Here is a 72,089-nt window from a genome sequence, read left to right on the forward strand (position 1 = left end):
CCTACAGATGTATCCAGTAACAGAAACACACCAGAGAGATGTACAGGTCCTCTTTATTCCCAGGATTGTCCACCTAGATCCCCCATCATCTGATAATCACATAGAGACAATGTATTCAGTCAGTGTGTGTGTTTCCTACAGATGTATCCAGTAACAGGAACCCACCAGAGAGATGTACAGGTCCTCTTTATTCCCAGGATTGTCCACCTAGATGCCCCATCATCTGATAAACACATAGAGACAATGTATTCAGTCAGTGTGTGTGTTTCCTACAGATGTATCCAGTAACAGAAACCCACCAGAGAGATGTACAGGTCCTCTTTATTCCCGGATTGCCCACCTAGATCCCCCACTATCTGATAAACACATAGAGACAATGTATTCAGTCAGTGTGTGTGTTTCCTACAGATGTATCCAGTAACAGAAACCCACCAGAGAGATGTACAGGTCCTCTTTATTCCCAGGATTCTCCACCTAGATCCCCCATCATCTGATAATCACATAGAGACAATGTATTCAGTCAGTGTGTGTGTTTCCTACAGATGTATCCAGTAACAGAAACCCACCAGAGAGATGTACAGGTCCTCTTTATTCCCAGGATTGCCCACCTAGATCCCCCATCATCTGATAATCACATAGAGACAATGTATTCAGTCAGTGTGTGTGTTTCCCACAGATGTATCCAGTAACAGAGACCCACCAGAGAGATGTACATGTCCTCTTTATTCCCAGGATTGTCCACCTAGATCCCCCATCATCTGATAATCACATAGAGACAATGTATTCAGTCAGTGTGTGTGTTTCCCACAGATGTATCCAGTAACAGAGACCCACCAGAGAGATGTACAGGTCCTCTTTATTCCCAGGATTGTCCACCTAGATCCCCCATCATCTGATAATCACATAGAGACAATGTATTCAGTCAGTGTGTGTGTTTCCTACAGATGTCTCCAGTAACAGAAACCCACCACAGAGATGTACAGGTCCTCTTTATTCCCAGGATTGTCCACCTAGATCCCCCATCATCTGATAATCACATAGAGACAATGTATTCAGTCAGTGTGTGTGTTTCCTACAGATGTATCCAGTAACAGAAACCCACCAGAGAGATGTACAGGTCCTCTTTATTCCCAGGATTGTCCACCTAGATCCCCCATCATCTGAAAAACACATAGAGACAATGTATTCAGTCAGTGTGTGTGTTTCCTACAGATGTATCCAGTAACAGAAACCCACCAGAGAGATGTACAGGTCCTCTTTATTCCCAGGATTGTCCACCTAGATCCCCCATCATCTGATAATCACATAGAGACAATGTATTCAGTCAGTGTGTGTGTTTCCTACAGATGTATCCAGTAACAGAAACCCACCAGAGAGATGTACAGGTCCTCTTTATTCCCAGGATTGTCCACCTAGATCCTCCATCATCTGATAATCACATAGAGACAATGTATTCAGTCAGTGTGTGTGTGTTTCCTACAGATGTATCCAGTAACAGAAACCCACCAGAGAGATGTACAGGTCCTCTTTATTCCCAGGATTGTCCACCTAGATCCTCCATCATCTGATAATCACATAGAGACAATGTATTCAGTCAGTGTGTGTGTGTTTCCTACAGATGTATCCAGTAACAGAAACCCACCAGAGAGATGTACAGGTCCTCTTTATTCCCAGGACTGTCCACCTAGATCCCTCATCATCTGATAAACACATAGAGACAATGTATTCAGTCAGTGTGTGTGTTTCCTACAGATGTACCCAGTAACAGAAACCCACCAGAGAGATGTACAGGTCCTCTTTATTCCCAGGATTCTCCACAGGATGATCTCGCTCCCCTCGGCCATTATCAGGTAGGTGGGACTGGGGGTCTTCAGAGACTCTGAACTGTATTACATTTTCCTTCTGCATGTGCTGTTATCTGTGGTCACAACTTACATTATCTCTCATTTTGGGGCACTTAGGGTGGAGAACTGATACATGTAAGTGCTGTGGTTAAAGAGGATGAAGAAGAGACATATGTGAGGAGTGATCAGCAGTCTATGGAGGAGGGTGACATGATGAGGACAAGTAAAGAGGAAGAAGAGGAGACATATGTGAGGAGTGATCAGCAGTCTATGGAGGAGGGTGACATGATGAGGACCTATAAAGAGGAAGAAGAAGAGACGTATGTGAGGAGTGATCAGCAGTCTATGGAGGAGGGTGACATGATGAGGACATGTAAAGAGGAAGAAGAAGAGACATATGTGAGGAGTGATCAGCAGTCTATGGAGGAGGGTGACATGATGAGGACAAGTAAAGAGGAAGAAGAAGAGACATATGTGAGGAGTGATCAGCAGTCTATGGAGGAGGGTGACATGATGAGGACAAGTAAAGAGGAAGAAGAAGAGACATATGTGAGGAGTGATCAGCAGACTATGAAGGAGGGAGACATGAGGAGGACATATAAAGAGGAAGAAGAAGAGACGTATGTGAGGAGTGATCAGCAGTCTATGGAGGAGGGAGGCATGATGAGGACAAGTAAAGAGGAAGAAGAAGAGACATATGTGAGGAGTGATCAGCAGTCTATGGAGGAGGGAGGCATGATGAGGACATATAAAGAGGAAGAAGAAGAGACGTATGTGAGGAGTGATCAGCAGTCTATGGAGGAGGGAGGCGTGATGAGGACAAGTAAAGAGGAAGAAGAGACGTATGTGAGGAGTGATCAGCAGTCTATGGAGGAGGGAGGCATGATGAGGACAAGTAAAGAGGAGGAAGAAGAGACATATGTGAGGAGTGATCAGCAGTCTATGGAGGAGGGAGGCATGATGAGGACAAGTAAAGAGGAGGACAATGTTACAGAGGGCAGAACAGGTGAGTAATCAGCAGTAATATAGGATAATGTGGATGGTTATTGCTGGTGTGGCTGTATTGCTGCTCACAGACTGGCCTGATTCGGGGTTATGCTCTGTAGACTTGTTAGAGTTTTGTCATCTTAACCTCTTCACAGAAGCTGGTCGTAAATATACGCGTCCTGTTTGTGCCTCTATCTTGTAAACACGGTGTACAGGCGCTTCCTGTCAATCCATGGCGCGCACCTGCCACTTGTTCACGGCTGGACTTACATTTCTGAGATTCGTGTATGGGAACATGTGATCCCTGAGCCATTTCAAAGTCCATGGATATGAATAAACATGGCTCCAATCAGGAGCCATGTTCATTCATAATAATGAAAGTAAAGTGAAAAGAAAAAAACGATGAAAAACTTCCTAGGTGACCCAGGATAATGTTGTAGCACCATCTTGTGGCCATAAATAAAAATTACAATTAAAATACATTAAAGTGAGCCCGAGTTGAGAGTGATATGGAGGCTGTTATATTAATTACCTTTTAAGCAATACCAGTTGTCTGGCTACCAGAACTGACAAGATTAGCTGCATGCTTGTTTCTGGTGTGATTCAGACATTACAGCAGCCAAACAGATCAGCGGACCTGCCAGGCCATCTACATTGTTTAACTACATAACGACTGCGTCACGCAATTGGACGTGACCGTGGGGGCAGCCCCAGGACCGGCTAATGCCGATTGGCGTACGCGGAAGCTTGCACATCTCTGCTTGGAAGGCGGAGCTTCAGTTTTTCAGCGGCGATCACCACTCGGAGACTGTTAGACGATGAAACCGCCATCTAATTAGTTAGTACAGCGCTGTGATCTAAGGCAGCGCTGCACTGGGGACTGCCGTGCGACATGGCTGTCCCCGTGGGGGACAGAGGAGCGATCATTAATGATAGGCTGAAGCTTATGACAGCCAATCGCTGTGATAGGCAGACGGGGGGAGGGGAATTAAAATAATTACAAAAACACAAGAAATTTAATAAAAAATAAAGACATATTTATTTATAAATAAACAAACATCTGAGGGTGATCTGACCCCACCAGCAGAAAGCTCTGTTGGTGGGGAGAGTGGGGGATGGGGGGGGAATCACTGTGTGCTGAGTTGTGCGGCCTTGCAGCAAGGCCTTAAAGCTGCAGTGGCCTGATTAGGGAAAATAGCCTGGTCACTAGGGGGGTTTAACATCATGGTCCTCAAGTGGTTGAAAGGAAATACATATGGCAGCTTCCATATCACTTGGGTTCCACTTTAACCAGTTGAGGCCCAGAGGTTTGCACCCCTTTAGTGACCAGGCCATTTTTTTACAATTCAGCTCTTCACAACTTTAATGTTTTATTGCTCCGTCATACAACTTACCACCCAAATGAGTTTCACCCCCTTTTCTTCTCACAAATAGAGCTTTCTTTTGCTGGTATTTGATTGCTGCTGCCATTTGTATTTTTTCATGAAAAAGAGCTAAGTATTCACAGGTATCCCTATTCCAGAATGCTGCTACCAGGGCCTTCCAGTGCATACAGCAGAAGCAGGCTTGGAGTTGTAGCTGACCACACTTTGGTGGACTTGAGGAGCAGTTTGCAGACGCCTCCTGTAAGTGGGTATCGGGTGGATGAGGCAGCGGTCAGATGAGCCTAGTGCTGCCCGCGGGATGGCTTTGTATGCGTCTCTCAGGACCGCGTAGCAGTGGTCGAGGGTGTTGGCGTATCTGGTGGGGCGGGTGACGTGCTGGTGGAGGCGTGGCAGCTCATGGCGGAGGTTGGCCCTGTTATCCCCCATGATGATGAACAGCGAGTCTGGGAGGGACATCTCCCACTGTGTGGCGGTATTACTGAGATCCCCCATGATGATGAGCAGTGAGTCTGGGAGGGACCTCTCCCACTGTGTGGTGGTATTACTGAGATCCCCCATGATGATGAACAGCGAGTCTGGGAGGGACCTCTCCCTCTGTGTGGTGGTATTACTGAGATCCCCCATGATGATGAACAGGGAGTCTGGGAGGGACATCTCCCACTGTGTGGTGGTATTACTGAGATCCCCCATGATGATGAACAGTGAGTCTGGGAGGGACATCTCCCACTGTGTGGCGGTATTACTGAGATCCCCCATGATGATGAACAGCGAGTCTGGGATGGACATCTCCCACTCTGTGGCAGTATTACTGAGATCCCCCATGATGATGAGCAGGGAGTCTGGGAGGGACATCTCCCACTGTGTGGCGGTATTACTGAGATCCCCCATGATGATGAACAGTGAGTCTGGGAGGGACATCTCCCACTGTGTGGCGGTATTACTGAGATCCCCCATGATGATGAGCAGCGGGTCTGGGAGGGACATCTCCCACTGTGTGGCGGTATTACTGAGATCCCCCATGATGATGAACAGGGAGTCTGGGAGGGACCTCTCCCACTGTGTGGCGGTATTACTGAGATCCCCCATGATGATGAACAGGGAGTCTGGGAGGGACATCTCCCACTGTGTGGCAATATTACTGAGATCCCCCATGATGATGAACAGGGAGTCTGGGAGGGACATCTCCCACTGTGTGGCGGTATTACTGAGATCCCCCATGATGATGAACAGCGAGTCTGGGAGGGACATCTCCCACTGTGTGGTGGTATTACTGAGATCCCCCATGATGATGAACAGGGAGTCTGGGAGGGACATCTCCCACTGTGTGGCGGTATTACTGAGATCCCCCATGATGATGAACAGCGAGTCTGGGAGGGACATCTCCCACTGTGTGGCGGTATTACTGAGATCCCCCATGATGATGAACAGCGAGTCTGGGAGGGACATCTCCCACTGTGTGGCGGTATTACTGAGATCCCCCATGATGATGAACAGTGAGTCTGGGAGGGACATCTCCCACTGTGTGGCGGTATTACTGAAATCCCCCATGATGATGAACAGCGAGTCTGGGAGGGACATCTCCCACTGTGTGGCAGTATTACTGAGATCCCCCATGATGATGAACAGTGAGTCTGGGAGGGACATCTCCCACTGTGTGGCGGTATTACTGAGATCCCCCATGATGATGAACAGTGAGTCTGGGAGGGACATCTCCCACTGTGTGGCGGTATTACTGAGATCCCCCATGATGATGAGCAGTGAGTCTGGGAGGGACATCTCCCACTGTGTGGCGGTATTACTGAGATCCCCCATGATGATGAACAGGGAGTCTGGGAGGGACATCTCCCACTGTGTGGCGGTATTACTGAGATCCCCCATGATGATGAACAGTGAGTCTGGGAGGGACATCTCCCACTGTGTGGCGGTATTACTGAGATCCCCCATGATGATGAACAAGGAATTTTGGAAGGGACATCTCCCACTGTGTGGCGGTATTACTGAGATCCCCCATGATGATGAACAGGGAGTCTGGGAGGGACATCTCCCACTGTGTGGCAGTATTACTGAGATCCCCCATGATGATGAACAGGGAGTCTGGGAGGGACATCTCCCACTGTGTGGCGGTATTACTGAGATCCCCCATGATGATGAACAGTGAGTCTGGGAGGGACATCTCCCACTGTGTGGCGGTATTACTGAGATCCCCCATGATGATGAACAGGGAGTCTGGGAGGGACATCTCCCACTGTGTGGCGGTATACTGAGATCCCCGATGATGATGAACAGTGAGTCTGGGAGGGACATCTCCCATTGTGGCGGTATTACTGAGATCCCCCATGATGATGAACAGCGAGTCTGGGAGGGACCTCTCCCACTGTGTGGTGGTATTACTGAGATCCCCCATGATGATGAACAGCGAGTCTGGGAGGGACATCTCCCACTGTGTGGCGGTATTACTGAGATCCCCCATGATGATGAACAGTAAGTCTGGGAGGGACATCTCCCACTGTGTGGCGGTATTACTGAGATCCCCCATGATGATGAGCAGCGAGTCTGGGAGGGACATCTCCCACTGTGTGGCGGTATTACTGAGATCCCCCATGATGATGAACAGCGAGTCTGGGAGGGACATCTCCCACTGTGTGGCGGTATTACTGAGATCCCCCATGATGATGAACAGCGAGTCTGGGAGGGACCTCTCCCACTGTGTGGCGGTATTACTGAGATCCCCCATGATGATGAACAGGGAGTCTGGGAGGGACATCTCCCACTGTGTGGCGGTATTACTGAGATCCCCCATGATGATGAACAGGGAGTCTGGGAGGGACATCTCCCACTGTGTGGTGGTATTACTGAGATCCCCCATGATGATGAGCAGTGAGTCTGGGAGGGACATCTCCCACTGTGTGGCGGTATTACTGAGATCCCCCATGATGATGAACAGTGAGTCTGGGAGGGACATCTCCCACTGTGTGGCGGTATTACTGAGATCCCCCATGATGATGAACAGTGAGTCTGGGAGGGACATCTCCCACTGTGTGGCGGTATTACTGAGATCCCCCATGATGATGAACAGGGAGTCTGGGAGGGACATCTCCCACTGTGTGGTGGTATTACTGAGATCCCCCATGATGATGAGCAGTGAGTCTGGGAGGGACATCTCCCACTGTGTGGCGGTATTACTGAGATCCCCCATGATGATGAACAGTGAGTCTGGGAGGGACATCTCCCACTGTGTGGCGGTATTACTGAGATGCCCCATGATGATGAACAGTGAGTCTGGGAGGGACATCTCCCACTGTGTGGCAGTATTGCTGAGATCCCCCATGATGATGAACAGCAAGTCTGGGAGGGAAATCTCCCACTGTGTGGCGGTATTACTGAGATCCCCCATGATGATGAGCAGTGAGTCTGGGAGGGACATCTCCCACTGTGTGGCGGTATTACTGAGATCCCCCATGATGATGAGCAGGGAGTCTGGGGGGGACATCTCCCACTGTGTGGCGGTATTACTGAGATCCCCCATGATGATGAGCAGCGAGTCTGGGAGGGACATCTCCCACTGTGTGGCGGTATTACTGAGATCCCCCATGATGATGAACAGTGAGTCTGGGAGGGACATCTCCCACTGTGTGGCGGTATTACTGAGATCCCCCATGATGATGAACAGCGAGTCTGGGAGGGACATCTCCCACTGTGTGGTGGTATTACTGAGATCCCCCATGATGATGAACAGGGAGTCTGGGAGGGACATCTCCCACTGTGTGGCGGTATTACTGAGATCCCCCATGATGATGAGCAGCGAGTCTGGGAGGGACATCTCCCACTGTGTGGTGGTATTACTGAGATCCCCCATGATGATGAACAGGGAGTCTGGGAGGGACATCTCCCACTGTGTGGCGGTATTACTGAGATCCCCCATGATGATGAACAGCGAGTCTGGGAGGGACATCTCCCACTGTGTGGTGGTATTACTAAGATCCCCCATGATGATGAACAGGGAGTCTGGGAGGGACATCTCCCACTGTGTGGCGGTATTACTGAGATCCCCCATGATGATGAGCAGCGAGTCTGGGAGGGACATCTCCCACTGTGTGGCGGTATTACTGAGATCCCCCATGATGATGAACAGTGAGTCTGGGAGGGACATCTCCCACTGTGTGGTGGTATTGCTGAGATCCCCCATGATGATGAACAGCGAGTCTGGGAGGGACCTCTCCCACTGTGTGGCGGTATTACTGAGATCCCCCATGATGATGAACAGTGAGTCTGGGAGGGACATCTCCCACTGTGTGGCGGTATTACTGAGATCCCCCATGATGATGAACAGCGAGTCTGGGAGGGACATCTCCCACTGTGTGGCGGTATTACTGAGATCCCCCATGATGATGAACAGTGAGTCTGGGAGGGACATCTCCCACTGTGTGGCGGTATTACTGAGATCCCCCATGATGGTGAGCAGTGAGTCTGGGAGGGACATCTCCCACTGTGTGGCGGTATTACTGAGATCCCCCATGATGATGAACAGTGAGTCTGGGAGGGACATCTCCCACTGTGTGGCAGTATTACTGAGATCCCCCATGATGATGAACAGTGAGTCTGGGAGGGACATCTCCCACTGTGTGGTGGTATTACTGAGATCCCCCATGATGATGAACAGGGAGTCTGGGAGGGACATCTCCCACTGTGTGGTGGTATTGCTGAGATCCCCCGTGATGATGAACAGTGAGTCTGGGAGGGACATCTCCCACTGTGTGGCGGTATTACTGAGATCCCCCATGATGGTGAGCAGTGAGTCTGGGAGGGACATCTCCCACTGTGTGGCGGTATTACTGAGATCCCCCATGATGATGAACAGTGAGTCTGGGAGGGACATCTCCCACTGTGTGGCGGTATTACTGAGATCCCCCATGATGATGAACAGTGAGTCTGGGAGGGACATCTCCCACTGTGTGGTGGTATTACTGAGATCCCCCATGATGATGAACAGGGAGTCTGGGAGGGACATCTCCCACTGTGTGGTGGTATTGCTGAGATCCCCCGTGATGATGAACAGTGAGTCTGGGAGGGACATCTCCCACTGTGTGGCGGTATTACTGAGATCCCCCATGATGATGAACAGCGAGTCTGAGAGGGACATCTCCCACTGTGTGGCGGTATTACTGAGATCCCCCATGATGATGAACAGTGAGTCTGGGAGGGACATCTCCCACTGTGTGGCGGTATTACTGAGATCCCCCATGATGGTGAGCAGTGAGTCTGGGAGGGACATCTCCCACTGTGTGGCAGTATTGCTGAGATCCCCCATGATGATGAACAGTGAGTCTGGGGGGGACATCTCCCACTGTGTGGCGGTATTACTGAGATCCCCCATGATGATGAACAGTGATTCTGGGAGGGACATCTCCCACTGTGTGGCACTATTACTGAGATCCCCCATGATGATGAGCAGTGAGTCTGGGGGGGACATCTCCCACTGTGTGGCGGTATTACTGAGATCCCCCATGATGATGAACAGTGAGTCTGGGAGGGACATCTCCCACTGTGTGGCAGTATTACTGAGATCCCCCATGATGATGAACAGTGAGTCTGGGGGGGACATCTCCCACTGTGTGGCGGTATTACTGAGATCCCCCATGATGATGAACAGCGAGTCTGGGAGGGACATCTCCCACTGTGTGGCAGTATTACTGAGATCCCCCATGATGATGAACAGCGAGTCTGGGAGGGACATCTCCCACTGTGTGGCGGTATTACTGAGATCCCCCATGATGATGAACAGCGAGTCTGGGAGGGACATCTCCCACTGTGTGGCAGTATTACTGAGATCCCCCATGATGATGAACAGCGAGTCTGGGAGGGACATCTCCCACTGTGTGGCAGTATTACTGAGATCCCCCATGATGATGAACAGTGAGTCTGGGGGGGACATCTCCCACTGTGTGGCGGTATTACTGAGATCCCCCATGATGATGAACAGCGAGTCTGGGAGGGACATCTCCCACTGTGTGGCAGTATTACTGAGATCCCCCATGATGATGAACAGTGAGTCTGGGAGGGACATCTCCCACTGTGTGGCGGTATTACTGAGATCCCCCATGATGATGAACAGGGAGTCTGGGAGGGACATCTCCCACTGTGTGGCAGTATTGCTGAGATCCCCCATGATGATGAGCAGGGAGTCTGGGAGGGACATCTCCCACTGTGTGGCGGTATTACTGAGATCCCCCATGATGATGAACAGTGAGTCTGGGAGGGACATCTCCCACTGTGTGGCAGTATTACTGAGATCCCCCATGATGATGAACAGTGAGTCTGGGAGGGACATCTCCCACTGTGTGGTGGTATTACTGAGATCCCCCATGATGATGAACAGCGAGTCTGGGAGGGACATCTCCCACTGTGTGGCGGTATTACTGAGATCCACCATGATGATGAACAGTGAGTCTGGGAGGGACATCTCCCACTGTGTGGCAGTATTACTGAGATCCCCCATGATGATGAACAGTGAGTCTGGGGGGGACATCTCCCACTGTGTGGCGGTATTACTGAGATCCCCCATGATGATGAACAGCGAGTCTGGGAGGGACATCTCCCACTGTGTGGCAGTATTACTGAGATCCCCGATGATGATGAACAGCGAGTCTGGGAGGGACATCTCCCACTGTGTGGCGGTATTACTGAGATCCCCCATGATGATGAACAGTGAGTCTGGGAGGGACATCTCCCAATGTGTGGTGGTATTGCTGAGATCCCCCATGATGATGAACAGTGAGTCTGGGAGGGACATCTCCCACTGTGTGGCAGTATTACTGAGATCCCCCATGATGATGATGAACAGCGAGTCTGGGGGGGACCTCTCCCACTGTGTGGCAGTATTACTGAGATCCCCCATGATGATGAACAGTGAGTCTGGGAGGGACATCTCCCACTGTGTGGTGGTATTACTGAGATCCCCCATGATGATGAACAGCGAGTCTGGGAGGGACATCTCCCACTGTGTGGTGGTATTACTGAGATCCCCCATGATGATGAACAGCGAGTCTGGGAGGGATCTCTCCCACTAGGTGGCGGTATTACTGAGATCCCCGATGATGATGAACAGTGAGTCTGGGAGGGACATCTCCCACTGTGTGGTGGTATTACTGAGATCCCCCATGATGATGAACAGGGAGTCTGGGAGGGACATCTCCCACTGTGTGGTGGTATTACTGAGATCCCCCATGATGATGAACAGGGAGTCTGGGAGGGACCTCTCCCACTGTGTGGCGGTATTACTGAGATCTCCAATGATGATGAACAGGGAGTCTGGGAGGGACATCTCCCACTGTGTGGCGGTATTACTGAGATCCCCCATGATGATGAGCAGTGAGTCTGGGAGGGACATCTCCCACTGTGTGGTGGTATTACTGAGATCCCCCATGATGATGAACAGCGAGTCTGGGAGGGACATCTCCCACTGTGTGGTGGTATTACTGAGATTCCCCATGATGATGAACAGCGAGTCTGGGAGGGACATCTCCCACTGTGTGGTGGTATTACTGAGATCCCCCATGATGATGAACAGCGAGTCTGGGAGGGACATCTCCCACTGTGTGGCGGTATTACTGAGATCCCCCATGATGATGAGCAGGGAGTCTGGGAGGGACATCTCCCACTGTGGCGGTATTACTGAGATCCCCCATGATGATGAACAGCGAGTCTGGGAGGGACATCTCCCACTGTGTGGCGGTATTACTGAGATCCCCCATGATGATGAACAGGGAGTCTGGGAGGGACATCTCCCACTGTGTGGCAGTATTACTGAGATCCCCCATGATGATGAACAGTGAGTCTGGGAGGGACATCTCCCACTGTGTGGCGGTATTACTGAGATCCCCCATGATGATGAACAGGGAGTCTGGGAGGGACATCTCCCACTGTGTGGCAGTATTACTGAGATCCCCCATGATGATGAACAGCGAGTCTGGGAGGGACATCTCCCACTGTGTGGCAGTATTACTGAGATCCCCCATGATGATGAACAGCGAGTCTGGGAGGGACCTCTCCCACTGTGTGGCGGTATTACTGAGATCTCCAATGATGATGAACAGGGAGTCTGGGAGGGACATCTCCCACTGTGTGGCGGTATTACTGAGATCCCCCATGATGATGAACAGCGAGTCTGGGAGGGACATCTCCCACTGTGTGGCAGTATTACTGAGATCCCCGATGATGATGAACAGCGAGTCTGGGAGGGACATCTCCCACTGTGTGGCGGTATTACTGAGATCCCCCATGATGATGAACAGTGAGTCTGGGAGGGACATCTCCCAATGTGTGGTGGTATTGCTGAGATCCCCCATGATGATGAACAGTGAGTCTGGGAGGGACATCTCCCACTGTGTGGCAGTATTACTGAGATCCCCCATGATGATGATGAACAGCGAGTCTGGGGGGGACCTCTCCCACTGTGTGGCAGTATTACTGAGATCCCCCATGATGATGAACAGTGAGTCTGGGAGGGACATCTCCCACTGTGTGGTGGTATTACTGAGATCCCCCATGATGATGAACAGCGAGTCTGGGAGGGACATCTCCCACTGTGTGGTGGTATTACTGAGATCCCCCATGATGATGAACAGCGAGTCTGGGAGGGATCTCTCCCACTAGGTGGCGGTATTACTGAGATCCCCGATGATGATGAACAGTGAGTCTGGGAGGGACATCTCCCACTGTGTGGTGGTATTACTGAGATCCCCCATGATGATGAACAGGGAGTCTGGGAGGGACATCTCCCACTGTGTGGTGGTATTACTGAGATCCCCCATGATGATGAACAGGGAGTCTGGGAGGGACCTCTCCCACTGTGTGGCGGTATTACTGAGATCTCCAATGATGATGAACAGGGAGTCTGGGAGGGACATCTCCCACTGTGTGGCGGTATTACTGAGATCCCCCATGATGATGAGCAGTGAGTCTGGGAGGGACATCTCCCACTGTGTGGTGGTATTACTGAGATCCCCCATGATGATGAACAGCGAGTCTGGGAGGGACATCTCCCACTGTGTGGTGGTATTACTGAGATTCCCCATGATGATGAACAGCGAGTCTGGGAGGGACATCTCCCACTGTGTGGTGGTATTACTGAGATCCCCCATGATGATGAACAGCGAGTCTGGGAGGGACATCTCCCACTGTGTGGCGGTATTACTGAGATCCCCCATGATGATGAGCAGGGAGTCTGGGAGGGACATCTCCCACTGTGGCGGTATTACTGAGATCCCCCATGATGATGAACAGCGAGTCTGGGAGGGACATCTCCCACTGTGTGGCGGTATTACTGAGATCCCCCATGATGATGAACAGGGAGTCTGGGAGGGACATCTCCCACTGTGTGGCAGTATTACTGAGATCCCCCATGATGATGAACAGTGAGTCTGGGAGGGACATCTCCCACTGTGTGGCGGTATTACTGAGATCCCCCATGATGATGAACAGGGAGTCTGGGAGGGACATCTCCCACTGTGTGGCAGTATTACTGAGATCCCCCATGATGATGAACAGCGAGTCTGGGAGGGACATCTCCCACTGTGTGGCAGTATTACTGAGATCCCCCATGATGATGAACAGCGAGTCTGGGAGGGACATCTCCCACTGTGTGGTGGTATTGCTGAGATTGCACAGGGCAGTTCTGACCTCGGCATCAGCTGGAATGTACACGCCAACAAGGGCATAGGAGGAGAAGCCCCGGGCGAGTATGTCGGCATGCAGTTACAAGGAGGAGTTCACGTTCAGGGGAGCATTTCTTGGTGAGTATGGAGGAGTTGGAGCAGCAGGCGGAGCTGATGTAAAGCAGAAACCACCCTCTTTCCTTTTTCCCGAGAGGGTTCTGTGCCAGTCTTTCTGGATGGAGCTGAATCCTGGGAGATGTAGTGCACTCAGACACGGGTGCACATAACAAGTAAGGGCCCCGAGCTCTGCCACTGCCTGGGGCCCCCAAACCTGCCTGTTACACAAAAGTGGGGGAGCGCAGGTGAGCCCCGGAGCTGCCACCACCAGGAACTCACCCCCACTACCCCCTCAACTTACCAAACACAAAAGGAATGCTCACTCCCAGACAGCACTTCAGCAGACTCTCTGCTTCTGTGGTGGCCGAGGTGGGGAACGCAGAGAGCTGCAAGCCGTGATACCAGTGGGAGGCCACATGTGTGGATGGCGGCACTGCTCAGAGCTTCGGGCGGCTGGGGCGAGCTTCCGGTGCCGTCAGCTTGTGCACGTGTGTGTGGCTCCTGGCGGGGCCCCTCTGGCTGGGGGGGGGGAGGTTGCACAGGCAGCCTTACTGCACCATCCTGGGCGGCAATGGGCATCATGGCTCCTGATCAGTGAGGGGAGATATCATGTGACTGCTGAGTCTCCTCCCCCTGGAGCGTGCGGACAGCAGCTAGTGAAATCTACATCATGGCTCCTGATCAGTGAGGGAAGATATCATGTGACTGCTGAGTCTCCTCCCCCTGGAGTGTGCGGACAGCAGCTAGTGAAATCTACGTCATGGCTCCTGATCAGTGAGGGGAGATATCATGTGACTGCTGAGTCTCCTCCCCCTGGAGCGTGCGGACGGCAGCTAGTGAAATCTACATCATGGCTCCTGATCAGTGAGGGGAGATATCATGTGACTGCTGAGTCTCCTCCCCCTGGAGCGTGCGGACGGCAGCTAGTGAAATCTACGTCATGGCTCCTGATCAGTGAGGGGAGATATCATGTGACTACTGAGTCTCCTCCCCCTGGAGCGTGCGGACAGCAGCTAGTGAAATCTACATCATGGCTCCTGATCAGTGAGGGAAGATATCATGTGACTGCTGAGTCTCCTCCCCCTGGAGTGTGCGGACAGCAGCTAGTGAAATCTACGTCATGGCTCCTGATCAGTGATCGGAGATATCATGTGACTGCTGAGTCTCCTTCTCCTGGTGCGTGCGGACAGCAGCTAGTGAAATCTACGTCATGGCTCCTGATAAGTGAGGGGAGATATCAAGTGACTGCTGAGTCTCCTCCTCCTGGTGCGTGCGGACGGCAGCTACTGAAATCTATGTTATGGCTCCTGATCAGTGAGGGGAGATCTCATATGACTGCTGAGTCTCCTCCCCCTGGAGCGTGCGGACAGCAGCTAGTGAAATCTACGTCATGGCTCCTGATCAGTGAGGGGAGATATCATGTGACTGCTGAGTCTCCTCCCCCTGGAGCGTGCGGACAGCAGCTAGTGAAATCTACATCATGGCTCCTGATCAGTAAGGGGAGATATCATGTGACTGCTGAGTCTCCTCCCCCTGGTGCGTGCGGACAGCAGCTAGTGAAATCTACGTCATGGCTCCTGATCAGTGAGGGGAGATATCATGTTACTGCTGAGTCTCCTCCCCCTGCTGCGTGCGGACAGCAGCTAGTGAAATCTACGTCATGGCTCCTGATCAGTGAGGGGAGATATCATGTGACTGCTGAGTCTCCTCCCCCTGGAGCGTGCGGACGGCAGCTATTGAAATCTACATCATGGCTCCTGATCAGTGAGGGGAGATATCATATGACTGCTGAGTCTCCTCCCCCTGGAGCGTGCGGACGGCAGCTAGTGAAATCTACGTCATGGCTCCTGATAAGTGAGGGGAGATATCATGTGACTGCTGAGTCTCCTCCCCCTGGAGCGTGCGGACAGCAGCTAGTGAAATCTACATCATGGCTCCTGATCAGTAAGGGGAGATATCATGTGACTGCTGAGTCTCCTCCCCCTGGTGCGTGCGGACAGCAGCTAGTGAAATCTACGTCATGGCTCCTGATCAGTGAGGGGAGATATCATGTTACTGCTGAGTCTCCTCCCCCTGCTGCGTGCGGACAGCAGCTAGTGAAATCTACGTCATGGCTCCTGATCAGTGAGGGGAGATATCATGTGACTGCTGAGTCTCCTCCCCCTGGAGCGTGCGGACAGCAGCTAGTGAAATCTACATCATGGCTCCTGATCAGTGAGGGGAGATATCATATGACTGCTGAGTCTCCTCCCCCTGGAGCGTGCGGACGGCAGCTAGTGAAATCTACGTCATGGCTCCTGATCAGTGAGGGGAGATATCATGTGACTGCTGAGTCTCCTCCCCCTGGAGCGTGCAGACAGCAGCTAGTGAAATCTACATCATGGCTCCTGATCAGTGAGGGGAGATATCATGTGACTGCTGAGTCTCCTCCCCCTGGAGCGTGCGGACAGCAGCTAGTGAAATCTACGTCATGGCTCCTGATCAGTGAGGGGAGATATCATGTGACTGCTGAGTCTCCTCCTCCTGGAGCGTGCGGACAGCAGCTAGTGAAATCTACGTCATGGCTGCTGATCAGTGAGGGGAGATATCATGTGACTGCTGAGTCTCCTCCCCCTGGAGCGTGCGGACAGCAGCTAGTGAAATCTACATCATGGCTCCTGATCAGTGAGGGGAGATATCATATGACTGCTGAGTCTCCTCCCCCTGGAGCGTGCGGACGGCAGCTAGTGAAATCTACGTCATGGCTCCTGATAAGTGAGGGGAGATATCATGTGACTGCTGAGTCTCCTCCTCCTGGTGCGTGTGGACGGCAGCTACTGAAATCTACGTTATGGCTCCTGATCAGTGAGGGGAGATCTTATATGACTGCTGAGTCTCCTCCCCCTGGAGCGTGCGGACAGCAGCTAGTGAAATCTACGTCATGGCTCCTGATCAGTGAGGGGAGATATCATGTGACTGCTGAGTCTCCTCCCCCTGGAGCGTGCGGACAGCAGCTAGTGAAATCTACATCATGGCTCCTGATCAGTAAGGGGAGATATCATGTGACTGCTGAGTCTCCTCCCCCTGGTGCGTGCGGACAGCAGCTAGTGAAATCTACGTCATGGCTCCTGATCAGTGAGGGGAGATATCATGTGACTACTGAGTCTCCTCCCCCTGGAGCGTGCGGACAGCAGCTAGTGAAATCTACATCATGGCTCCTGATCAGTGAGGGAAGATATCATGTGACTGCTGAGTCTCCTCCCCCTGGAGTGTGCGGACAGCAGCTAGTGAAATCTACGTCATGGCTCCTGATCAGTGATCGGAGATATCATGTGACTGCTGAGTCTCCTTCTCCTGGTGCGTGCGGACAGCAGCTAGTGAAATCTACGTCATGGCTCCTGATAAGTGAGGGGAGATATCAAGTGACTGCTGAGTCTCCTCCTCCTGGTGCGTGCGGACGGCAGCTACTGAAATCTATGTTATGGCTCCTGATCAGTGAGGGGAGATCTCATATGACTGCTGAGTCTCCTCCCCCTGGAGCGTGCGGACAGCAGCTAGTGAAATCTACGTCATGGCTCCTGATCAGTGAGGGGAGATATCATGTGACTGCTGAGTCTCCTCCCCCTGGAGCGTGCGGACAGCAGCTAGTGAAATCTACATCATGGCTCCTGATCAGTAAGGGGAGATATCATGTGACTGCTGAGTCTCCTCCCCCTGGTGCGTGCGGACAGCAGCTAGTGAAATCTACGTCATGGCTCCTGATCAGTGAGGGGAGATATCATGTTACTGCTGAGTCTCCTCCCCCTGCTGCGTGCGGACAGCAGCTAGTGAAATCTACGTCATGGCTCCTGATCAGTGAGGGGAGATATCATGTGACTGCTGAGTCTCCTCCCCCTGGAGCGTGCGGACGGCAGCTATTGAAATCTACATCATGGCTCCTGATCAGTGAGGGGAGATATCATATGACTGCTGAGTCTCCTCCCCCTGGAGCGTGCGGACGGCAGCTAGTGAAATCTACGTCATGGCTCCTGATAAGTGAGGGGAGATATCATGTGACTGCTGAGTCTCCTCCCCCTGGAGCGTGCGGACAGCAGCTAGTGAAATCTACATCATGGCTCCTGATCAGTAAGGGGAGATATCATGTGACTGCTGAGTCTCCTCCCCCTGGTGCGTGCGGACAGCAGCTAGTGAAATCTACGTCATGGCTCCTGATCAGTGAGGGGAGATATCATGTTACTGCTGAGTCTCCTCCCCCTGCTGCGTGCGGACAGCAGCTAGTGAAATCTACGTCATGGCTCCTGATCAGTGAGGGGAGATATCATGTGACTGCTGAGTCTCCTCCCCCTGGAGCGTGCGGACAGCAGCTAGTGAAATCTACATCATGGCTCCTGATCAGTGAGGGGAGATATCATATGACTGCTGAGTCTCCTCCCCCTGGAGCGTGCGGACGGCAGCTAGTGAAATCTACGTCATGGCTCCTGATCAGTGAGGGGAGATATCATGTGACTGCTGAGTCTCCTCCCCCTGGAGCGTGCAGACAGCAGCTAGTGAAATCTACATCATGGCTCCTGATCAGTGAGGGGAGATATCATGTGACTGCTGAGTCTCCTCCCCCTGGAGCGTGCGGACAGCAGCTAGTGAAATCTACGTCATGGCTCCTGATCAGTGAGGGGAGATATCATGTGACTGCTGAGTCTCCTCCTCCTGGAGCGTGCGGACAGCAGCTAGTGAAATCTACGTCATGGCTGCTGATCAGTGAGGGGAGATATCATGTGACTGCTGAGTCTCCTCCCCCTGGAGCGTGCGGACAGCAGCTAGTGAAATCTACATCATGGCTCCTGATCAGTGAGGGGAGATATCATATGACTGCTGAGTCTCCTCCCCCTGGAGCGTGCGGACGGCAGCTAGTGAAATCTACGTCATGGCTCCTGATAAGTGAGGGGAGATATCATGTGACTGCTGAGTCTCCTCCTCCTGGTGCGTGCGGACGGCAGCTACTGAAATCTACGTTATGGCTCCTGATCAGTGAGGGGAGATCTTATATGACTGCTGAGTCTCCTCCCCCTGGAGCGTGCGGACAGCAGCTAGTGAAATCTACGTCATGGCTCCTGATCAGTGAGGGGAGATATCATGTGACTGCTGAGTCTCCTCCCCCTGGAGCGTGCGGACAGCAGCTAGTGAAATCTACATCATGGCTCCTGATCAGTAAGGGGAGATATCATGTGACTGCTGAGTCTCCTCCCCCTGGTGCGTGCGGACAGCAGCTAGTGAAATCTACGTCATGGCTCCTGATCAGTGAGGGGAGATATCATGTTACTGCTGAGTCTCCTCCCCCTGCTGCGTGCGGACAGCAGCTAGTGAAATCTACGTTATGGCTCCTGATCAGTGAGGGGAGATATCATGTGACTGCTGAGTCTCCTCCCCCTGGAGCGTGCGGACAGCAGCTAGTGAAATCTACATCATGGCTCCTTATCAGTGAGGGGAGATATCATATGACTGCTGAGTCTCCTCCCCCTGGAGCGTGCGGACGGCAGCTAGTGAAATCTACGTCATGGCTCTTGATCAGTGAGGGGAGATATCATGTGACTGCTGAGTCTCCTCCCCCTGGAGCGTGCGGACAGCAGCTAGTGAAATCTACATCATGGCTCCTGATCAGTGAGGGGAGATATCATGTGACTGCTGAGTCTCCTCCCCCTGGAGCGTGCGGACAGCAGCTAGTGAAATCTACGTCATGGCTCCTGATCAGTGAGGGGAGATATCATGTGACTGCTGAGTCTCCTCCTCCTGGAGCGTGCGGACAGCAGCTAGTGAAATCTACATCATGGCTCCTGATCAGTGAGGGGAGATATCATGTGACTGCTGAGTCTCCTCCCCCTGGAGCGTGCGGACAGCAGCTAGTGAAATCTACATCATGGCTCCTGATCAGTGAGGGGAGATATCATGTGACTGCTGAGTCTCCTCCCCCTGGAGCGTGCGGACGGCAGCTAGTGAAATCTACGTCATGGCTCCTGATCAGTGAGGGGAGATATCATGTGACTGCTGAGTCTCCTCCCCCTGGAGCGTGCGGACAGCAGCTAGTGAAATCTACATCATGGCTCCTGATCAGTGAGAGGAGATATCATGTGACTGCTGAGTCTCCTCCCCCTGGAGCGTGCGGACAGCAGCTAGTGAAATCTACGTCACGGCTCCTGATCAGTGAGGGGAGATATCATGTGACTGCTGAGTCTCCTCCCCCTGGAGCGTGCGGACAGCAGCTAGTGAAATCTACATCATGGCTCCTGATCAGTGAGGGGAGATATCATATGACTGCTGAGTCTCCTCCCCCTGGAGCGTGCGGACAGCAGCTAGTGAAATCTACGTCATGGCTCCTGATCAGTGAGGGGAGATATCATGTGACTGCTGAGTCTCCTCCCCCTGGAGCGTGCGGACAGCAGCTAGTGAAATCTACATCATGGCTCCTGATCAGTGAGGGGAGATATCATGTGACTGCTGAGTCTCCTCCCCCTGGAGCGTGCGGACAGCAGCTAGTGAAATCTACGTCATGGCTCCTGATCAGTGAGGGGAGATATCATGTGACTGCTGAGTCTCCTCCTCCTGGAGCGTGCGGACAGCAGCTAGTGAAATCTACATCATGGCTCCTGATCAGTGAGGGGAGATATCATGTGACTGCTGAGTCTCCTCCCCCTGGAGCGTGCGGACAGCAGCTAGTGAAATCTACATCATGGCTCCTGATCAGTGAGGGGAGATATCATGTGACTGCTGAGTCTCCTCCCCCTGGAGCGTGCGGACAGCAGCTAGTGAAATCTACATCATGGCTCCTGATCAGTGAGGGGAGATATCATGTGACTGCTGAGTCTCCTCCCCCTGGAGCGTGCGGACGGCAGCTAGTGAAATCTACGTCATGGCTCCTGATCAGTGAGGCGAGATATCATGTGACTGCTGAGTCTCCTCCCCCTGGAGCGTGCGGACGGCAGCTAATGAAATCTACATCATGGCTCCTGATCAGTGAGGGGAGATATCATGTGACTGCTGAGTCTCCTCCCCCTGGAGCGTGCGGACGGCAGCTAGTGAAATCTACGTCATGGCTCCTGATCAGTGAGAGGAGATATCATGTGACTGCTGAGTCTCCTCCCCCTGGAGCGTGCGGACAGCAGCTAGTGAAATCTACATCATGGCTCCTGATCAGTGAGGGGAGATATCATGTGACTGCTGATTCTCCTCCCCCTGGAGCGTGCGGACGGCAGCTAGTGAAATCTACGTCATGGCTCCTGATCAGTGAGGGGAGATATCATGTGACTGCTGAGTCTCCTCCCCCTGGTGCGTGCAGACAGCAGCTAGTGAAATCTACGTCATGGCTCCTGATCAGTGAGGGGAGATATCATGTGACTGCTGAGTCTCCTCCCCCTGGTGCGTGCAGACGGCAGCTAGTGAAATCTACGTCATGGCTCCTGATCAGTGAGGGGAGATATCATGTGACTGCTGAGTCTCCTCCCCCTGGTGCGTGCAGACGGCAGCTAGTGAAATCTACGTCATGGCTCCTGATCAGTGAGGGGAGATATCATGTGACTGCTGAGTCTCCTCCTCCTGGTGCGTGCGGACAGCAGCTAGTGAAATCTACGTCATGGCTCCTGATCAGTGAGGGGAGATATCATGTGACTGCTGAGTCTCCTCCCCCTGGAGCGTGCGGACAGCAGCTAGTGAAATCTACATCATGGCTCCTGATCAGTAAGGGGAGATATCATGTGACTGCTGAGTCTCCTCCCCCTGCTGCGTGCGGACAGCAGCTAGTGAAATCTACGTCATGGCTCCTGATCAGTGAGGGGAGATATCATGTGACTGCTGAGTCTTCTCCCCCTGGAGCGTGCGGACAGCAGCTAGTGAAATCTACGTCATGGCTCCTGATCAGTGAGGGGAGATATCATGTGACTGCTGAGTCTCCTCCCCCTGGAGCGTGCGGACAGCAGCTAGTGAAATCTACATCATGGCTCCTGATCAGTAAGGGGAGATATCATGTGACTGCTGAGTCTCCTCCCCCTGGTGCGTGCAGACGGCAGCTAGTGAAATCTACGTCATGGCTCCTGATCAGTGAGGGGAGATATCATGTGACTGCTGAGTCTCCTCCCCCTGGTGCGTGCAGACGGCAGCTAGTGAAATCTACGTCATGGCTCCTGATCAGTGAGGGGAGATATCATGTGACTGCTGAGTCTCCTCCTCCTGGTGCGTGCGGACAGCAGCTAGTGAAATCTACGTCATGGCTCCTGATCAGTGAGGGGAGATATCATGTGACTGCTGAGTCTCCTCCCCCTGGAGCGTGCGGACAGCAGCTAGTGAAATCTACATCATGGCTCCTGATCAGTAAGGGGAGATATCATGTGACTGCTGAGTCTCCTCCCCCTGCTGCGTGCGGACAGCAGCTAGTGAAATCTACGTCATGGCTCCTGATCAGTGAGGGGAGATATCATGTGACTGCTGAGTCTTCTCCCCCTGGAGCGTGCGGACAGCAGCTAGTGAAATCCACGTCATGGCTCCTGATCAGTGAGGGGAGATATCATGTGACTGCTGAGTCTCCTCCCCCTGGAGCGTGCGGACAGCAGCTAGTGAAATCTACATCATGGCTCCTGATCAGTAAGGGGAGATATCATGTGACTGCTGAGTCTCCTCCCCCTGCTGCGTGCGGACAGCAGCTAGTGAAATCTACGTCATGGCTCCTGATCAGTTAGGGGAGATATCATGTGACTGCTGAGTCTCCTCCCCCTGGAGCGTGCGGACAGCAGCTAGTGAAATCTACATCATGGCTCCTGATCAGTGAGGGGAGATATCATGTGACTGCTGAGTCTCCTCCCCCTGGAGCGTGCGGACAGCAGCTAGTGAAATCTACGTCATGGCTCCTGATCAGTGAGGGGAGATATCATGTGACTGCTGAGTCTCCTCCTCCTGGAGCGTGCGGACAGCAGCTAGTGAAATCTACATCATGGCTCCTGATCAGTGAGGGGAGATATCATGTGACTGCTGAGTCTCCTCCCCCTGGAGCGTGCGGACAGCAGCTAGTGAAATCTACATCATGGCTCCTGATCAGTGAGGGGAGATATCATGTGACTGCTGAGTCTCTTCCCCCTGGAGCGTGCGGACGGCAGCTAGTGAAATCTACGTCATGGCTCCTGATCAGTGAGGGGAGATATCATGTGACTGCTGAGTCTCCTCCCCCTGGAGCGTGCGGACGGCAGCTAGTGAAATCTACATCAGGGCTCCTGATCAGTGAGGGGAGATATCATATGACTGCTGAGTCTCCTCCCCCTGGAGCGTGCGGACGGCAGCTAGTGAAATCTACATCATGGCTCCTGATCAGTGAGGGGAGATATCATGTGACTGCTGAGTCTCCTCCCCCTGGAGCGTGCGGACAGCAGCTAGTGAAATCTACGTCATGGCTCCTGATCAGTGAGGGGAGATATCATGTGACTGCTGAGTCTCCTCCTCCTGGAGCGTGCGGACGGCAGCTACTGAAATCTACGTCATGGCTCCTAATCAGTGAGGGGAGATATCATGTGACTGCTGAGTCTCCTCCCCCTGGAGCGTGCGGACGGCAGCTAGTGAAATCTACATCATGGCTCCTGATCAGTGAGGGGAGATATCATGTGACTGCTGAGTCTCCTCCCCCTGGAGCGTGCGGACGGCAGCTAGTGAAATCTACGTCATGGCTCCTGATCAGTGAGGGAAGATATCATGTGACTGCTGAGTCTCCTCCCCCTGCTGCGTGCGGACAGCAGCTAGTGAAATCTACGTCATGGCTCCTGATCAGTGAGGGGAGATATCATGTGACTGCTGAGTCTCCTCCCCCTGGAGCGTGCGGACGGCAGCTAGTGAAATCTACATCATGGCTCCTGATCAGTGAGGGGAGATATCATGTGACTGCTGAGTCTCCTCCCCCTGGTGCGTGCGGACGGCAGCTAGTGAAATCTACGTCATGGCTCCTGATCAGTGAGGGGAGATATCATGTGACTGCTGAGTCTCCTCCCCCTGGAGCGTGCGGACAGCAGCTAGTGAAATCTACATCATGGCTCCTGATCAGTGAGGGGAGATATCATGTGACTGCTGAGTCTCCTCCCCCTGGAGCGTGCGGACGGCAGCTAGTGAAATCTACGTCATGGCTCCTGATCAGTGAGGGGAGATATCATGTGACTGCTGAGTCTCCTCCCCCTGGAGCGTGCGGACAGCAGCTAGTGAAATCTACATCATGGCTCCTGATCAGTGAGGGGAGATATCATGTGACTGCTGAGTCTCCTCCCCCTGGAGCGTGCGGACAGCAGCTAGTGAAATCTACGTCATGGCTCCTGATCAGTGAGGGGAGATATCATGTGACTGCTGAGTCTCCTCCTCCTGGAGCGTGCGGACAGCAGCTAGTGAAATCTACATCATGGCTCCTGATCAGTGAGGGGAGATATCATGTGACTGCTGAGTCTCCTCCCCCTGGAGCGTGCGGACAGCAGCTAGTGAAATCTACATCATGGCTCCTGATCAGTGAGGGGAGATATCATGTGACTGCTGAGTCTCCTCCCCCTGGAGCGTGCGGACAGCAGCTAGTGAAATCTACATCATGGCTCCTGATCAGTGAGGGGAGATATCATGTGACTGCTGAGTCTCCTCCCCCTGGAGCGTGCGGACGGCAGCTAGTGAAATCTACGTCATGGCTCCTGATCAGTGAGGGGAGATATCATGTGACTGCTGAGTCTCCTCCCCCTGGAGCGTGCGGACGGCAGCTAATGAAATCTACATCATGGCTCCTGATCAGTGAGGGGAGATATCATGTGACTGCTGAGTCTCCTCCCCCTGGAGCGTGCGGACGGCAGCTAGTGAAATCTACGTCATGGCTCCTGATCAGTGAGAGGAGATATCATGTGACTGCTGAGTCTCCTCCCCCTGGAGCGTGCGGACAGCAGCTAGTGAAATCTACATCATGGCTCCTGATCAGTGAGGGGAGATATCATGTGACTGCTGATTCTCCTCCCCCTGGAGCGTGCGGACGGCAGCTAGTGAAATCTACGTCATGGCTCCTGATCAGTGAGGGGAGATATCATGTGACTGCTGAGTCTCCTCCCCCTGGTGCGTGCAGACAGCAGCTAGTGAAATCTACGTCATGGCTCCTGATAAGTGAGGGGAGATATCAAGTGACTGCTGAGTCTCCTCCTCCTGGTGCGTGCGGACAGCAGCTAGTGAAATCTACGTCATGGCTCCTGATCAGTGAGGGGAGATATCATGTGACTGCTGAGTCTCCTCCTCCTGGAGCGTGCGGACAGCAGCTAGTGAAATCTACATCATGGCTCCTGATCAGTAAGGGGAGATATCATGTGACTGCTGAGTCTCCTCCCCCTGCTGCGTGCGGACAGCAGCTAGTGAAATCTACGTCATGGCTCCTGATCAGTGAGGGGAGATATCATGTGACTGCTGAGTCTTCTCCCCCTGGAGCGTGCGGACAGCAGCTAGTGAAATCTACGTCATGGCTCCTGATCAGTGAGGGGAGATATCATGTGACTGCTGAGTCTCCTCCCCCTGGAGCGTGCGGACAGCAGCTAGTGAAATCTACATCATGGCTCCTGATCAGTAAGGGGAGATATCATGTGACTGCTGAGTCTCCTCCCCCTGCTGCGTGCGGACAGCAGCTAGTGAAATCTACGTCATGGCTCCTGATCAGTTAGGGGAGATATCATGTGACTGCTGAGTCTCCTCCCCCTGGAGCGTGCGGACAGCAGCTAGTGAAATCTACATCATGGCTCCTGATCAGTGAGGGGAGATATCATATGACTGCTGAGTCTCCTCCCCCTGGAGCGTGCGGACAGCAGCTAGTGAAATCTACATCATGGCTCCTGATCAGTGAGGGGAGATATCATGTGACTGCTGAGTCTCCTCCCCCTGGAGCGTGCGGACAGCAGCTAGTGAAATCTACGTCATGGCTCCTGATCAGTGAGGGGAGATATCATGTGACTGCTGAGTCTCCTCCTCCTGGAGCGTGCGGACAGCAGCTAGTGAAATCTACATCATGGCTCCTGATCAGTGAGGGGAGATATCATGTGACTGCTGAGTCTCCTCCCCCTGGAGCGTGCGGACAGCAGCTAGTGAAATCTACATCATGGCTCCTGATCAGTGAGGGGAGATATCATGTGACTGCTGAGTCTCTTCCCCCTGGAGCGTGCGGACGGCAGCTAGTGAAATCTACGTCATGGCTCCTGATCAGTGAGGGGAGATATCATGTGACTGCTGAGTCTCCTCCCCCTGGAGCGTGCGGACGGCAGCTAGTGAAATCTACATCAGGGCTCCTGATCAGTGAGGGGAGATATCATGTGACTGCTGAGTCTCCTCCCCCTGGAGCGTGCGGACGGCAGCTAGTGAAATATACATCATGGCTCCTGATCAGTGAGGGGAGATATCATGTGACTGCTGAGTCTCCTCCTCCTGGAGTGTGCGGACGGCAGCTAGTGAAATCTACATCATGGCTCCTGATCAGTGAGGGGAGATATCATGTGACTGCTGAGTCTCCTCCCCCTGGAGCATGCGGACAGCAGCTAGTGAAATCTACATCATGGCTCCTGATCAGTGAGGGGAGATATCATATGACTGCTGAGTCTCCTCCCCCTGGAGCGTGCGGACGGCAGCTAGTGAAATCTACATCATGGCTCCTGATCAGTGAGGGGAGATATCATGTGACTGCTGAGTCTCCTCCCCCTGGAGCGTGCGGACAGCAGCTAGTGAAATCTACGTCATGGCTCCTGATCAGTGAGGGGAGATATCATGTGACTGCTGAGTCTCCTCCCCCTGGAGCGTGCGGACGGCAGCTACTGAAATCTACGTCATGGCTCCTAATCAGTGAGGGGAGATATCATGTGACTGCTGAGTCTCCTCCCCCTGGAGCGTGCGGACGGCAGCTAGTGAAATCTACATCATGGCTCCTGAACAGTGAGGGGAGATATCATGTGACTGCTGAGTCTCCTCCCCCTGGAGCGTGCGGACGGCAGCTAGTGAAATCTACGTCATGGCTCCTGATCAGTGAGGGAAGATATCATGTGACTGCTGAGTCTCCTCCCCCTGCTGCGTGCGGACAGCAGCTAGTGAAATCTACGTCATGGCTCCTGATCAGTGAGGGGAGATATCATGTGACTGCTGAGTCTCCTCCCCCTGGAGCGTGCGGACGGCAGCTAGTGAAATCTACATCATGGCTCCTGATCAGTGAGGGGAGATATCATGTGACTGCTGAGTCTCCTCCCCCTGGAGCGTGCGGACGGCAGCTAGTGAAATCTACGTCATGGCTCCTGATCAGTGAGGGGAGATATCATGTGACTGCTGAGTCTCCTCCCCCTGGAGCGTGCGGACAGCAGCTAGTGAAATCTACATCATGGCTCCTGATCAGTGAGGGGAGATATCATGTGACTGCTGAGTCTCCTCCCCCTGGAGCGTGCGGACGGCAGCTAGTGAAATCTACGTCATGGCTCCTGATCAGTGAGGGGAGATATCATGTGACTGCTGAGTCTCCTCCCCCTGGAGCGTGCGGACGGCAGCTAGTGAAATCTACGTCATGGCTCCTGATCAGTGAGGGGAGATATCATGTGACTGCTGAGTCTCCTCCCCCTGGAGCGTGCGGACGGCAGCTAGTGAAATCTACGTCATGGCTCCTGATCAGTGAGGGGAGATATCATGTGACTGCTGAGTCTCCTCCCCCTGGAGCGTGCGGACGGCAGCTAATGAAATCTACGTCATGGCTCCTGATCAGTGAGGGGAGATATCATGTGACTACTGAGTCTCCTCCCCCTGGAGCGTGCGGACAGCAGCTAGTGAAATCTACATCATGGCTCCTGATCAGTGAGGGGAGATATCATGTTGACTGCTGAGTCTCCTCCCCCTGCTGCGTGCGGACAGCAGCTAGTGAAATCTACGTCATGGCTCCTGATCAGTGAGGGGAGATATCATGTGACTGCTGAGTCTCCTCCTCCTGGAGCGTGCGGACGGCAGCTAGTGAAATCTACGTCATGGCTTCTGATCAGTGAGGGGAGATATCATGTGACTGCTGAGTCTCCTCCCCCTGGAGCGTGCGGACGGCAGCTAGTGAAATCTACGTCATGGCTCCTGATCAGTGAGGGGAGATATCATGTGACTGATGAGTCTCCTCCCCCTGGAGCGTGCGGACAGCAGCTAGTGAAATCTACATCATGGCTCCTGATCAGTGAGGGGAGATATCATGTGACTGCTGAGTCTCCTCCCCCTGGAGCGTGCGGACGGCAGCTAGTGAAATCTACATCATGGCTCCTGATCAGTAAGGGGAGATATCATGTGACTGCTGAGTCTCCTCCCCCTGGAGCGTGCGGACGGCAGCTAGTGAAATCTACATCATGGCTCCTGATCAGTGAGAGGAGATATCATGTGACTGCTGAGTCTCCTCCCCCTGCTGCGTGCGGACAGCAGCTAGTGAAATCTACGTCATGGCTCCTGATCAGTGAGGGGAGATATCATGTGACTGCTGAGTCTCCTCCTCCTGGAGCGTGCGGACGGCAGCTAGTGAAATCTACGTCATGGCTTCTGATCAGTGAGGGGAGATATCATGTGACTGCTGAGTCTCCTCCCCCTGGAGCGTGCGGACGGCAGCTAGTGAAATCTACATCATGGCTCCTGATCAGTGAGGGGAGATATCATGTGACTGCTGAGTCTTCTCCCCCTGGAGCGTGCGGACGGCAGCTAGTGAAATCTACATCATGGCTCCTGATCAGTGAGAGGAGATATCATGTGACTGCTGAGTCTCCTCCCCCTGCTGCGTGCGGACAGCAGCTAGTGAAATCTACGTCATGGCTCCTGATCAGTGAGGGGAGATATCATGTGACTGCTGAGTCTCCTCCCCCTGCTGTGTGCGGACAGCAGCTAGTGAAATCTACATCATTGCTCCTGATCAGTGAGGGGAGATATCATGTGACTGCTGAGTCTCCTCCTCCTGGAGCGTGCGGACGGCAGGTAGTGAAATCTACGTCATGGCTTCTGATCAGTGAGGGGAGATATCATGTGACTCCTGAGTCTCCTCCCCCTGGTGCGTGTGGACAGCAGCTAGTGAAATCTACGTCATGGCTCCTGATCAGTGAGGGGAGATATCATGTGACTGCTGAGTCTCCTCCCCCTGGAGCGTGCGGACGGCAGCTAGTGAAATCTACATCATGGCTCCTGATCAGTGAGGGGAGATATCATGTGACTGCTGAGTCTCCTCCCCCTGGAGCGTGCGGACGGCAGCTAGTGAAATCTACATCATGGCTCCTGATCAGTGAGAGGAGATATCATGTGACTGCTGAGTCTCCTCCCCCTGGAGCGTGCGGACAGCAGCTAGTGAAATCTACGTCATGGCTCCTGATCAGTGACGGGAGATATCATGTGACTGCTGAGTCTCCTCCTCCTGGAGCGTGCGGACGGCAGCTAGTGAAATCTACATCATGGCTCCTGATCAGTGAGAGGAGATATCATGTGACTGCTGAGTCTCCTCCCCCTGCTGCGTGCGGACAGCAGCTAGTGAAATCTACGTCATGGCTCCTGATCAGTGAGGGGAGATATCATGTGACTGCTGAGTCTCCTCCTCCTGGAGCGTGCGGACGGCAGCTAGTGAAATCTACGTCATTGCTTCTGATCAGTGAGGGGAGATATCATGTGACTGCTGAGTCTCCTCCCCCTGGAGCGTGCGGACGGCAGCTAGTGAAATCTACATCATGGCTCCTGATCAGTGAGGGGAGATATCATGTGACTGCTGAGTCTTCTCCCCCTGGAGCGTGCGGACGGCAGCTAGTGAAATCTACATCATGGCTCCTGATCAGTGAGAGGAGATATCATGTGACTGCTGAGTCTCCTCCCCCTGCTGCATGCGGACAGCAGCTAGTGAAATCTACGTCATGGCTCCTGATCAGTGAGGGGAGATATCATGTGACTGCTGAGTCTCCTCCCCCTGCTGTGTGCGGACAGCAGCTAGTGAAATCTACATCATTGCTCCTGATCAGTGAGGGGAGATATCATGTGACTGCTGAGTCTCCTCCTCCTGGAGCGTGCGGACGGCAGCTAGTGAAATCTACGTCATGGCTTCTGATCAGTGAGGGGAGATATCATGTGACTCCTGAGTCTCCTCCCCCTGGTGCGTGTGGACAGCAGCTAGTGAAATCTACGTCATGGCTCCTGATCAGTGAGGGGAGATATCATGTGACTGCTGAGTCTCCTCCCCCTGGAGCGTGCGGACGGCAGCTAGTGAAATCTACATCATGGCTCCTGATCAGTGAGGGGAGATATCATGTGACTGCTGAGTCTCCTCCCCCTGGAGCGTGCGGACGGCAGCTAGTGAAATCTACATCATGGCTCCTGATCAGTGAGAGGAGATATCATGTGACTGCTGAGTCTCCTCCCCCTGGAGCGTGCGGACAGCAGCTAGTGAAATCTACGTCATGGCTCCTGATCAGTGACGGGAGATATCATGTGACTGCTGAGTCTCCTCCTCCTGGAGCGTGCGGACGGCAGCTAGTGAAATCTACGTCATGGCTTCTGATCAGTGAGGGGAGATATCATATGACTGCTGAGTCTCCTCCCCCTGGAGCGTGCGGACGGCAGCTAGTGAAATCTACATCATGGCTTCTGATCAGTGAGGGGAGATATCATGTGACTCCTGAGTCTCCTCCCCCTGGTGCGTGTGGACAGCAGCTAGTGAAATCTACGTCATGGCTCCTGATCAGTGAGGGGAGATATCATGTGACTGCTGAGTCTCCTCCCCCTGGAGCGTGCGGACGGCAGCTAGTGAAATCTACATCATGGCTCCTGATCAGTGAGGGGAGATATCATGTGACTGCTGAGTCTCCTCGCCCTGGAGCGTGCGGACGGCAGCTAGTGAAATCTACATCATGGCTCCTGATCAGTGAGAGGAGATATCATGTGACTGCTGAGTCTCCTCCCCCTGGAGCGTGCGGACAGCAGCTAGTGAAATCTACGTCATGGCTCCTGATCAGTGAGGGGAGATATCATGTGACTGCTGAGTCTCCTCCTCCTGGTGCGTGTGGACGGCAGCTAGTGAAATCTACGTCATACATTATACAGCATACATTATATCAGATTACATATAGAATGAAAATACTTAGAGGTCCTAGTCAGCAGGTCTAGGTAGCATGAAGTAGGAAGCAGAGCAGGAATCAGAGAGCCCTTTGTCAGCTCGTCCGGCTGTTTAATACTTACTAGGAAAGAGTTAAATGTGATCTCATCTTCGCCACGACTATTGGCTTAGCCCCCTCGTAGTGTCATAATACCCACCTACTCGATTAATATTCAATGTCAATTTTCCCTTACTTACTGGAAATTGGTATTTAGAAAACATGGCCTATGTTTACTGTCCTTGTGGTGTACATGTTGAAGTCAGTGTAAGCCTGTGGCCTTCTTTCAGGAACATGATGCTTCACGCAGACACTAAGTATGCTTCTGCCTGCATCACAAGAAACTCTATTTATTTTAAAGGCATACACTGCGGACAAGCCTTTTACATAAAACTCAGGCCAAATAACTGAGGCCTACTTAAATTATAACAATCCCCCCTAAAATGGCTTGATCCGCAGATCCCAGCTTCTGAACCCAGCAGTACCTGGTTTCTTTTCTTTGTTTCACTTTTCGATGCTCGTGCTCACACCCCTTCTCTGCTCTAGGCGGTTATCCCTGGAAGAGAGAGAGCACGACCTCTTGGTCTTCCTGTAACCAGGCTCTCTGGGGACGCCCTACTTTTAAGTCCCTCAACACCACATGCTCAGCATTTGCGTCACTTGCGTATCACTCACAAACTTGCATGACCACAGAAAAGTGAAACTCGTTTGTCTGTTACACAATGGAGCAGTTGGATATTACATAAAAGAACATGCACACCAGACAAAAGATGCTTTTAAATGCAATGCTTATTATTAAAGTGAAAAACTTGTACATGAACCCCGATAAACGGGCAGGATACAAACATATACATACAGTGGGTTGCAAAAGTATTCGGCCCCCTTGAAGTTTTCCACATTTTGTCACATTACTGCCACAAACATGCATCAATGTTATTGGAATTCCACATGAAAGACCAATACAAAGTGGTGTACACGTGAGAAGTGGAACAAATATCATACATCATTCAGAACATTTTTTACAAATAAATAACTGCAAAGTGGGGTGTGCGTAATTATTCGGCCCCCTGAGTCAATACTTTGTAGAACCACCTTTTGCTGCAATTACAGCTGCCAGTCTTTTAGGGTATGTCTCTACCAGCTTTGCACATCTAGAGACTGAAATCCTTGCCCAATGTTCTTTGCAAAACAGCTCCAGCTCAGTCATATTAGATGGACAGAGTTTGTGAACAGCAGTTTTCAGATCTTGCCACAGATTCTCGATTGGATTTAGATCTGGACTTTGACTGGGCCATTCTAACACATAGATATGATTTGTTTTAAACCATTCCATTGTTGCCCTGGCTTTATGTTTAGGGTCATTGTTCTGCTGGAAGCTGAACCTTTGCCCCAGTCTCAAGTCTTTTGCAGTCTCCAAGAGGTTTTCTTCCAAGATTGCCCTGTATTTGGCTCCACCCATCTTCCCATCAACTCTGACCAGCTTCCCTGTCCCTGCTAAAGAGATGCACCCCCCGAGCATGATGCTGCCACCACCATATTTGACAGTGGGGATGGTGTGTTCAGAGTGATGTGCAGTGTTAGTTTTCCACCACACATAGCGTTTTGCATTTTGGCCAAAAAGTTCCATTTTGGTCTCACCTGACCAGAGCACCTTCTTCCACATGTTTGCTGTGTCCCCCACATGCCTTGTGGCAAACTGCAAACGGGACTTCTTATGCTTTCTGTTAACAATGCCTTTCTTTTTGCCACTCTTCCATAAAGGCCAACTTTGTACAGTGCATGACTAATAGTAGTCCTATGGACAGAGTCTCCCACCTGAGCTGTAGATCTCTGCAGTTCATCCAGCGTCACCATGGGCCTCTTGACTGCATTTCTGATCAGCGCTCTCCTTGTTCGGCCTGTGAGTTTAGGTGGATGGCCTTGTCTTGGTAGGTTTACAGTTGTGCCATACTCCTTCCATTTCTGAATGATCGCTTGAACAGTGCTACGTGGGATGTTCAAGGCTTTGGAAATCTTTTTGTAGCCTAAGCCTGCTTTAAATTTCTCAATAACTTGATCCCTGACCTGTCTTGCACCTGTCTTGTGTGTTCTTTGGACTTCACGGTGTTGTTGCTCCCAATATTCTCTTAGACAACCTCTGAGGCCCTCACAGAGCAGCTGTATTTGTACTGACATTAGATAACACACTGGTGCACTCTATTTAGTCATTAGCACTCATCAGGCAATGTCTATAGGCAACTGACTGCACTCGGATCAAAGGGGGCTGAATAATTATGCACACACCACTTTGCAGTTATTTATTTGTAAAAAATGTTTGGAATCAGGTATGATTTTCGTTCCACTTCTCACGTGTACAGCACTTTGTGTTGGTCTTTCATGTGGAATTCCAATAAAATTGATTCATGTTTGTGGCAGTAATATGACAAAATGTGGAAAACTTCAAGGGGGCCGAATACTTTTGCATCCCAATGTAATAGCACAATTTTAACTGAACAATGAGCAGTGACACAATGTTACAATATCCTGACAAACACAGAGATGGAGGAAAGTCAGAATTTACCCAACAGCAGCGCTGTTTCCAGGCAATTTGAGCCTCTTGATCACGGGCAATGAAAGTCCAAACAGGCAAACAGCAGATAGGCAACAGATGCGATCATGCAGGGCGGCGTCCTCTTCATGCTGTGTCCAAACTCGGTTTAAATACGCCATCTAACAGCTCATTGGCCCAAAGCACCGGGGCCGGCCCAAGTGACGCATGCGTACACGCAGCAATTGCCGCTATACGCATTGACGTCACATCCGCTTCCGCCATGTTCCGAAAACTATCCTTCTTGACAGTAACCAACAGTCTACAAAACTGACAGGTCTACCTCCTCATTAAGAGCAAATGGAGCTTTAGTCCTTAATTTATAAATCCCAAAAAGTTCTCTACATTTTAATTTCTGCTCCAAATCACCACCTCTCCACGGTTTTTTAACTATCTCAACTACTCTATAGCGTAACTGTTGGTTACTGTCAAGAAGGATAGTTTTAATGGTTTAATGGTATTGTTGCTATTTAAATATCTATATATAGTATCTTGTTCTAAAAATGTTTGTCTGTGTTTTCTTGTAGATTTTGCCCGGAAAAGCACCGTTAAAATGCACCAGGAAGCGTTTTTCTGTAGCCAGGGTAACGCTCCGCTTTGCTCCGTTCATATATGCAGAGTCTAAATTCCATATGGCATTAAGTCCGCATGGACGCATTGATTTTCCGCATCACACGCGTACGTTTGTACGCAATGACTTTTGCATTACGGAACATGGCGGAAGCGGATGTGACGTCAATGCGTATAGCGGCAATTGCTGCGTGTACGCGTGCGTCACTTGGGCCGGCCCCGGTGCTTTGGGCCAATGAGCTGTTAGATGGCATGTATTTAAACCGAGTTTGGACACAGCATGAAGAGGACGCCGCCCTGCATGATCGCATCTGTTGCCTATCTGCTGTTTGCCTGTTTGGACTTTCATTGCCCGTGATCAAGAGGCTCAAATTGCCTCGAAACAGCGCTGCTGATGGGTAAATTCTGACTTTCCTCCATCTCTGTGTTTGTCAGGATATTGTAACTAGTGATGCTCAAATACCCCTTTTCAAAATTCGAGTTAGGTCGAATTCGAATAGTAAATTATTCGAGATCAGTCGAATATTCGAGTCGAATAATTTTTACTATTCGATTCGACCTCGGAATTCGAGCTCACTATTCGAGTCGGTATTCGAGCTCATTATTCGAGCTGACTATTCGAAATGGCCTTAAATAGCTTCCAACACTTGTTTTGAGGGTGAATGATGCAAGAAACCTCTTTTTTTCCAAGTAACAACAGCAAGTGATTATGTGGGGATGTTCCTTTAAAAAAAAAAAGTTGAAAAGAGAAGTTGTGTCCAGAAATTTGTTCAGTACTGTATATACTTCTTCTTCTTCTTCTTTATCTTCTATATCGTCTTCTTCTTCTTCTTCTTCTTCTATATCTTCTTCTTCTATATCTTCTTCTATATCTTCTTCTTCTATATTGTCTTCTTCTTCTTCTTCTTCTTCTTCTTCTTCTTCTTCTTCTTCTTCTTCTTTTTCTTCATCTTCTTCATCTTCTTCTTCTTCATCTTCTTCATCTTCAACTTCTTCATCTTCTTCTTCTTCTTCATCTTCTTCATCTTCTTCATCTTCTTCTTCTTCTTCATCATCTTCTTCATCATCATCTTCTTCTTCTTCATCTTCTTTTTCTTCATCTTCTTCATCTTCTTCTTCATCATCTTCTTCTTCTTCATCTTCTTTTTCTTCATCTTCTTCTTCTTCTTCATCTTCTTCATCTTCTTCATCTTCTTCTTCATCATCTTCTTCTTCTTCATCTTCTTCATCTTCATCTTCTTCATCTTCTTCATCTTCTTCATCATCTTCATCTTCTTCTTCTTCATCATCTTCATCTTCATCTTCTTCTTCTTCATCATCTTCATCTTCTTCTTCTTCATCTTCTTCATCTTCTTCTTCTTCTTCTTCTTCATCTTCTTCAACTTCTTCATCTTCTTCTTCTTCTTCATCTTCTTCATCTTCTTCTTCTTCTTCATCTTCTTCATCATCATCTTCTTCTTCATCTTCTTCTTCTTCATCTTCTTCATCTTCTTCTTCTTCATCTTCTTCTTCTTCATCTTCATCTTCTTCTATATCGTCTTCTTCTTCACTTATTTCTCTTTTCAAATTTTTTTTTTAAAGAAATGCAGCTATTTTTGAGCGTAACAAATAGCTGGTGGCGCACGCATGTTGGAAGCGCCATTGTATGTGCTCCCTGGCAGTGGAAACACACAGACAGCAGGAGGTAAATTCAGCAGCAGGAGGAGGAGGATGAGTGTGTGGCAGCAGGCAGTCAATGAGGCAGGCAGCATGACATAATAGCCCTGGTACCTAGCGGTGATACCAGGGCTGTAAATAAACACAGCAGGCAGGAGGTCCCAGACAGCGGTCGTGCAGCCCACATCGTGTCCAATACACAACTGGGACAACACAGTTTTCAACCCGGGCACCTCAGAAAAAGTAACCTTTTTTTTTTTTTTGGTTTTTTTTGTTTTGTTTTTACAACAAATTACACAGATATAGCTATTTTTTGACGTAATAGCTGGTGGCAGAGTGGCAGCAGAAGGTAAATCTGTGTACCCTGGCGTTGGGAAACACAGACAGACAGACAGCAGCAGCAGCAGCAGGAGGAATGGAGGAGTAATGTGAGCAGCTATTGTTTGACGTAATAGCTGGTGGCAGAGTGGCAGCAGAAGGTAAATCTGTGTACCCTGGCGTTGGGAAACACAGACAGACAGCAGCATCAGCAGGAGGAATGGAGGAGTAGTGTGAGTGTGGCAGCAGGCAGGCAGCGTGACATAATAGCCCTGGTACCTAGCGGTGATACCAGGCCGTAAATGAACACAACAGGAGGTCCCAGACAGCGGTCGTGCAGCCCACATTGTGTCCAATACACAACTGGGACAACACAGTTTTCAACCCGGGCACCTCAGAAAAATTAAACCTTTTTTTTTTTTTATGGTTTTGTAGTTTTGGTTTTACAACCAATTACACAGACAGATATAGCTATTGTTTGACGTAATAGCTGGTGGCAGAGTGGCAGCAGAAGGTAAATCTGTGTACCCTGGCGTTGGGAAACACAGACAGACAGACAGCAGCAGCAGCAGCAGGAGGAATGGAGGAGTAATGTGAGCAGCTATTGTTTGACGTAATAGCTGGTGGCAGAGTGGCAGCAGAAGGTAAATCTGTGTACCCTGGCAGTGGGAAACACAGACAGACAGCAGAAGGGCAGTACACAGCAGCCCACTGTAGGTGTAAAATGTGTGGCTGCAGGCGACGTAATAGTCAAAGTGAACCAGGCTGGCTTAGTGAGCAGGAGCCAGGAGGTGGTAAAGGGTGGTAAGGCACATTAACGATGGTTCTTAGCCAGTTCATGTCCCCCTCTCGCCGACAACAGGGGCCAGGAACTCGCCTTCCACCCACGCCTGGTTCATCTTGAGAAACGTCAGTCTGTTCACAGACTTGTGAGACAGACGTGAGCGTTTCTCGGTGACCACACCACCAGCTGCACTGAAGCAGCGCTCGGACAGCACGCTGGAAGGGGGGCAGGACAGCACTTCCAGGGCGTACTGCGCCAGCTCGCTCCAGATCTCCAGGCGCTTGACCCAATACTCCATGGGATCAACAGGGGCATCGCTGTCAAGCCCGCTGTAGGACCCCATGTAGTCAGCCACCATGCGGGTCAGGCGCTGGCTGTGACCGGTGGAGGATGCTGCTGCATGCACCTCCTCTCTAGTCACTGCTGCCGGAGCCTCTACAGTCCTGTAGAGCTCGTGGCTGAGAGACAGCAGGTCTGTGGGGCGCTTGCTGCTGGATGCAGGCACCTGCTGCTGCCTCTGTGCTGGCTGCTGGACAGTGGGGGTGGAAGGCTGGGGGAAGGCTTCCTCCAAGCGCTCAACAAGGGCCTGCTGCAAGCTCCTTATTTGTTGCGCTGGGTCTCCTCCTGCAGGCGGCAGGAACTGGCTCAACTTCCCCTTGAGGCGTGGGTCCAACATCATGCTGATCCAGATGTCCTCCCTCTGCTTCATCTGGATCACCCTGGGGTCTCTGCGCAGGCACGTCAGCATGTGCGCTGCCATTGGGAAGAGGCGGGCCACGTCTGCTGGCACATCGACGGCAGTGCTGCTGTCCTCATCCTCCTCCTCTGCCTCGTCAGCCTCATCCTCTCTCCACCCCCGCACCAACTCAGCTGCACTGTGCTGATCCCCCTCATCAGCAGCAAGGTCAGGGACCTCCACCAAGTCCTCCTCCTCCTCCCCCTCAGAGGTGGACTGTGCAGCTGCTTGCCGCTCCTGCTGGTCCAAGGCTGCCGCTCCCTGTTCCAGCAAAGCATCGAGGGCCCTGTTCAGCAGACAAACCATGGGCACCCACTCGCAGACCATAGCATGGTCCCTGCTCACCATGTTAGTGGCCTGCAGAAAGGGAGCCAGCACTAAGCACACCTGCTGCATGTGCCTCCAGTCATCATCGGGGATGATGGACGGGATGTTGCTGGTCTTGTCCCTTCTCTGAGCGGCGGAAACAGTGGCCAGGGCAAGGTACTGTTTGACAGCGCGCTTCTGTTCAACCAGACGCTCCAACATCGCCAGGGTGGAGTTCCAGCGAGTCGGAACGTCAAGGATCAGCCGATGGCGTGGCAGATCCAGCTCCTTTTGCACGTCTTCCAGGCTCGCACAGGCTGCAGCCGAGCGCCGGAAGTGACGCACAACGTTCCTTGCCGTTTCCAGCAGTTCGCCCATCCCCTGGTAGGTGCGCAAGAACTTCTGCACCACCAGGTTCAGCACGTGGGCAAGACAGGGGATGTGGGTCAGGTTTCCCCTGTCTATTGCGGCAACCAGATTGGCCCCATTGTCGGCCACCACCTCTCCGACTCTGAGGCCTCTGGGGGTCAGCCAAATCCTCTCCTGCTCCTGGAGTTTGGCCAACACATGGGTTGCCGTCAGCTTGGTCTTCCCAAGGCTGACCAAGTGCAGCAGCGCTTGGCAGTGGCGGGCCTTCACGCTGCTGCTGAGGCGGGGGGTTTGGCCAGGTGTGCCGGAGGATGGCAGAGGATCGGAGGAACCTGCTGCAGTTCCCCTGACCCTGCGGGGTGGCACCACCCACTGTGTTGCTGCTGCTGCTGTGCCCGCTGCTGCTCTCCCATCCTCACCCCCTTCCACCAAGCTGACCCAGTGGACAGTGAAGGACAGGTAGCGGCCTGTCCCGAAGCGGTTGCTCGAGGAGTCCATGGTGACGTGGACCCTTTCACCAACCGCGTGCTCCAGCCCTCGCTCCACATTGGCCATCACAAAGCGGTGCAGTGCAGGAATGGCCTTGCGGGAGAAAAAGTGTCTGCTGGGGAGCTGCCAGTCTGGGGCTGCGCAAGCAAGCAGCGCACGAATGTCGCTCCCCTCCTGCACGAGCGTGTACGGCAGGAGTTGGGAGCACATGGCCCGTGCCAGCAAGCCGTTCAGCTGCCGCACGCGACGGCTGCTGGGAGGCAGAGCCCTAACCACCCCCTGGAAGGACTCGCTCAAAAGGCTCTGGCGTGGCCTTTTGCTGGCACGGGAATCAGCAGACACAGCGGAGGAGGCCACTGAGGACTGGCTGCCAGAACAGGCCTCAGTGTCGGCGGCAGGAGTTGCAGAGGGGGGAGGAGCAGTGCGTTTCCGCACTCCTGCTGGTGCTGCTGGAGGAGCAGGAGGGCGGGTGGCTGCTGTTGCTGCTGCTGCTGAAGGCTGTGCAGTGATGGGTGTGGTGCCACTGCCAGCACCAGATGCCTTCAGCCTCTGGAACTCCTCATGCTGGTGGAAATGTTTTGCAGCAAGGTGGTTGATGAGCGAGCTGGTGCAGAACTTTAAGGGGTCTGCACCTCTGCTCAACTTCCGCTGACAGTGGTTGCAAGTGGCGTACTTGCTGTACACAGTGGGCATGGTGAAATATCGCCAGATTGGTGACTTAAACATCCCCCTACGGCATGGAAGCGCTGCTGCCTGTCTCCCTGTGGTGGTTGGGGGGGGGGGCTTGGGGGCTTGGGTGCGGCTGGTGGTGGTACTGGCAGATGCTGCTGCTGCTGCTGCTGAGCCTGAGACACCAGCAGGCTGTGGGACCTGCCTACTGCTGCTGCCAATGCTTGCAATGATGCGCCTCCTTGCAAGGCCCACAAGAGCATCCTCCTCCTCCTCCTCAGAGCTGCTGAGGACGACATCCCCTGGAGGTGGTGGCACCCAGTCTCTGTCTGTCACCGGGTCATCATCATCCTCCCCCTCCTGAAACATGTCCTGCTGGGATGAGGACCCCCCAAACTCCTCTCCTGATGCATGGATGGGCTGCTTGACTGTCGCCACAGTCTTGCTGTCCAATCCCTCATCCCCCAAAGTGCCCATCAGCATCTCCTCCTCAAAATCGCCAACAACAGCAGACAATTGACTCATGATGCCTGGGGTCAAAAGACTGCTGAATGACAGGTCGCCAACTGACGGTGAACTGGCCTCCTCCCCAGGCCCTGCTGGGCGGCTGCTGCGAACAGGGGTGGTGGTGAGGGTGGAGGCCTCGGATGCAGAGCTGATGGCGGGCTGCTCATCCTCCGTCATGAGTTGCACCACAGTGTCTGCATGCTTTTCCTCAATGGGACGTTTCCGACCCGGCTGGAGGAAAATCGGAGCAGGTGCTACACGCTGCTGCTGCTGTGTCTCTGCAGCGTGAGTTGCAGATGCTCCTGCTGGGCGGCGCCCAAGGCGTCCACGGCCAGTGGCTATGGGAGGAATGTTAGCCACTGACGCTGCTGCTGCTGCTGCGGAACTGTGCATGGTGGCGCGCCCGCGCCCGCGGCTTGCCACAATGCTGCTCCCTCTCCTCCTGATTCCCTTGCTGCCCTTCCCCTTGCCCAAACCGCGCTGGCTGCCACTTCCAGACATCTTCGATGTTTTGGGCGTATAGACAAAAGTTTTTTAAAAGGGCGGTTGAAAAGTGGGGTACTTTAATGGAGTGGGTGGGTGGGTGAGGTGACTGAGTGAGTGTCCCTAGTACAGTAAGTAAGTAGTAACAGTCAGGAAGTACAACTAGCAGTTACAATAATCAGTAGTAATCACAAGTAAATTTAGTGTGTGTACACTACAGACAGTGAGTGCACGCACGCGCAAACACGCGCAGGAGCTAGCCTATGAACAGTGACTGAGTGTCCTAGACTCCTAGTACAGTAAGTAGTAACAGTAAGTACAACTAACTAATTACAATAAGCAATCAGTTATCAGAAGGAAATAGAGTGTGTGTAGTGTGTGTACACAGACAGTGAGTGCACACACGCAGGAGCTAGTAGCCTATGAACACAGTGACTGAGTGTCCTAGACTCCTAGTACAGTAAGTAGTAACAGTAAGTACAACTAACTAATTACAATAATCAATCAGTTATCAGAAGGAAATAGAGTGTGTGTAGTGTGTACACAGACAGTGAGTGCACACACGCAGGAGCTAGTAGCCTATGAACAGTGACTGAGTGTCCTAGACTCCTAGTACAGTAAGTAGTAACAGTAAGTACAACTAACTAATTACAATAATCAATCAGTTATCAGAAGGAAATAGAGTGTGTGTAGTGTGTACACAGACAGTGAGTGCACACACGCAGGAGCTAGTAGCCTATGAACAGTGACTGAGTGTCCTAGACTCCTAGTACAGTAAGAGTAAGTAGTAACAGTAAGTACAACTAACTAATTACAATAATCAATCAGTTATCAGAAGGAAATAGAGTGTGTGTAGTGTGTACACAGACAGTGAGTGCACACACGCAGGAGCTAGTAGCCTATGAACAGTGACTGAGTGTCCTAGACTCCTAGTACAGTAAGTAGTAACAGTGAGTACAACTAACTAATTACAATATTCAATTACAATAATCAATCAGTTATCAGAACTTGGAAATAGAGTGTGTGTAGTGTGTACACAGACAGTGAGTGCACACACGCAGGAGCTAGTAGCCTATGAACAGTGACTGAGTGTCCTAGACTCCTAGTACAGTAAGTAGTAACAGTGAGTACAACTAACTAATTACAATATTCAATTACAATAATCAATCAGTTATCAGAACTTGGAAATAGAGTGTGTGTAGTGTGTACACAGACAGTGAGTGCACACACGCAGGAGCAGCTAGTAGCCTATGAACAGTGACAGTGAGTGTCCTAGTACAGTTACAGTATATAACTACAATACTAATACAATCAGTAGTAAAGGACAGCAGAAATACTGGTATAGATGAGAGAAATAAACAGAGGACAGGAGGACAGCTGCCCACACAGGCAAGGCCCTGAGGCCTAAAGCTGTAAGCCTGCAGCAGCTGGCCTGTCTCTTTGTAACACAAAAGCTACTAACTAAAATACAATGTCTAACTAACTAACAACAATATAGGTGTGTATAGGAGGTGTATGTGAGCAAAAACGCTAGGTAAATGATCACAATAAAGCTCTTGCTAAGCCAAAGCACAAAGGAGCAACTCTCTCTCTATGCAAGTCTCAGGCAAGGACGGAGAAACGTAACATGGCGGCCGCTATTTATAGGGTAGGGGCTGGCCAGGGTCCCCCTCTGTGATTGGCTGCCGTCAGAGGGCCTGGGAGCCCTCTGATTGGCTCTAAGGACATCAATCTGGGCTATGACGCTATTCGAGCTCGGTACCGAGCTCGAATAGCGCCGTTTGCTCGAATAGCTCGAATAGTGAATGGGCTATTCGAGTGTACGCGAATAGCCCATTCGAATAGCTACAGCTATTCGGAGCTCGAATACCGAGCTCGAATAGCTGGAAAAGAGCTCGAATATTCAAGCTACTCGAATATTCGAGCTCTGCTGAGCACCACTGATTGTAACATTGTGTCACTGCTCATTGTTTAGTTAAAATTGTGCTATTATGTATATGTTTGTATCCTGCCCGTTTATCGGGGTTCATGTACAAGTTTTTCACTTTAATAATAAGCATTGCATTTAAAAGCATTTTTTGTCTGGTGTGCATGTTCTTTTATGTAATATCCATGTGTTTCTATAACATTGCACCCGGAGTGGTTATACATTGGTTTTTATAGCTTGTTGGTTTATTTATATGGGTGTGCAGACCCTAATGTACATATACACAATGGAGCAGTGCCAGGTGCCTTCTAAAAGAGCGCCTTTATACAATCAGCTCCATCACCGGTACTACTACACCTATACCTGTAACCCTGTATATCCCTTAATTTGGAAATATTGGTTCATGAGATTGTTTATGAGGCACCAATCTCTTGACCAGATTAATTTGTTTTACGTAATTTTAACACACAACCTCACCTGGATAATGATGCCCAAAGTTGTCATCCCCATCCAGATGACCAGTGGGTGTAGGAAGAACTTGTGAACTGCAGAGGCCCAGTCCGAGTGTCCCTGGAACATTGCCGGAAACCTTTTCCACCAGGTCAGACTGGAACTCACCTGCTTATTTTTGTGTTCTACCTCGTTAAGATCACCTGGATCATGGTGAAATCTTACCTCTAACTTAGTGTACTGTCTGTTTAACCTTTGTAACAAAGTGTGGTCGTCTTGGATCAAACCCTGTTCCCCTCTGTCCCATGTCATGTTCTCTTTTAGGACGGGAACTACCCGTGACACTTTGACCTTAAGAGTTCTCTTAACAATTTGAGAAATAACGTCATCAAACCTGGATGACTGGATCCATATGGGATCTCCGCTCCCACAATATGTTCCGATAAGGTGGAGTTTCCAAGGGGAACAATTATGAAAATGTACCTTGAATGTGTCCTTAGACATGATGCTAAAAAAACAAACCTTTCCTTCAGCCACCGGAACTATCGGTTTGGCTTCAGGGTGGATCTTTTGAATGGTAGCCTCGCATTCTGTGTTATTGAGCCCGCAGGCTTCTTCACTAAATTTGACTTGCCCCGGCAAGCACAGGTACCTCTGTGAGAATTGCCCGCATGAGGACAACTCTACTCGTTTCACCTCCCCGTCTAGCACCAAAAAAGGTTGACCTCTCAGGTCCTGGTGTAAGACACGGGTTGAGGTGGGAACTAAGGAAGTGGCGGTGCCTAAAGAAATGTTGCACCCTTTCCATTTGTTCACCCAAACATCTGGAAGCTTCCATGCAAAAGATCCTTCTCCAGAAAAATCGTTATACCTCCCCTTGTCCAATCTCAGTTGGACAGGATCTTTTTGCCTCTCCCTGACAAACTATGTCCCAACTGTCCTGATGGGACCTCTTCCCCCTCTTATGTCCTGAGGCACAATGTGTACCTGAGGTCGGGAAGACTGTACTCTCTGCAATCTTTCAATTAAGAGTACCTCTTCACTTACCCAACTATCATGAGGATAAGCGGCTGCATATGGACTGTGTAATATTGTCCCCTGTGGTGACCCGTGTAGTGTGGATGGGGTTCCCTGTGTTGGCTTTCCCTCCCCCGGGATCGCTCTCCCCACCCTCTTTGTCACCTGGAAACGTGGCTTGATCTCGATTTTTACTTGTTGTTTCGAGAACCACCACCCCTCGGCTTTCCAGCCTTTACGTGTGTATAGTTGTTTCAGAGGCACTCTCTGTTGGTAGCTCCAGAGTGCGATGTTGTCCCCTGCGTCTCTCTGGTAGGAGAATTGACGCCTCCTGCTCGTTCCTCTCCAATCTGGAACCATCTCACTCTGCATAACCAAGACAAGGTACCCCTGAATCACACACTCCACCTTTTGCATGTACCCATTGTACTGCAATGTACCTTTTAACAAACCTTTGCATCGGTGCATCGATTCTGGGAGTGTGGCATTCAATAGCAGATTTACACTGCCATTCAATTCCCACTGCCTGCACCCCTGACCCTTCAGACCTTTCACCCACCTTGTGCCATGAACTTTGTTTTCTCCTGGCACAAGTGCTCTTTTCCTCCATCCCTGCTTGGTCCATCTGTGCCAAGCGGAGGGAGGTGTGAAAGGATCAGTACCTTTGTCACCAAACATTAACATGCTTGGGCCTTGCATTCTCATTAACCCCTTATTATTCATGAGAATGTCCTCTCTTCGTTCTCCTAGGACGAAACGGCAACCTAGGATCACCATCAGCACGGTACTCTTCATTATAAAAGCACCACCCTGGGAAAGAAAAACATTAGCACTTTGCATTATGCTTTGCTCCGACAGTTTTTTTAGTCGTTTTCCGATCTCAGGAACCTCGGTTTTTAGTCTCTTTCCAATTTCAGGAATCTCGTTTTTTAGTCTCTTTCCAATTTCAGGAATCTCGTTTTTTAGTCTCTTTCCAATTTCAGGAATCTCGCTGTTCTCCAAACTCAGATTGGCATCTGGAACCTTTCGCTTATCCGACTGACATCTCCATCTTTGCTGCCAGCACTGCAGCTGTCTCGAGTCCATACTGCCAAACTCCTGAAATCGAAATACAAACAAAACAATTCTTATTAATGATTTGGGATTCGCCCTGCGGCTTGTACTCTTTACACTTTAAATTGATCAATATATACCGTAATTGATCTCGTTGCTTTATGGTTCTCATGAACTCTGTTTACTCTTTTTGGTAGACTTGGAGTTAAACCTCTCTCCCCTACCTAAGTACTATCCGAAGTACTTACCTGTGTAAAATATGCTCCCGCGGACTTCACCTTTGGAAGCTCTCACCTCATTGCAAGCTCTCACCACACCCCCCCTTCTATACATACGCGGCCGTCTCATGCACAGATTACGGATGCCACACCTGTTGCTGCTTTGCAGGTGAGCCTGCAATGCTCTTACTCATTTTCGCAGTTCATTGCGATACCAGCTCTGCTAGAAGTTCTGTGTGTTGTACCCTCTGCCCAATGTTTGCCGTGCCACTACCCCCATACTACAATAAAAATGGCTGCCTCCCTGTAGGAAGGAGCACTTTGCACTTAAACTACACAGGGTGCAGGGCTAACCATTCCAGCGTCAAATGCCTGTATGCAGATCCCTGAATGCCCACTTGGTAGGTAGTCATATGGCAAACACCGTACTGATACACTGTCACTGTGTACATGGCAATTCTTTCATCTTTATAATTGCGTCCTGAACTGCTGCCAGTTCTTGTTCTTTGTGCTACACTTGATAGGAGCTGGAAAAAACATATTTGACCAATCAGTGGACGAGAAAACGCACAAACAGCCCCAGCCCAGCATTGACCTCTTAGTCAAGCTCTGGCCCTGTCCACGACATAAAACGGAAAAAAAGTTACTGCTCTGCAGCCGTGGCGACGGATACCTGGTTTGGCCAACTCCCTTTTTTCCACCTCCGGCACCCCTGATGCCCTGTCCCCCCTTTACTCTATTGGGAACTCATGCTGCACCACCCGTTAAGGTGCCTCACTTAAAGGAATAATCCCATAAGCCACCCACTACAGATACTTTCCTGATCTGCGCTGCGCTTGCAAATAATTCCCTGGGAAATATCTGACTTCTACGTGTCTCCCTGCACCTAGCTGGGAAACACTTCGTATCCGTGACCATGCTAGTATTCTATAACTGCTTGGTGCACGTATCCTGGCATTCCTTTCCCTGGACCCAGGCCCTGGGGAAATATTCCGGGATCTGAGATACTCAGTAGAATGTCTCATTATCACTACCATCCCTTCCTTGCAGCTGCTCTGCCCGGAGCCGTGAGCACAGCCTGACGTGACATGGATCCCACAGCCCCTCCTCCCCCCTGCCAAGACGTGTGGGGGCCATGACTCCTGGGTGCCTCCCCAATGCCGCCATTTTGAGTCCTGGACTGCCAGCTAAGATGGCTGCTCCTATAGCAACCTCTTAATCCTATACACAGTAGGAGAAAAAACAAATCCTCAGAACAAACATTTCATGCCTAGTTACATATAGCATCAATACATATTGCAGAAAATCAGCATTCCGCTACATACACTCTCGGATGCCTGCAAACACCTGAGACAAAACCTCCGTCGCAGCTGTAATCCTAAATGCTATCCGACATAAGAATACCCAGCGACGTACGACTTTCTCCAGCCTGCAGAACATCTCACAAACACCCCCTACAGACAGAAAAAAAACATGCTGACCGAGAAAAACGCCAGAGTACAGCAGCACTTCACCCACCATCTCAGCTGTGGCTATAAACTGTTTCATACCTTCAAAGCGACCCAGAGACGTGGGCTGTGCATTCCTGTCTACCCAGCTCACCGAGGAAAGAAAAAAAAAATATATACTTCCAACAGCTAACACCTGCTTTAAACCCTACACACTTCTAAAACTCACAGCCTACAACCTGGACTGTCTCTCACTCTCCCTTATCTCTCTGACACTCTCTACCCACCTCTCTCTCCCCCATCCACTGTAAACTGTAGCCCCCCTTTTGCGGGGGACATCTGAACTGAAACCCAGCTGGCATCACTCCCAGACTATCAGTACACTGGTCAGACCGTAACATACTATTGCTAACAAACCAAAGGGAAGAAAGAGAGAGAGAAAAAAAATCACTTGTATACAACCTACTATCAGAACGCTAAGAGAAAGAAGGAAAAAAAAAACCAGGAAACATCTGTCCAGCTACAGAACCCATGCCTGTGAACAGACAAACAAATAAATATACCCACTATGTAAGTCATCACATGGAACACAGAAACATTAAAGCCAGTACTATGTACACTCTACACCGAAACTGCACATTAAAGCACACTGAACACATTATCAAATCCTTGTACAATAAAGATAATGCAACGTAACAACGTAATTCATACTTGCCTGGACCCGAACTTTATACGCCTGGCAATTCATCAGCTTGTGCAACTTTCCCCGCGAAACTTCTGATTGGACCCCCTGGAACTCCTGAGTGTAATCTCTCCGGCTCAGTGGATCGGCTTCTCCAGCGGCAGTTGCGACCGGCCTCGGAGCATTCCAGCACCTGTGACCCTGTTTTAGGCTTTTAACTGCTGTGCACCTGCAGCTAAAGTTTAACGTCCAAGAGTTTCGCCGCTGATTTCCTCGAATTGCAGCCCGTGTGCTGGCTCACGCACACCACTTATCAGCTTGATAAGCTTTCCAGTCCGCGTCTGCTCCGTTTCTGTCGCTGTGGAATATCTCGAAAACTTCGGGCCCTGGCCCCTGTCTGCCTGTTTTGCTAGACAGCGAAGGGTTTCAGCACCATTGTTATAAACTGTTCTAAATCACCTTTTTTTCGGCACCAGCAAACTCATCAGCAAGAGTTGCACACACGACTCATCACAGCAAGCAGGAGATAGACTTTCTCGGGCTTCTTCAATACTCATGTTATTTATTCAGGAAACAGAAATACAGATAGATACAGTTCATCATATCCTAGCCAAGCCACTCTTCATGTTGCGTTACAAGCTTCTTGATTACCTTCCTAGTGACTGTAATCAGGTCCTCTTAGATCTATTCTAAGTTACATCTAGACTACCTATGTACAGCATACATTATATCAGATTACATATAGAATAAAGATACTGAGAGGTTCTAGTCAGCATCTAGATAGCAGGAAGCAGAGCAGGAATCAGAATGAGCTCTTTCAGCTCGTCCGCCTCTTTAATACCGACTAGGAAAGAGTTAAATGTGACCTCATCTTCACCCTCCCACAGACCAGACTATTGGGTGAGCCCCCTCGTGGTGTCATAATTCCCACCTACTCGATTAATATTTAATGTCACTTTTCCTTTACTTACTAGAATGTGGTATTTTGGTAAACATGGCCTATGTTGATTGTTCTTGTGGTGTACATGTTGAGGTCAGTGTAGGCCTGTGGCCTTCTTTCAGGAACAGCTTCTTGGTATGTTCTAGTTCTGCTGACAGAACTGTAGATTTTCTCTCTAAAGAGAAAATCCCCTTAAAGGGCAGGTCTGCACCTCAAGCCTTTTTGACTAACTCAGTCCAAATAACTGAGGCCTACTTAATTTATAACGTGTGTGTGTGTGTGTGTGTGTGTGTGTGTGTGTGTGTGTGTGTGTGTGTGTGTGTGTGTGTGTGTGTGTGTGTGTGTGTGTGTTGTATGTTGTATGTACACTCACCTAAAGGATTATTAGGAACACCTGTTCAATTTCTCATTAATGCAATTATCTAACCAACCAATCACATGGCAGTTGCTGCAATGCATTTAGGGGTGTGGTCCTGGTCAAGACAATCTCCTGAACTCCAAACTGAATGTCAGAATGGGAAAGAAAGGTGATTTAAGCAATTATGAGCGTGGCATGGTTGTTGGTGCCAGACGGGCCGGTCTGAGTATTTCACAATCTGCTCAGTTACTGGGATTTTCACGCACAACCATTTCTAGGGTTTACAAAGAATGGTGTGAAAAGGGGAAAACATCCAGTATGCGGCAGTCCTGTGGGCGAAAATGCCTTGTTGATGCTAGAGGCCAGATGAGAATGGGCCAACTGATTCAAGCTGATAGAAGAGCAACGTTGACTGAAATAACCACTCGTTACAAGCGAGGTATGCAGCAAAGCATTGGTGAAGCCACAACACGCACAACCTTGAGGCGGATGGGCTACAACAGCAGAAGACCCCACCGGGTACCACTCATCTCCACTACAAATAGGGAAAAAGGGCTACAATTTGCACAAGCTCACCAAGATTGGACAGTTGAAGACTGGAAAAATGTTGCCTGGTCTGATGAGTCTCGGTAGAGTCAGAATTTGGCGTAAACAGAATGAGAACATGGATCCATCATGCCTTGTTACCACTGTGCAGGCTGCTGGTGGTGTAATGGTGTGGGGGATGTTTTCTTAACACACTTTAGGCCCCTTAGTGCCAATTGGGCATCATTTAAATGCCACGTGCTACCTGAGCATTGTTTCTGACCATGTCCATCCCTTCATGACCACCATGTACCCGTCCTCTTAGGGCTACTTCCAGCAGGATAATGCACCATGTCACAAAGCTCCAATCATTTCACATTGGTTTCTTGAACATGACAATGAGGTCACTGTAGTAAAATGGCCCCCACAGTCACCAGATCTCACCCCAGTAGAGCATCTTTGGGATGTGATGGAACGGGAGCTTCCTGCCCTGGATGTGCATCCCACAAATCTCCATCCACTGCAAGATGCTATCCTATCAATATGGGACGACATTTTTCTTTCAGCACCTTGTTGAATCAATGCCACGTAGAATTAAGGCAGTTCTGAAGGTGAAAGGGGGTCAAACACCGTATTAGTATGGTGCTCCTAATAATCCTTTAGGTGAGTGTATGTATGTATACATACATATATATATAAAATCGTGTGTGTGTGTGTGTGTGTGTGTGTGTACAGTGTGTGTGTGTAGTGTGTAGTGTGTAGTGTGTGTGTGTGTGTGTATGTATGTATCTTTGTGTGTGTTGTATGTATGTATGTATGTTTGTGTGCGTTGTATTTGTGTGTGTGTTGTATGTGTGTGTGTATGTATGTGTGTTGTATATATTTGTGTGTGTTGTATGTATGTGTGTGTGGGTGTTTGTGTGTGTATGTATGTGTATGGTATGTATGTGTGTGAGTGTGAGTGTGAGTGTGTGTGTGTGTGTGTACGGTGTGTGTGTGTGTGTACAGTGTGTGTGAGTGTGAGTGTGTGTGAGTGTGTGTATGTGTGTGTGTGTGTGTGTGTGTGTATGGTGTGTGTGTGTGTGTGTGTGTGCGCGTGTGCGTGCGTGTGTGTGTGTGTGTGTGTGTTTGTGTGTGTTGTATGTATGTATGTATGTATGTATGTATGTATGTATGTATGTATCTTTGTGTGTGTTGTATGTATGTGTGTATGTATGTGTGTATGTATGTGTGTTGTATATATTTGTGTATGTGTGTGTGTGTGTTGTATGTATGTGTGTGGTATGTATGTACAGTGGGATGCGAAAGTTTGGGCAACCCTTTTAATGATCATGATTTTCCTGTATAAATCGTTGGTTGTTACGATAAAAAAATGTCAGTTAAATATATCATATAGGAGACACACACAGTGATATTTGAACAGTGAAATGAAGTTCATTGGATTTAAAGAAAGTGCGCAAAAATTGTTTAAACAAAATTAGGCAGGTGCATAAATTTGGGCACCACAAAAAAGAAATGAAATCAATATTTAGTAGATCCTTCTTCTGCAGAAATTACAACCGCTAAACGCTTCCTGCAGGTTCCAATGAGAGTCTGGATTCTGGTTGGAGGTATTTTGGATCATTCCTCTTTACAAAACATCTCTAGTTCATTCAGGTTTGATGGCTTCCAAGCATGGACAGCTCTATGTAACTCACACCACAGATTTTCAGTTATATTCAGGTCTGGGGACTGAGATGGCCATTCCAGAACATTGTACTGGTTCCTCTGCATGAATGCCTTAGTGGATTTTGAGCAGTGTTTAGGGTCGTTGTCTTGTTGAAAGATCCAGCCCCGGTGCAGCTTCAGCTTTGTCACTGATTCCTGGACATTGGTCTCCAGAATCTGCTGATACTGAGTGGAATCCATGCATCCCTCAACTTTGACAAGATTCCCAGTCCCTGCACTGGCCACACAGCCCCACAGCATGATGGAACCCCCACCATGTATTACTGTAGGTAGCAGGTGTTTTTCTTGGAATGCTGTGTTGTTTTTTCTCCATACATAATGCCCCTTGTTATGCCCAAATAATTCAATTTTAGTTTCAGCAGTCCACAGCACCTTATTCCAAAATAAAGCTGGCTTGTCCAAATGTGCTTTAGCATACCTCATGCAGCTTTGTTTGTGCTGTGGGTGGAGAAAAGGCTTCCTCTGCATCACTCTCGCATACAGCATCTCCTTGTGTAAAGTGTGCCGAATGGTTGAACGGTGCACGGTGACTCCACCTGCAGCAAGATGATGTTGTAGGCCTTTGGTGCTGGTCTGTGGGTTGACTCTGACTGTTCTCACCATTCGTCTCTTCTGTCTATCCGAGATTTTTCTTGGTCTGCCACTTCGAGCCTTAACTTGAACTGAGCCTGTGGTCTTCCATTTCCTCAGTATGTTCCTAACTGTGGAAACAGCTGAAATCTCTGAAGTAGCTTTCTGTTTCCTTCCCCTAAACCATGATAGTGAACATTCTTTGTCTCCAGGTCATTTGAGAGTTGTTTTGAGACCCCCATGTTGCTACTCTGCAGAGAAAATTGAAAGAGGTGGGAAACTTACAATTGACCTCCTTAAATACTCTCTCATACTTGGACTCACCTGTGTATGTAGGTCAGGGGTTACTGAGCTTACCAAGTCAATTTGAGTTCCAATAATTAGTTCTAAAGGCTTTGAATGAATACAATGACAACAATGCCCACATTTATGCACCTGCCTAATTTTATTTAACCACTTCAGCCCTCAGTCGTTTTCACTTTATGCTTCCGAGGAATGTTCACCTCCCATTCATTAGCCTATAACTTTATCACTACTTATCACAAAGAACTGATCTATATCTGTTTTTTTCCGCCACCAATTAGGCTTTCTTTGGGTGGTAAATTTTGCGAAGAGCTACCTTACTGTAAATGCATTTCAACAGGAAGAATAAGAAAAAAAACTGAAAAAATTCATTATTTCTTAGTTTTCGGCCAGTATAGTTTTAAAATAATACATGCCTCCATAATGAAAACTCACGTATTGTATTTGCCCATATGTCCCGGTTATTACACCGTTTAAATTATGTCCCTATCACAATGTATGGCGACAATATTTTATTTGGAAATAAAAGTGCATTTTTTTCCGTTCTGCATATATCACTATTTACAAGCTTATAATAATAAAAAAAAAATAGAAATATTTCATCTTTACATAGATATTTAAAAAGTTTAGACCCTTAGGTAAATATTTGTGTTGTTGTTTTTTTTTATTATTATTATTAAACATTTTATTTGAGTGTTTTTGGGAGGGTGGGATGTAAAAAGTAATTTTTTATTAAATGTAAATATGTTTATTTTTAATTTTTTTGTATGTAGCTGTATTTTTCTTTTTGGCCACAAGATGGCAGCCATGAGTTTATTTACATGACGTCACTCTAAGCATAACACGTACGCTTAGAGGGACATAAGAGTCAGAAAAAGCGAAGCTTCCGAGAGAAGCTGTCACTTTTTCTGCGGGGGAGAGGAATCAGTGATCGGGCACCATGGCCCGATTCACTGATTCCCTGGCTAATGAACCGCGGGCCGGGAGCACGCGTGCATGCGCACGAACGCCTGCGGGAGCGCACACGGCCCCCTGGATGTAGCAAGTACGTCCAGGAGGCGAAAGTAGTTAATTATTGCACACTTTCTGTAAATGCAATAAACTTCATTACACTTCTCAAATATCACTGTGTGTGTCTCCTATATGATATATTTAACTGACATTTTTTATCGTAACAACCATTAATTTATACAGGAAAATTGTGTGTGTGTGTGTGTGTGTGCGTGCGTGCGTGCGTGCGTGTGTGTGTGTGTCCTACAACAGCCAATCAAAATTCACCTTTGGATTTTCAAGGGAAATATTTACATTGCTGCCATTCTTACACTCTTAATGGCAGAAGCCTCAAACCTGGTACAGTTGGTCATTAGGTGACTGGGTTCAAATTCTGGCAAGGGGTGGAGCCACAAACAGCCAATCAGATTTGTTTAATTTCTATGGGAATATACAAATTATTGATACCAAGGACCCCAAAGCTCATAAACTTGGTCATTGAGTGACTGCATGTCAAGGTCAGAAAAGTGAGCAGAGCCACTAACTAAATTTTTTACATCGGAAAATATAAACTGCAACCATTCTTACACTGTTAATGGCAGGGTTCTCAAACTTCACACAGTTGGTCACTGAGTGACTGGGATTGATATTCAGGAAAGTGGGTGGAGCCTACAACAGCCAATTAAAATTCACCTGTTGATTTTCAAGGGGAATATTTGCCATTCTTACACTGTTAATGGCAGAGGCTTCACATCTGGTATAGTCAGTCATTGGGTGACTGGGGTTCAAATTCTGAAAAGGGGGCGGAACCACAAACGGCCAATCAGATTTGTTTCATTTCAATGGGAAAATAAAATTATTGATGCTAAGAACTCCGAAGCTCACAAACTTGGTCAATGAGTGTTTCTGTGTTAGGGTTTGAAAAAGTGGGCAGAGCCTACAGCAGCCAAATACATGACCGGGCAACACCGGGTCATCATCTAGTTGTATATACTAACCAGCAAGCTCATGGTGAACCAGAACTCACTGGAGTGTGTAATGGGCTACAATGGTCCTAAAAGCCCCTTTACTAAAATGCTAAGAAAAACAAAAGTTTGCTTTCCTAAAACAGAAAGAATTTGTGATAATTCAGGTTGGAGTGAGCTTGAGATGTCTCCCAGTGCATCACTGCTGACTATATGCAAGTCCTAAAAGCCCCCTTACTAAAAGCTCACTCCAACCTGAATTATTTCAAATTCTTTCTGTTTTAAGAAAGCAAACGTGTGTTTTTCTTAGCATCTTAGTAAGGGGGCTTTTAGGACCATTGTAGCCCCTTACACACTCCAATGAGTTCTGGGTCACCATGAGCTTGCTGGATAGTCTGTACCTCTCGGTGTTACAAGCCCTACTGCATAGAGCCAAATTAATCCATGCCATGCACTGATGAGGATCAACCAATCCGAAACAGTCTGTATGCATGTTGGATTATTATGGCTCTGTACAAATTAACAAGCTGACACATCATTGCATTCCAGCGGTTCTGGAGGTGTGTTTAGCTTCTAAGGGCAACAATGGTTAATTTGCATATAGTCAGCAGTGATGCCCTGGGAGACATCTCAAGCTCACTCCAACCTGAATTATCGCAAATTCTTTCTGTTTTAAGAAAGCAAACTCTTGTTTTTCCTAGTTGTATATACAAATAAAAAAAGTTGGTAAGAATATAGAATAATATAGTACAGTAGTATGTAAAATGTAATAAATGTCCTCCCAGAGAAATGGGGTATATGTTAGTTCCATATGGATTAGGAGGTTATACTCACCTCCGCCCCTCTGCTCCCGGATACAATCCCATACACATGCCCCAATCTACAGGACCCCAATCTCAGGAGCCCCTCCAATGGGCCAGAGAATAACTATCTCCACTCCCCTTCAGCCATTATCAGTGAAGCAGCTCAGATCTATTTCCATATTCAGATCTTTTGGCCTAAGGGCCACTCACACTTCACTAGGCAGGGTGATTTTACCGCGATTAGTGGGGTAGAAGTTACTGGACACCCTCGCAATTCCCGACGATCAGCGCTTTGTTATAGTGGATCCGAGGTGAACTTTTACTCATTGCATAATTGTGTTCCTTTCCTATTGTTTATAGGGCATTCCTCAAGCCAAATACTTTTTTGTTTTTGTTTTAATACTCTAATTCCCTATAAACTAAATAAACCACGCCCATAGGTTTTCACAGAGCCTTGGCAGTAGCAAGGGCTCATGGGAGCTCAGTCTGGGCAGGAGGAGGGGGAGGTGTTACTAGCCATTGATTTCAGAGGCAGAGGGGAGGAGAGGGGATTAGGTTTTTTTGCTCAAGATGCAGATAAGCCTGCCTCTGTGTAATGTTTACAAACAACATGGCTGCTGTCATTGTATCACAGGAAGAAATAATCATATTCTATTGAAGCTGTTTGCAGCTAGATTTGCTGTGTAAACTTTAGATAGGATATATAGACAAGTTACTTGTTATAGTTAGTTTTTCATCTCGGAGCCGCTTTAAGCCCTGTACTGCGATCACTGGAGAATCGCGGCACAACGCTGCATGCAAGGTGTTTGCAATAGCTGCTCGTGGAACGCCCGCGATCAGCGGCAATCGCTGCAGCGAGATCACTGCCATATAGTTACAATTGTGGTAGCGCTTTAAAAATTGTCCGCCAATCACAGTAGTGTGAATGGGTTTCCATCTTATAGATCTACTCTATCTATTTTCTGAGAGGGATCTGAGGAGATCTGCCTTTCATTGGCTGAATTCCTAACTAATAACCTTCTCATGCAAGGCCAGGTTATTGTCATGTGACTGGCTGCCTGTAATGAGCACAACCTTCTGCAGTTCTATGTCAGGCTGATAACTAGTGATGGTCAGTCACATGTCAATATATCTGAGATGGTGCAAATTGTATGCTAATTATATGCAAAGTTACGCAGCTGCTGCCTCTTGTCCATTTCTCATCTGCATAAACTTTGCATGAACTTGGAATTCTCAGCAGCTCACTGACCCTCCCTAATGATAATTGCTCCTCCCCTCAGAATTCTCTAACAGGAAGTGATGATGTTTCTCTATTTGCAGCGCGGAGTCCCGGCATCAGGAACCTCCCAGAGACTCGTCTCTCTGTATCCACAGACTGTACAACGGATGATGTCACTGGACAAGAGTCTCCTGCAGATATCCTGGTGACCCCAAATATTCCCCCAGACTCCCCTCACCTGTCTAACCCTGAGGGGCCTCATACCCAGCACAGCTCTCCCCCTGCTGGAGGTTCTTATTCCTGTTCCATGTGTGGGAAATGTTTTGTGGGTAAATCTCACACTGGGGAGAAGCCCTATTCATGTGCTGAGTGTGGGAAATGTTTTCGGTATAAAGGGGAACTTGTCATACATGAGAGATTTCACACTGGTGAGAAGCCCTATTCATGTGCTGAGTGTGGGAAATGTTTTGTCTGTAAATCACAGCTTGTGCAACATGAGAGAACTCACACTGGTGAGAAGCCCTATTCATGTGCTGAGTGTGGGAAATGTTTTGTATGGAAATCAAAGCTCGTGCAACATGAGAGAACTCACACTGGTGAGAAGTTCTATTCATGTGCTGAATGTGGGAAATGTTTTGTATGGAAATCACAGCTTGTGCAACATGAGAGAACTCATACTGGTGAGAAGCCCTATTCATGTGCTGAGTGTGGGAAATGTTTTCTGTATAAAGGGAATCTTGTCCAACATGAGAGAACTCACACTGGTGAGAAGTCCTATTCATGTGCTGAGTGTGGGAAATGTTTTGTAAGGAAATCACATCTTGTCATACATGAGAGATCTCATACTGGTGAGAAGCCCTATTCATGTGCTGAGTGTGGGAAATGTTTTGGCTGTAAATCACAGCTTGTCATACATGAGAGATCTCATACTGGTGAGAAGTCATATTCATGTGCTGATTGTGGGAAATGTTTTGTAAGGAAATCACATTTTGTCATACATGAGAGATCTCACACGGGTGAGAAGCCCTATTCATGTTCAGAGTGTGGGAAATGTTTTCTAAGGAAATCATATCTTGTCATACATAAGAGAACTCACACTGGAGAGATGCCCTATTCATGTGCTGAGTGTGGGAAATGTTTTCGGTATACAGGGGAGCTTGTCATACATGAGAGATCTCACACTGGTGAGAAGCCATATTCATGTGCTGAGTGTGGGAAATGTTTTGTAAGGAGATCACATCTTGTCAAACATAAGAGAACTCACACTGGAGAGATGCCCTATTCATGTGCTGAGTGTGGGAAATGTTTTCGGTATACAGGGGAGCTTGTCATACACGAGAGATCTCACACTGGTGAGAAGCCTTATTCATGTGCTGAGTGTGGGAAATGTTATCGGTATAAATCAGATCTTGTCATACATGAGAGGTCTCACACTAGTGAGAAGCCCTATTCATGTGCTGAGTGTGGAAAATGTTTTGCATGGAAATCACAGCTTATTGTACATGAGAGATGTCACACTGTTGAGAAGCCCTATTCATGTGCTGAGTGTGGGAAAAGTTTTGTAAGGAAATCACATCTTGTCAAACATGAGAGAACTCACACTGGTGAGAAGCCCTATTCATGTGCTGAGTGTGGGAAATGTTTTGCACAGAAATCACATCTTGTCAGACATGAGATATCTCACACTGGAGAGAAGCCCTATTCATGTGCTGAGTGTGGGAAATGTTTTGCACGGAAATCACATCTTGCCAGACATGAGCGATGTCACACTGGTGGTAAGTAAGGGTCAGTGATAGCTTTGCCTCCAGTGAACCTGAAGTGGCCACAGCATACTGCTCTCCATCTCCCCAGCATAGCAGGCAGTAGGGAGGATGGAGAGGGGAGTGCAGCAGCCAATAACAGGCTTGTTCAGTTCCGCTTATCCCTCTCTCATCACTGGGAGAAGCTCTATTACTGCACTGAGTGTGGGAAATGGTTTGTCCATCAGTGGTCTTCTCCAGTGTTAGTTTTATCCCTTGCTAGAGGCACATGGCAGCATAATTACCCAGAATCCTGAGGACTCTTTCATGCTGCTCAGTGCATTGGTTTGTAAAGCAATAAAGTCCCTGAACTGAGGTGACATGATGGGATTATTATTATTTAGTATTTATATAGTGCTGACATCTTCCGCAGCGCTGTACAGAGTACATAGTCATGTCACATAACTGCCCCTCAGAGGAGCTCACAATCTAATCCCTACCATAGTCACATGTCTATGTACAGTACAGACCAAACGTTTGGACACAGCTTCTCATTCAAAGAGTTTTCTTTATTTCCATGACTATGAACATTGTAGAGTCACACTGAAGGCATCCAAACTATGAATGACCACATGTGGGAGTATAGTACATAACCAACAAGTGTGACACAACTGAAAATATGTCCTATTCTAGGTTCTGCAAAGTAGCCAGCTTTTGCGTTGATTCCTGCTTTGCACACTCTTGATGATTCTCATACCTTTCCCAAAATCTAAATTTTCATTCAACACTTCTTAACCACCCTGGCGTTCTGATTAAATCGCCAGGGCGGCTGCGGGAGGTTTTTTTTTTTAAATAAAAAAAAACTATTTCATGCAGCCAACTGAAAGTTGGCTGCAGGAAAGCCCACTAGAGGGCGCTCCGGAGGCGTTCTTCTGATCGCCTCCGGCGGCCAAAAGTAACACGGAAGGCCGCAATGAGCGGCCTTCCGTGTTTTGCTTACTTCGTCGCCATGGCGACGAGCGGAGTGACGTCATGGACGTCAGCCGACGTCCTGACGTCAGCCGCCTCCGATCCAGCCCTTAGCTCTGGCCGGAACTATTTGTTCCGGCTGCGCAGGGCTCAGGCGGCTGGGGGGACCCTCTTTCGCCGCTGCTAGCGGCGGATCGCCGCAGAGCGGCGCGATCAGGCAGCACACGCGGCTGGCAAAGTGCCGGCTGCGTGTGCTGCTTTTTATTTCAACAAAATCGGCCCAGCAGGGCCTGAGCGGCAGCCATCGGCGGTGATGGACGAGCTGAGCTCGTCCATACCGGTAAGATGGTTAAAGAGGACCTGTCAGCCATACTATCTCAGAAAACACACATATATATGTAGATAAATACTTGCTCTACTTACATAACATGTATTGCACTGTCCACGTTTTGATTTTAGTGATTTTTCTACAGTAAAATAAAAGAAGAAAACCCTTCTTAGGATTTTCCATTTTGACTGTCTATTTTGAAGCCAATCCTGACATAATTTCCTCCCTTACTCTGTCTGTGTATCATTGCCAGCCCTCCTCCCAGTCTTCAGACACTCCCACCCAGCTCTGCAATAGAAAGTGCATTGTCTCAGCATGAGAAATATTGGCCAATCAGATCAGAACAGAGATGTGGGAGGGGAAAACTGGAGGGAAGAGGCTTCAGATAATCAGGCTGCATTAGTTATGTCTGAGGGGAAAGGAAAGCAGAAAAAAAGAAAACCCAGCATGCCCTGCAACTTCCTTTGTGCGGCAGATGTACCAAGTAAGAGCCAGGGAGACTGGGGAATGGTGTCTGATGGAGAAGAAAAGTAAGAGGGATTATTAGCTTTTGGATTGCCTGATTAGCATCCTTATTACTTGTTTACCAGATAAAATTATAGAATTGACTTTATGCCCGACAGTTACACTTTGAAAGCTGAGCATGTTAGTGAGACCGGACCTGTGTTTAGTAAAACCAGACTGTCAAACTGAAAAAAAATGATTCTGTGCAATGACACAGACTGTCCCGTGTCTCAGAGTGCTAAAATATAGGAACTGTTAACCTTTTTGTCTATCTGCTGCACTCAGAAGCCCAGTTCACTGCCAGTAAAGTGTTTTATGGCTGTAATTCCATGAGGGGTTCAGTGAGGGGTATGCTATAGTCAGACTGAGTTGCTGCATGCAAAATGTGCGTGAGGTGAAGCCGATATGAGTGTAAACAAGAAATACCGCCCTGAATTGGACACTAACTGAAACCGATAAATATTTACTGTGGTGGTAATGATAGTAAACCATTAGTAAATTACCGTTATCTTTCTAAAACGTAACCCAATCCTACTCTCTCACAGAACCCTCCCCCGATGCCTAACCATAACCACCCCCACCACACACACTCATCCTTCATAACCATCCTACCACTATGTTCTGCCATTTCCTGCCTGATGGGGGTGGTATTAACTTGGACTTCCCTGGACATTAATTTCTCCACCTGCAGAGGGCTCTGGGGACTTTACATCATCCTGAGCCTCCACCATTCACCAGCAGGTGGCGTGTTACTGCCACCACAAAGACTTGCAGTTCCCTGTTTGGCCTCCAGATGGCTTCATTGGAACTCATTGAGATTGCTCAGTCACCACCAGCTGCATCCTGCGGTTACTAATCACTTGGTCTATTAACCACTTTACCCCCACGCGTACAGATTTCTCCGTACCTTTTTCCATCCTTTCGCCACCAGGAATGGAGAAATCCGCTCTAGCGCGCACTCCCGCTCGTAAACACGCCGCCGGCCGCTCGCCCGGAGATCCATGAACGGGAAAATCCATTCCCGTCCGTTGATCTAAGCCCCACAATGATCTGCTGCTTCTCCGCTAAGCAGCGCGATCATTGTGAAAAAAGAAACTTTCCCAGCCTCCTAGTACTTCCTGCAAGCGTCCGGAAGGATGCTTGCATGTCGCACTAAACAAAAAGTTACTGTGGCTATCTTGTGGCCAAATAGTATAACTACACCCTAAAGCATTTTTCACATACAAATAAATTACTTTTACACAAAAAATTAACTCCTTACCTCCCACACTCCCCATTTTTTTTCTTTGTAATAAAAAAAAAATACAATTAAAAAAAATACATAAATAGTTACCTTAGAGACTGAACTTTTTAAATATTTATGTCAAGAGGGTATAACACTGTTACTTTATAAACTATGGGCTTGTAATTAGGGATGGACGCAAAACTGAAAAAAATGCACCTTTATTTCCAGTTAATATATTGGCGCCAAACATTGTGATAGGGACATAATTTAAACGGTTTTATAACCGGGACAAATAGTCAAATACATTTTAATTACAGTAGCATGCATTATTTAAAAACTATAAAGGCCGAAAACTGAAAAATAATTATTTTTTTCCCCACATTTTTCCTATTTTCCCATTAAAACACATTTAGAATAAAATAATTCTTGGCATAATGTCCCACCTAAAGAAAGCCTAATTGGTGGCGAAAAAAACAAGATATAGTTCATTTCATTGCGATAAGTAATAATAAAGTTATAGACGAATGAATGGAAGGAGCGCTGAAAGGTGAAAATTGCTCTGGTGCTCAAGGGGTAAAACCCCCCAGTGGTGAAGTGGTTAAAGAGCAGCTGTCAGCCATACTATCTCAGAAAAAAAAATATATAAATGCTTGCTCTACTTACATAAAGTACAGTGGCTTGCAAAAGTATTCAGCCCCCTTGAAGTTTTCCACATTTTGTCACATTACTGCCACAAACATGAATCAATTTTATTGGAATTCCACGTGAAAGACCAATACAAAGTGATGTACATGTGAGAAGTGGAACGAAAATCATACATGATTCCAAACATTTTTTTACAAATCAATAACTGCAAAGTGGGGTGTGCGTAATTATTCGGCCCCCTGAGTCAATACTTTGTAGAACCATCTTTTGCTGCAATTACAGCTGCCAGTCTTTTAGGGTATGTCTCTACCAGCTTTGCACATCTAGAGACTGAAATCCTTGCCCATTCTTCTTTGCAAAACAGCTCCAGCTCAGTCAGATTAGATGGACAGAGTTTGTGAACAGCAGTTTTCAGATCTTGCCACAGATTTTCGATTGGATTTAGATCTAGACTTTTACTGAGCCATTCTAACACAGGAATATGTTTTGTTTAAAACCATTCCATTGTTGCCCTGGCTTTATGTTTAGGGTCGTTGTGCTGCTGGAAGGTGAACCTCCACCCCAGTCTCAAGTCTTTTGCAGTCTCCAAGAGGTTTTCTTCCAAGATTGCCCTGTATTTGGCTCCATCCATCTTCCCATCAACTCTGACCAGCTTCCCTGTCCCTGCTGAAGAGATGCACCCCCCGAGCATGATGCTGCCACCACCATATTTGACAGTGGGGATGGTGTGTTCAGAGTGATGTGCAGTGTTAGTTTTCCGCCACACATAGCGTTTTGCATTTTGTCCAAAAAGTTCAATTTTGGTCTCATCTGACCAGAGCACCTTCTTCCACATGGTTGCTGTGTCCCCCACATGGCTTGTGGCAAACTGCAAACGGGACTTCTTATGCTTTCTGTTAACAATGGCTTTCTTCTTGCCACTCTTCCATAAAGGCAAACTTTGTACAGTGCATGACTAATAGTTGTCCTATGGACAGATTCCCCCACCTGAGCTGTAGATCTCTGCAGCTCATCCAGAGTCACCATGGGCCTCTTGACTGCATTTCTGATCAGCGCTCTCCTTGTTCAGCCTGTGAGTTTAGGTGGACGGCCTTGTCTTGGTAGGTTTACAGTTGTGCCATACTCCTTCCATTTCTGAATGTTCGCTTGAACAGTGCTCTGTGGGATGTTCAAGGCTTTGGAAATCTTTTTGTAGCCTAAGCCTGCTTTAAATTTCTCAATAACTTTATCCCTGACCTGTCTGGTGTGTTGATTGACTTCATGATGATGTTGCTCCCAATATTCTTTTAGACAACCTCTGAGGCCCTCACAGAGCAGCTGTATTTGTACTGACGTTAGATTACACACAGGTTCACTCTATTTAGTCATTAGCACTCATCAGGCAATGTCTATAGGCAACTGACTGCACTCAGACCAAAGGGGGCTAAATAATTACGCACACCCCACTTTGCAGTTATTTATTTGTAAAAAAAAATGTTTGGAATCAGGTATGATTTTCGTTCCACTTCTCACGTGTACAGCACTTTGTATTGGTCTTTCATGTGGAATTCCAATAAAATTGATTCATGTTTGTGGCAGTAATATGACAACATGTGGAAAACTTCAAGGGGGCCGAATACTTTTGCAAGCCATTGTATTGCACTGTCCACATTTTGAGTTTAGTGATTGTTCTACAGTAAAAATAAAATCCTTCTTCGCATTTCCCATTTTAAGTGTGGTTATTGTTAAGCCAATCCTGGTGTCATTTCCCCCTTACTCTCCTCTGCCTGATTGTGTATGCATTGCCCGCCCTTCACTATAAAGAGTGCATTGTCTCAGCATGAGAAATATTGGCCAATCAGAGAGGAACAGAGGTGTGGGAGGGGAAAACAGGAGGGAATGAGGCTTCAGCCAATCAGGCTGCATTAGTTAAAGCGGACCCAAAACAAACATTATTTTTAATTCAAAATATTTAGTTTGACACATACAAATATAAATAAACACTCCTTCAGGCCTATGAGCATTTCAGTGCATGCTTTTCCCCCTTCTCTTTCCATAACTAGGGTTATACAGGTGGCAGCCATTAGCAATTACTCCTTTGCCGGACACCTCCTACTCCACCAGTCTGCCGGATTCTATCCCGGCAATATGAAAGGAAGGGAGGGGTTCCTCCAATAAATGTAAAATATTTTATATTTGTCATCGTGCAGCTGAAAAAAGGACGCTATTTATCATTATAATTTAGAAAATAGATTTTATTCCTGAAATCTTGTATTTTTAATTTGGGTCCACTTTAAGTCTGAGGGGAAGTAGAGAAGCAAATAAGGACAACCCAGCATGCCCTGCAACTTCCTTTTTGTGTACCACATTTTGTGTGTACCAAATAAGAGTCAGGTAAACTGGGGAATGATCATTTATCAACAAGAAAAGTAATAGTGATTTTAGCTTTTGGATTGCCTGGTTAGCATCCTTATTACTTGTTTACCAGATAAAAATAGAGAATTGAAGCCTCTTCCTGCAGCCAGTTGCCAGAACTTTGTAGTTGCTTGCAGACTTGAGTTGCTGGACATTCCTGATACCCGATACTTATACCTGTTCCCTGTTTACCTGAAACCTGATTGCTTGACTTCCTGGTATTTGATCTCTGCTTCCTATTGCTAGCCACTTGCCTGCTGAATTGTGTCCTGTGCCTGATTGTACATATTCCCTTGTTGTGTGTGTGTGTGTGTGTGTATGTATATATATGTATATATATATATATATATATTTGTGTGTGTGTATGTATGTATGTATATACATTATTAAGTATTTATATAGCGCCGACATATTACGCAGCGCTGTACAGTGTATATATATATTGTCACTAACTGTCCCTCAAAGGAGCTCTCACAATCTAATCCCTACCATTGCCATATGTCTATATTATGTAGTGTAAGTACTGTAGTCTAGGGCCAATTTTTAGGGGGAGCCAATTAACTTATCCATATGTTTTTGGAATGTGGGAGGAAACCGGAGTGCCCGGAGGAAACCCACGCAGACACGGAGAGAACATACAAACTCTTTGCAGATAGTGCCCTGGCTGGGATTCGAACCAGGGACCCAGCGCTGCAAGGCGAGAGAGCTAACCACTACGCCACTGTGCTGCCCCATATATATATATATATATATATATATATATATATATATATATATATATATATATATATATATATATATATATATATATATATATATATATATATATATATATATATATATATATATATATATATATATATATATTGTATATGTAAATATCTCCTGCACATTGCCTGTAGATAGATAGTTAGTCAGGATTTTGGTTGTATGTGTGTACACTTGTTCTGGTTTGTGGGAGAATCATTGTGTACATTGTGATTGCATGTGGTTTGCATTTAATTAGCATTTTTGTTGCTATGCATGTTTTTCTACTTTATTGCTTACTATTACTACTATTATCGATCTTGTCTCATTGTCAATATTTCTGCAAACTGTGGTCATTTCCTGATTACCTGTTTAGTAATCGTTACACCACCTCCACACAGACACCCTTCCTAACCATCCCCCCCCCCCCATAACCATAACCCTAACCCCCGATCCCCCTGCACAAACACCCTTCCTGACACCTAACCCTAACCACCCCCCTGCACAAACATCCTTCCTGACACCTAACCCTAACCACCCCCCCTGCACAAACACCCTTCCTGACACCTAACCCTAACCACCCCCCTGCACAAACATCCTTCCTAACCCTAACCACCCCCCCCCCTTGCACAAACACTCTTCCTGACACTTAACCCTAACCACCCCCCCCTCCTGCACAAACACTCTTCCTGACACCTAATCCTAACCATCCCCCTGCACAAACACCCTTCCTGACACCTAACCCTAACCACCACCCCCCTGCACAAACCCCCTTCCTGACACCTAACCCTAACCGCCCATGCACAAACACCCTTCCTGACACCTAACCCTAACCACCCCCCCTGCACAAACACCCTTCCTGACACCTAACCCTAACCACCCCCCATGCACAAACACCCTTCCTGACACTTAACCCTAACCATCCCCCGCTGCACAAACACCCTTCCTGACACTTAACCCTAACCATCCCCCACTGCACAAACACTCTTCCTGACACCTAACCCTAAACCCCCCCCCTGCACAAACACCCTTCCTGACACCCAACCCTAACCATCCCCCGCTGCACAAACACCCTTCCTGACACTTAACCCTAACCATCCCCCGCTGCACAAACACTCTTCCTGACACCTAATCCTAACCATCCCCCTGCACAAACACCCTTCCTGACACCTAACCCCCCCCCTGCACAAACACCCTTCCTGACACCTAACCCCCCCCCCCCCCCTGCACAAACACCCTTCCTGACACCTAACCCTAACCACCCCCCCCTGCACAAACACCCTTCCTGACACCTAACCCTAACCACCACCCCCCCCCCCCCCCTGCACAAACACCCTTTCTGACACCTAACCCTAACCACCCCCCCTGCACAAACACCCTTCCTGACACCTAACCCCCCTCCCCCCTGCATAAACTTCCTTCCTAGCCCCCTTCCTAACAAATTTTCAAAACTATAATTTTCATTTTGTCAATACACAAAGAATGTCAAAAACTATAAAAAGATTTCAAAAAAGTATAATGTTCTAATTTTGAAAACAATATTTATTAGGCACCAAATGTTAGCTTTCAGCACCGTATTGCCTATATTTGCGGTGTCTAGGGCGGTGCATAAACCGCGGGGGCAGAAATTTCCTGCTTCCGCCAGGTCCTGACTGGAGAGAAACTGTCACTTACATACCTGAAGGTTTAACTCTTTCAGGCAGAGAAAGAAGAAAAGCAGTGCAGCTAGTTGATTTGTGTGCTGACCACTGTACATTCCCCATCGTGGGCTTCATACAGCAACCAGCTCGTTACAAATCACGCTCCTTGCAGCGTAGCGGGCCTTACTTAGCTACGTGCGCTGCTTCCTTAGCAACGCGCGCTCCTTTATATGGCGGCCGCTGCTGTGGACTGTCGCGACCGTGATACTTCACTAGCGTGGCGCTACTATGTCATAACTATGTTAATAGCTAACAGCCAAGAAGCAGCGAAAGGCAGCTGGAGATAAGGCTTTACTGCAGGAAAGTTCAGAGAGGCATTACTTCTGCATCGTTTTACAGCTTAAATTACAGAGTGTGGATTTTAAACTGCAACTGTGACAGTCTGATGCAAAGTTATAAATAAAGCTATATAACTGAAAATAATAATATAAGTCTCTTTTCTTTGTTACTAATGTTCTATTTCTTATCTGTTCTACATATAACAATCATTCTCTCATACATGTATGTTTGCTTTAGATTTGCTGTAAAGGGGGGGCGTGTCCAAGATGGCTAACTAGACAGACGTGTTTGTCGGAGCTCCGCTGCCCAGCTTGCTAATTAATCTGCAAAAATACGTTTGACCATCTGAGGAGGACTGATTATTGTCCAGAAGACGCTCCTAAACATTACTCAGCACACTGGATTCGTGGTGCCTTCCACCTCCGGAGGCTGCGGTGGAGAAGCCTAGTCTCCCGCCCGCTGAGACATTGGACTGGGATAGAGACAGCGGACCCAGTAAACAGCAGCGTCTTGGGCATAGATACCAACCTTATCCCCAAATGCCACCTAAAAGCTCCAGAAGTAAGGAGAAAGAGGAGGGAATTGACTCACCCGACACCCTATCTGCCACCCCGGCTCAGACCAAGTCGAATGCCCGCTTAAAACAGCAAAAGGAAGGGGACAATATGGCAGACCTCGTGGCTGAGGAAATACCACCTCCAAATGCATCCGAGATTCTAGATGCCATCCGTCTCTGCCAATCCACTCTCACACAAAAAATAGATAGAATAGAAGTTAACTTCGGGCTACTGAGGGAAGATTTTAATAAAATTAAACAAAGAACAACTGATCTGGAGCACCGAACGTCAGATATCGAGGATTCTGTACAAGTCCACCGGGTGGCCATGCCCACAGTACAGAATCGGCTCACCCAGCTAGAAAATCGTGCCGTAGATGCAGAGAACCGTAATAGGAGAAGTAATCTCCGCATTCTTGGAATACCGGAGAAGGCAGAGGGCACTGATGTAGCTGCTTTTATGGAAACCCTCCTCAAAGATCTACTCCCGGAATCCACATTCTCTCCCTTCTTCGTGGTGGAACGAGCTCATCGCCTGGCTACACGCAAGGAGATCCCTGGTAATTACCCGCGGCCAATTATACTCAAGATTTTAAACTTTAGAGACAGAGATGAGATACTGAAAGCAGCTAGGAAGATGGGAAACCTGGAATATCAAAGCTCAAAAGTGATGATCTTCCCCGATTACACCAATGAGACGCAGAAGCAACGGCGCTCATTTCAGGCTATCAAGACCAAGCTCAGGGAGATGCAGCTTCCCTACTCCATGCTCTTCCCCGCGAGGCTGCGTGTGCAAGAGGGGGATAAAGTACACTTCTTTGATACCCCAGATGAAGCCACTACCTGGATGAATTCTCTCAAGAAACGGGGGAAAAACAACTGACGCTCGGATGTTCTTTTTTCTTTCTCCTTTTTAAATAGGACTTGAAACTGAAATAAGCGTGAGTACTGACATTTATTGTTCTCCTGTTATCCCCACTTATTGATCGTTGGGAGATGGTCCTACCCAGTATACTAAAATTTAAACTATGGGTCTGGAATTATTTGGCGGGTATAGAGGAAATTCTCTTACTTCTACATGTTTTTGATTTTATTGTTAATCTCCCCGCCATTAAGACTCTGCCCCGCCTTCGTTACCTCCCTTTTGCCCGGGAAAGTTGACCCCTCCTACGCGCTCTAAAAGATGTTGGGTGGATGCTCTCTCCCTCCAATTTACATAGTAAAGATCATAATGAAGAGTGCACATTCTCTTGTAACATTCCTTTGCACGGAATTAGACGATAACGGCCACAAACTGGGACCCGCTATAGAGACATGTGCTGGCTCCACGCTATCTTAAGATGCTCAGATCCAACGGAACATTATCTCTGATACATACTTCTCTAAACACTTAGATCTGAAGCACCAAAATCTACGCTATGAAGAGGAATGGTTTGGGGGCGGGAGGAGGGCTCCTGTCTCTCCGATGTATTTATAGTCTTAAAATCTAATGTTAAGTCCGCTTTTAGTAAGCTTACTCTGAATTGCAAGATAAACCGCTCATAGTGTTGCAAACAACTGATAATGTTGAGACCCTTGTTCGAGTATAAGGTTCGGAGCTAGAGACCCCTATGATACTATCCGACTAGCGGAACTGCGCACTACACGTTAGTGACTGGTGAATATGTGTGATGCAGTACTTTAACCATTCAGACGGTGGATCTTGATAGCCCGGTAACAATCAGACCTGGGCGTACGACCCCTAAGATATGGTTGAAACTAAACATCAATACTATGTACAATACCGGGGGGGGGAAGAAAGGGGGGTGGGGTGGGGCCCGTTCTCCCGCGCCATCATAATCTTTACCTTCTGATACCTCAAACCATACACATTTATTAAGCTACTATGCTAAGAGGTTCATGTGTTTAGTGTTGGTGCTGGGGAGCGGATCCTACCTACCCCGCATACTGCTATTCAAGCTACAATACCAGGATTGATTAGAAACGCACTAAATCTACTACTTACACCTGTATATTATATATACGTATATACTACTCCTAAGGAGGATGAGTGGTCTTTGGGATCAAGGGAGGAACATCTATAACCCTGCCAACAATTACGGATTGCGTACAGCCATAATTATTCCATTGTCTGGCATGTAAAGGTATTAGAGTGATATGCTTTTAACAGCCAGCGGAGGGCACTGTTGCCTAACACAACAAATTTAGGCTTATGCAATCTTAAAATCATAGCTAGAAGAAGCTTCATACCCTTGCTCACACGAAACACTTGTCCTATTATTAATAAAATAGCGCAGTATTATTCCTGAAACTATAGACCTCCAAAGTGCATAAAAAGTTTTAACTATTAGAGGCTGAAGAATACCTAACACAACAACAGAAGGGTACTATGTCTTACCATCAACCCCTACATTCCCATATAGGGAGCAAGCAAAAAGAGGGTTGAGTGTGCCCGCATTTCACAGCTGGGCTCAGATAATTGGGTGTGGGTGAAGGCCTCCCGGGTGCGGTGTCGTATACCCCGGTCTAGGGTGGTTCACATCGTTGGACTAGAGTCTCACCGGCTCTGGTCTATATCCTGCTCCTTCCTATGGCCCCATTAATGTGGCACCGTGCGCGGGGGCCTGACCGCATATGCAGTCAAGACACCTACCTAGTTTTGAATATTACACATTATAAGTAAACATCCTGGTGCAGAGTCAATAATGAGCCTCAGAACTTTACACAGCTATAATATAACTACTCAAGGGTCTCTTCATTTAATATATCCTCCTCGGAGCGATACTATATTGAACTGCTACAATACAAGAAGTCATGTGCCTCCTGGCCTACTATCAGTGTCAGGTGCAGCTGGGCAGCGGATCTATTGTTGAGTTTCTGCCGCTCCCCAGGTTCAGGCTTTGTCCTGCCAATAGATAGGCACCCAGGGTCTGGAACGGATTCGGGTGTCTGGGTGTTTCACAAGTTAGGGAATAAGCTGTGATAATCTTTGTAGTAAATGTTTTGGTTTTTTATCACAGCAGGGATTTGTTTTCTCGTTTACATGTTAAAGAAAGGGCGTTCTGCTGCTTGTATTACTCATGCTTTTTTCACTCCCACCCTGACACTCTCATTCCATATGTTAAGGATGTTACATGTACTCCCTCCTCTCCCTAAAGCCATATTTATCTGCAACAATAAACCACATACCTCCAAATGGACACTTTAGTCAAACTCATCTCCTGGAATGTTAGAGGTATGCGCTCCTCTTTCAAGAGATCCCTAATGTTCCAATATATACGGAAATACAAACCACACATTCTTATTTTACAAGAAACACATATGAACAGTGCCTCGGTAAAGTCATTACATAAGCCTTGGGTGAGTAAGGCCTTCCACTCCACCTACTCGACGTTCTCTAGGGGAGTTTCTATCTTAATAAGTAAATCACTAACCTACAAAATGCTCCATTCATACTCAGATACAGACGGCAGGTATATAATTTTACACATGTCCATATTCGGGACAATTTTCTGTATAATAGGATTATATGCTCCGCCTCCACTACAAACAGTACTGCTACAACAAATAATGAGCAAAGTGCAGAAATACCTCCCAGCGAAATTGGTTATTATAGGGGACTTTAATGATATTATAGATGCTCCAAAAGACACTACTAATCCTTCTAGAACAGCTAATCTTGAGTTGGTGCACTGGGCAGACGCCATGTCACTTGCGGAGATCTGGAGATGGAAAAACTCCAAAACGACTGCTTTTTCACACTTCTCATCCACTCACAGGTCTGCCGCAAGAATTGACTTGGCGTTTGGAAATACAGAAGTACTAAATCACATCCACTCTGCAGCATACTTACCTAGTGGACTCTCCGACCATGCACCGCTCGAACTTTTATTTAATTTTAAAACACAAAGAAACAAAGCCCTTTGGAAGTTACACCCCAAGTGGATAATAGATAAAGAAATTGGGGAAGTGATCTCTACATCTATTCAGAATTACTGGGATATTAATGAGGGCACTACTACTCAACAAGTTACATGGGACGCCTTTAAGGCCACAATTAGGGGAGAGTATATCAATCGAATCTCAACCCGTAGAAGAGAATATGACATGGCATTAACCCAGCTCAGGGAAAAGGAGGAGCACGCTACTAGTATTTATGCCTCTAACCCTGGAGACACTGCGTTTATCGACATGATGCAATGTAAACGACTCCTTAATTTACATATGACTGACCTAACCAAGATCTCTCTTAATGAATGGCAACAGGCTGTATTTGAGCAGGGAGATAAGAATGGGAAACTATTAGCGAATATTACACGCGATCCCTCTGAACAAACAAATATCCCAGAAATTAGACTGGAAAATGGGGACATTACAGCTGATCCTTCTAAAATTCTAGCACAATTCCAAAAATACTATACAGAACTATATATATCCAAATTCACTGGAAATGATGCCCAAATACATAGCCTCCTGTCTCGGATACAGCTTCCATCATTAGACACTGAAATATCACAAGCATTAGATACTGATATTACAGAAGACGAAGTTATAGAGGCAACCATGTCATTTCCATCACAGAAGTCGCCAGGTCCTGACGGAATCCCTATTGAATTTTATAAGCGCTATGTTAGGCTGTTGGCCCCTTACCTAACGAAACTCTATAATTATAGCCTGTCCGGTAACGGCCTACCTGAAACTTTTTCCCAAGCACATGTAATCCTCATTCCTAAGCAGGACAAAGACCTGCTGGAATGCAGCTCATATCGCCCAATTTCCCTCCTAAACAATGACCTGAAGATACTTACTAAAATATTGTCCATTAGAGTAAATAAAATAATAACTGATATCATAGACCCGGACCAGACTGGTTTTATGCCACAAAAAACAACAGATATAAACATAAGACGCATCTACTCACACATTCAAATGTCCTCTGAGGTTACTGGTCCCAGAGCCTTAGCTTTTTTAGATATACAAAAAGCTTTCGATTCGGTGGAATGGAGATACCTTTGGATTACCTTGACTAAGTTTGGATTTGGCTCCAAATTTGTCTCCTGGCTCAAACTAATTTATAATGATCCCACCTCTAATATCCGAATTGGGCAGTCCATATCCGAGGATATAGGTCTTCAGAGAGGCACAAGACAGGGGTGCCCTCTCTCTCCATCCCTCTTTGCATTAGCGATTGAACCCATAGCTGCAGCAATACGCCAGACCTCACAAATTATTG

The 72,089-nt window shown here is 48.5% G+C and overlaps 1 protein-coding gene across 1 annotated transcript; it reads left to right on the forward strand.

Moving 5' to 3' along the window:
• The first annotated feature begins 2,627 nt into the window (after positions 1–2,627).
• Positions 2,628–58,408, forward strand: LOC137545210 (zinc finger protein 84-like). The gene is made up of 2 exons (XM_068266335.1): positions 2,628–2,850; positions 55,872–58,408. Exons 1-2 carry the CDS (start codon positions 2,640–2,642, stop codon positions 57,551–57,553), a joined length of 1,893 nt encoding a protein of 630 aa, XP_068122436.1. The 5' UTR covers positions 2,628–2,639; the 3' UTR covers positions 57,554–58,408.
• Positions 58,409–72,089: the final 13,681 nt, after the last annotated feature.

The sequence above is a fragment of the Hyperolius riggenbachi genome, chromosome 2 (assembly GCF_040937935.1).
Source record: "Hyperolius riggenbachi isolate aHypRig1 chromosome 2, aHypRig1.pri, whole genome shotgun sequence".
NCBI lineage: Eukaryota > Metazoa > Chordata > Amphibia > Anura > Hyperoliidae > Hyperolius > Hyperolius riggenbachi.

Bases quoted from the DNA above. Each gene is read 5' to 3' on its own strand.
- LOC137545210 (XM_068266335.1), top strand. From the start codon at position 2,640: ATGGAGGAGGGAGGCGTGATGAGGACAAGTAAAGAGGAAGAAGAGACG. The intron at 2,851-55,871 runs GTGAGTAATCAG...CTCTATTTGCAG, and splicing joins TGTTACAGAGGGCAGAACAG to CGCGGAGTCCCGGCATCAGG.